Source organism: Malania oleifera, chromosome 8 (genome assembly GCF_029873635.1).
Source record: "Malania oleifera isolate guangnan ecotype guangnan chromosome 8, ASM2987363v1, whole genome shotgun sequence".
Lineage (NCBI taxonomy): Eukaryota > Viridiplantae > Streptophyta > Magnoliopsida > Santalales > Ximeniaceae > Malania > Malania oleifera.
The window spans coordinates 92,463,150-92,535,238 of NC_080424.1; the positions used below are offsets into that span (position 1 = coordinate 92,463,150).

The following is a 72,089-nucleotide window of genomic DNA, read 5'->3' on the forward strand; positions in this document are numbered from 1 at the left end:
AACCAAGGCAGTCGCCTGGCTTGTTCACACAGGCACCTGACAGTTTAGGCAGTCGCCTATCTAACTACTGACTTTTTGAAAAATCATTTTCTTAATGTGGCAGTCGCCTACCTTATCGTGGCAGTCGCCTGGTCCTTCATTATTTCAAAAAGTTTTCTTTTCTTAAACCCTTTATTTTTATTGATTTAAGAAATATTTTTTAGAGTATATATAAAAACATATTTTTGAATTTTTATTAGCTTCAAACCACCTTATCTCTGAGATTAACTTTGAAGTACTTACATTTAGAATATCCCAAAAAAATTTCTTTTCGTCTTCAATCTTGTTCTTCCATCATCTTTGTGGTTGCAATCTTTCCTTTGAGTTTTTCACAGTAAAACTTTATTCTTCATGCTCTTTATAATTCATAAGCTTTACTTTGTGCTCTTCAAGGATTCTTTGTAATCCATAAATTTCCTTATGCACTTAAGCTTTGTTATTTTCCTGAAAAACTTTTACTTTAAACATATTAAACATATCATTCGATTTGTTATCATCAAAATAAGAATTGTAAGACTTATTAGGCCAACACGAGGTTTGGCTTATACCAATCCTACGTCCTCACCTTTGGCAAACCACCAAAGGATTCACTAGTTCAGTTCCGTTAACGGGTGGAACAATACCAATTACAATCACTTCCGTTAGACTTGCCTCTCCAAAAGAAATTCCCTCATTTGGTCCAACGATTCTATAGCTTTGAATCGTCTATAAACAAGAACTAAGATAGAGAAGAGTTTGTGTACAAGAAAACACTCTCACAGCAGAGTAGGTCAGTACAACATTCAGCACAAGAATACTTCAGAGTAATTCAAATATAAAAGAATTTGAAGCTCAATACTCAATTTAAATCACCAAATATCTTCCAAGTATTGAAAGATTTAGACTTTGAAGGTTTTACTTCGAAGTTTGTATTAGCAATAACTCAGTAGTTGAAGATGGATGAACACAAGAGAATTTGAGAGCTTTTTAGAGAACTTTGACTACTGGAAATTTCTTGGTGTAGAAATCTTTGAAGTTTGGGGCTATTTATAGATGTTTAAAAGTAATTTCTTACCTCCCAAAGTTTCCTTGAAGTAGTTTTCAAGTTTTTCAAAATAATAGTGTCCAAAAAATCCATTTAAAAAATATTCTCGTTAAGAGTTTTTAAACCAACGTTCGAGTGGCAGTCGCCTATCATAGAACAAACTCACAACACAGAACATTGGCAGTTGCCTGCCAGAACCAAGGCAGTCGCCTGGCATGACTACCCAAGCGCTTGGCTATGTTCAGGCAGTCGCTTGCCAAAAGAGAACAGTCGCTTGGCCCTTCTGTTTTTCAAAAACTTTTCTTATTCAAAAACCTTTCTTTTCTTCGATTTGAAAAACATACTTTAGGGCTTTTCTAAAAATATATTTCTGAGTTTCTTTTGATTTTATGAGAGTTTCAATTCAGTTTATACTTGAAATTCACTTGAAGTACTTACATACAAACATCCCTAAAACTTTATTCCATTAATCTTCAAGTAAGTCCTTGTTCTTCCATCATCTTTGAGTTTCTGATCTTTTCTTTGAGCTTCCACCAAATTATCTTTAATCCTCATGCTCTTCAAGACCTTTCTTGATCCATAAACTTTATCATCCTTTTGAGTTTTGTCACTAGCTTTAAGCTTTGCCTTTTTCCTGAAAAACTTTCACTTAAACCACATTAAACACATCATGATTTGTTATCATCAAAATAAGAATTGTAAGCCTTGTTAGGCCAACAGAGTTTAAAGTACTTTTTCACTCAGAAGGAACTGAACATGAGGCAGCGAAGGTGATTGGAGTTTATTAAATATTTTGATTGTACTATCAGTTACCACCCATGGAAAGCAAACGTGGTAGCTGATGCGCCGAGTAGGAAGTCTGTGGGACCGGCGCTGGAAGCTATGGAGATTCAGTATTCGATCATGACAGATCTAGAGAGACTCAGCATAGAGGTGGTCAAGAGTGATCCTTAGGCATGTATTGCTAGTCTAGTGGTGATGTCTACTCTATAGGAAAGGATTAAAGCTACTCAGAAGGAGGATCTAGAATTAGCTAAGGTAGTGGTCAAAGTATAGAGTGGTTAGGGAGAGGAATTTTGTATTACAAATGATGGAGCTTTGCGGTTCCATTCTAGATTATGTGTTCCTGCTGATGCTGAAATTAGAAAGACTATCCCGGAAGAGGCTCACAGATCTTTGTACACAGTTTATCTCGGCAACACAAAAATGTATAGGGATCTGCGAAAGTCTTATTGGTGGAGTGGTATGAAGAAGGATGTTTCTGAGTATGTAGCACATTGTTTGACGTGCCAGTAGGTAAAAGCTGAGCACTAAGGGCCGGCAAGTCAGTTGCAGCCACTTTTTAACCTAAAGTGGAAATGGGGTCATATATCTATGAATTTTGTTTCAGGGTTGCCATCGGCATTGCATAGCCAGAATGCAATCTAGGTGATTGTAGTTCGTTTGACTAAAACCACCCATTTCCTTCCCATCAAGACTAGTCACTCCATTAACAGATTGACAGAAATTTATATTCAGGAGATAGTCTGTTCTCACGGTGTGCCTGTGTCTATAGTATCAGATCGAGACCCGCATTTCACGTCACGTACACGTCATGTTTTTAGAGGAGCTTACAGGAGGCTCTAGGGTCTCAATTATCTTTTAGCACAACGTTCCCTCCTCAGTCAGATGAGCATAATGAGAGAATGATTCAGATATTAGAAGATATGCTTCGAGCATGCGTGCTGGATTTTGGAGGTAGTTGGACTTAGTTCATGCCTCTAGTGAAATTTGCATACAATAACTGTTATCAGGCAAGCATTGGCATGACACCGTTTGAGGCGCTTTACGGTAGAAGGTGTCGTTCTCCTTTATATTGGGATGAGATGGGTGAGCAACGAGTTGTGGGGCCAGAGCTAGTGCATCAGGCATATGATAAAGTTCAGCTCATCAGAGATAGAATCATTGTAGCTCAAAGCCGACAAAAGAGTTACATTGATACCCGCTGTAGGAAATTGGAGTTTGATATCGACGCTCATGTGTTTTTGAAAATAGCTCTATTAAAAGGGGTTATGAGATTTTGGAAGAAAGGCAAACTTAGCCCTAGGTTCATTGGCCCATTCGAGATTCTAAAGAAAGTGGGGTCTTTTGCCTACAGGTTAGATTTACCACTTGTGTTGTCCAGGATACACGATGTATTCCATATCTCCATGTTGAGAAAATATGTCTCAAACCCTTCTCACGTAATCAGTTATGGTGAATTAGAGTTTAGTGACTCACTAGTTTATGAAGAGGTACCAATACAGATTCTGGACAAGAAGGAACAAGAATTACATAATAAGAAGATTCCTCTAGTGAAAGTCCTGTGGAGAAATCTCGCAATAGAAGAAACTTCTTGGGAGCTCGAGGAATAGATAAGGTAGAAATATCTACATTTATTCAGTAGGGTTATGTTATAATTAGGAAGGTGTAAGTGATTATGAGATATTTCTTTTGCAGGTTAGTCAGTATATGTAATAGTTTAGTTAGCAAGTAGAATTTTAGTTTTCGGAGAATTTTATTTTATATATATGTATTCTCCCATAACTCTGAATGTAACCATGGTATTCCTCCGCCATAAGTGAGGATATGTAATAAAATAAATAGATTTTTTATCTTTAGGGGATGGTGAATCATATGGATGATAAATTTCAAGGATGAAATTTTATAAGGAGGGTAGAATGTAGAGACCCGAAGAAATTATAATAATTATATAATAATGGAAAGGAGAGAGGAAGGTAAATTGTAAATTGTAATTTGGATTTCAAATAAGGTCTCATCGACGAACACAGCATACTTGTCGACGAACATGCTTGATGGGATCATCGATGGGGACATGTGTCTCGTCGATGAGAATATACCAAGAGGCAATTTTCAGTTCTGAATTTCGTCGACGAGGAATAAGCATTCATCGAAGAACCCCTTCATGGCCTCGTCAACGAAGGCAGGGGTATAACTAACCCTAAACTCATATTCAGCACATATTTTTCAGCCAAAACTGGTTTTCTCTCTCCTGTTTGTCCCCTCTCCCTTCTCTTTAAGATTTTGGAGCCATTCTTCATTGGATCGACGATCTGAAACTATCACGCTACTCCTAGGGAAGTTCTCTCCAAGTCTGCTGGAGTAGAACGTTGGTGGGGCTAACTTGGACTCCATCCTAAGTTTAGGGTAAGGCTTTGTGTTGAGTATTTGACTTTCCTATGGTTGTAGAATAGGTAGCACTTGAAGAAATACTGAAGTTTTGTTCGCGGCGATGTTGTTTATAGGGTGTTGAACGGGGAACCCTACGGGTGTAGGACTAGTCATTTTAGGGGCTTTTCGAAAGTCAAGTAAGAGGATAAACTAAGTCAAGATTTCATGAAAATATATTTATTATTTTATAGCATTTAATTTCAGATAAATATGTATATTGTAGAATTATGTTGGAAATAATGATGTTGATAAAAAATATGGATTTCATGTATAATATTAGAAATAGGATTATTATCTCTTTAGTATGCCATGAGTAATATTTACCATGGAAATTATCATGATGAAATATTATGTTTACAAAATAAGTACGTTATATGAGATGACACAAGCTAGCTAACCATCTAGGGTGTTTTCCATGTATAACTATGAGATGCTTTATATGTATAGAAATTCAATATGTTATACCAAATTATGATAAAATATGTTTTCCCATATATGTTACAGATAGTTTTACCAAGTATGATTTATGTACTGTTATATGTATAACACGAAAATACGCATGTTGCCATACAATGATATTAGTTTATTTCCCTTACTGAGAGGTGTCTCACCCTAGTTATATAAATATTTCAAGAGCCCCTGATAGAAGAGCGGATAAAGCTCCGCAGCATTAGGGTTTAGTTATTCTACCATGTCTGAAGGGTAAGTCATGTTGTTAGGGTTTGACAGATTTTTGGGTGGTGACCTTAGGCCACTTTTGGATATTTTGGAATGTATGTATGTATATGACAGTTGTGGTAAACTTTAGTATTATTTTGGTTGGATAATTTGATATGTATATTATTTTACGTTTCCTGCTGCTTAGGTATCCATGTTGTATTCTAGGTATATCCTAGGTACCCATGGGTCCAGGTTGATTATGATTTGTTAGAATTATTATATTGGATATTATTATTGAAAAAAATTATTATGGTAAATTAGGTAGGTCGTTGCAATTTGGTATCAGAGCCTAGGTTGATAGGTTCTATAAACTTTAGAGTGCAGCGGAAACGATACCAGAGTATAGGAAAAGGATTTAAGGTTTTGTTCTATAGTTTAGAGGGAGGACTTCTATGGTGATTTCTGTGTTTTCTCTGGGGTAACAATTTTAGGAAAACTATAATAAACTATTGTCAGATTGTGTTCCTATAATGTAGGACTGGATCTAAAAATAAGATAAGGCTGTCAAAATAGGGAACTATGTTAGGCGCGTAAATTATAAGGATAGGGTCTCTAAATCACGTTTATTGTTTTTCAGGATGGACTTGAGAGGAGGTAGTGCCCATGCGAGCGATAGTGATGGAGCAGGGCTCTCAAGTGCAGGCGGGGCTAATTCTGATGCGGTATTACGTAGTGTGGCTTAGCAAGTTATGGCTGAGATTTCTAGGAGCTCCAAAGAGTAAGGAGGCCCGTTGGCAAGCCATGGGTGCACGATAGAGAAATTTACCAAGATGAATCCTCCAGCATTTTCAAGGGGAGTTGATTTTGTAGCCGTCGAGAATTGGATGCAGAAGATCGAGAAAGTTTTAGCAGAATTACAGTGTACGGAGGAGCAAAGGGTTCTCTTTGCCACCTATAAATTGATAGGGGAGGCTGAGGACGACGCCGATAGTTATGACATGGGACCGATTTAAAGAATTATTCTTTGACAAATATTTCCCATCCACTGTCAAGGAAGTTAAAGTGGAAGAGTTCCTGAATCTGAAGCCGAGACAATAGTCAGTCTAGCAGTATGCGGCATGGTTTATAAAGCTTTCCCACTTCGCTCCATATAATATTCTTGATGAAGTAAAGAAGGCGAGACAATTTGAAAGAGGTTTGAGGTGAGGCATATACAAGTAGGTGGTAGTGTTGAAGATATAGGACTTTGTTGAGTTAGTCGACAAAGCAACCTTGGCCGAGGTTAGTGAGTGCATGGATGTAAAGGAGTATGGACAGAAGAAGAGATTTGCGCCTTCAGGCTTCCAGTAGGGACCTAGGTAGGGTCAATGGAGCAGAGGAAACTATGGTAGAGGGACAGAGGCAGGAGACTGAAGGTTGTGGGGTTCAGGCGGTACAGAATTTTTCTATCGGTTAGACTTGTGGGAAGAGACACTTGGGAGAGTGTTGAGTGGGGATAGTTGTCTACTATCCCTGTGATTGACAGGGACATCTCGTTCGAAACTACCCTACACCACCAGATACTGCTTCTGCTCCCAGAACGTACTCAGGAGGCTATCAGGCACCCTGTGGAGGCCAGCAGAGGAATGTAGCTCTAGTAGGGGTCTATGCTTTGACGCCTGGGGATGCTGAGACAGTCAGCGACGTGGTGACATGTATGATTAACATGTTTTCATTTAAAGTTATTGTATTGTTTGATTCAGAAGCCACACATTTGTTCATGTCTATGGAGTGTATTAGATTATGTGGGCCGGAAACACAGTGTTTAGACACTGAACTGCTAGTCACTACATTGATAGGGTCTGTAGTAAGGTGTAGCAGAGTACTCCGAGGTTGTCCAGTTGATATTCAGGGGAGACTTTTGCTAGCTAATTTGATAGTATTAGATGTACACGAGTTCGATGTAATTTTTGGTATGGACTGGTTGGCAACCAATTACGCCAACATAGACTGTCGTTTGAAAGAAGTAATATTCATACCTTCAGAAAGATCAGAACTTAGGTTTATAGCGTCGCAAGTGCAATCCCCGCCTCAGTTAGTTTCAGCTATTCAGGCAAGGAGACTGCTCCTGAGTGGTCGTTAGGGATTCGTGGCCTTTGTAAAGGAAATGTCAAGGAATGAGTTAAAGCTTACTAGTACGCCAGTACTAAAAGAGTTTACGAATGTTTTTCCAGATGAGATACCAGGCTTGCCACCTGATCGTGAGGTAGATTTTCCTATTGATTTGCTTCCAGGTACAGCGCCAATCTCTAAAGCACCTTACTAAATAGAACCAGCAGAGTTGGCAAAATTAAAGATTCAGTTACAAGATTAGCTTGATAAGGGTTTTATACGGCCCAATATATCTCCGTGCAGAGCTCTAGTATTATTTGTGAAGAAGAAAGACGGGTCTTAGTTATCTTTTAGCACAACATTCCATCCTCAGTTAGATAAGCAGACTGAGAGGACGATTCAGATATTAGAAGATATGCTTCAAACATACGTGCTGGATTTTGGGGGTAGTTGGACTCAGTTCATGTTGCTGGTGGAATTTGTATACAATAAAAGTTATCAGGCTAGCATTGGCATGACACCGTTTTTTTGCGCTCTATGATAGAAGATTTCGTTCTCCTTTATATTGGAATGAGATGGGTGAGCGGCAAGTTATGGGGCTAGAGCTAGTGCAGCAGGCATATGATAAAGTTCGACTCATCAGATACAGAATTAGTGCAGCTCAAAGCCGACAGAAAAGTTACACCGATACCCGCTGTAGGAAATTGAAGTTTGATATTGGCACTCATATGTTTTTGAAAATAGCTCCGTTAAAAGGGGTTATGAGATTTGGGAAGAAAGGTAAACTTAGCCCTAGGTTCATTGACCCGTTTGACATTTTAAAGAGAGTGGGATCGGTTGCCTACAGGTTAGCTTTACCACTTGTGTTGTCTAGGATACACGACAAAGGTAAACTTAACCCTAGGTTCATTGGCCCGTTTGAGATTCTAAAGAGAGTGGGACCGGTTGCCTACAAGTTAGCTTTACCACTTGTGTTGTCTAGGATACACGACGTATTCCATGTTTCCATTTTGAGGAAATACGTTCCAGAACCTTCTCACATAATCAATTATGGTGAATTAGAGCTCAATAATGAACTAGTTAACAAGTACCAGTACAGTTCTGGACAGGAAAGGACAAGAATTACGTAATAAGAAGATTCCTCTAGTGAAAGTCCTGTGGAGAAATCACGCAATAGAAGAAGCTTCTTGGGAGCTCGAAGAATAGATAAGGTAGAAATATCTATATTTATTCAGTGGGGTTCAATTATAATCAAGAAGGTGTAAGTGTTTTTGAGATATTTCTTTTATAGGTTAGTCAGTATATATAATAGTTTAGTTAGTAAGTAGAATTTTAGTTTGGAGAGTATTTTATTTTATATATATGTAATCTCCTGAAACTTTGAATGTAACCACGGTATTCCTCCGACATAAGTGAGGGTAAGTAATAAAATAAGTAGACTATTTATCTTTAAGGGATGGTGAATCATATGGATGGTAAATTTCGAGGATGAAATTTTATGAGGGGAGAATGTAGAGACCCGAAGAAATTATAATAATTAAATAATAAGAGAAAGGAGAGAGGAAGGTAAATTGTAATTTGGAATTTAAACAGGGTCTCGTCGACGAACACAACATGCGTGTCAACGAACACGCTTGATGGGATCGTTGATAGAGACACGTGTCTCGTCGATAAGAAGATACCATAAGGCAATTTTCGGTTCTGAATTTCGTCGATGAGGAATAAGCATTCGTTGATGAACTCCCTTCGTACCCTCGTTGACGAAGTGACATAAATCGTAGACAAAGGCAGGAGTATAACTAATCGTAAACTTGGATTTAACCCAGATTTTTCAGCCAAAATAGATTTTCTTTCTCCTATTCGTTCTATCTCCCTTCTCTGTAAGATATTGGGTCCGTTCGTCATTGGATCGATGATCTGAAGCTGCTACACTACTCTTGGGGAAGTTCTCTTCAAATCTTATAGAGTAAATCGCTGGTGGGGCTAACTTGGACTCCATCTCAAGTTTAGGGTAAGACTTTATGTTGAGTATTTGGCTTTCCTATAGTTGTAGAATAGGTAGCACTCGAAGAAATATTGAAGTTTTGTTCGGGGTGATGTTGTTTACAGGGTGTTGAATGGAGAACCCTACGGGTGTAGGACTAGTCATTTTAGGGGCTTTCTAGAAGTCAGGTAAGCGGTTAAACTAAGTCAAGATTTCATGAAAATGTATTTATTATTTTACAGCATTTAATTTCAGATAAATATGTATATATAGTAGAATTATGTTAGAAATAATGATGTTGATCAGAAATATGGATTTCATGTATAATATCATAAATAGGATTATTATCTCTTTAGTGTGGCATGAGTAATATTTACCATGGAAATTATGATAATGAAATATTATGTTTACAAAATAAGTACGTTATTACTGCTTTCAAGAAAATGTTAAAATGATACAGGGATTTTTCAAACTAAGGAATTTATATGATATGTTGGCGTAAGGGCCGAGAACTTTATACGATATGCCGGCATAAGGGCCGAGGTTTTATATGAAATACCAGCGTAAGGGCCAAAGGTTTTTACAATATGCTATACTGGCGTAAGGGCCGTGATTTACAAGATACAAAATGCTGGTGTAAGTTCTGTAAATTTTATATGATATGTTATGCAAAGTTTGATGAAGATATTAACATGACAGATATTATTATGAAATAGCCATATATCATTATTTGGAAATATATTATATGTTTTCAGAATCTAGTTGGCTTTCACGAAGCACAGTATCGTAGCTATATGATTATGATCATGTTTATGTTAGTGCTACGATTTGCCGTAAGGGACAGTGGGAGATCGGTAGTCGATGTAGTTTATTGTAGCACAGGTGTCCCTCTGGTGTTCAGACCAAGAGGGACAGACCCATCGTACTTACCAATTTATGTTGATCTAGCATGGTCGGTCAGCCATTACTAGGTCCCTCTGTGATGACCCAAAAATATATATGCAATTAAAGCATAATAATAATAATAATAATAATAATAATAATAATAATAATAATAATAATAATAATAATAAAAATGGTCCTTAAGTTAATATCAATACAGAAGTACTTTCTGTAGGATCTTTGATTTCATATTTGATGCCTAAGAAAGACCTTGTCTTAGCGAGTGCTCAGAGACCATTGTGGCTCAATCACTCTCTGGAGGTTGGCTTGGTCAAAATGGAATTTCATATGATAAATAGGATAAACACTGTTTGTACACATAAATAAGTACATATACATAAAATAATGTTTTGATAGATATAATTTGTAGAAATACATGATAAAATACTAATAATAATATAGGTATCATATGATGGGCCCACAAGACTGTGTGGTGCCCACATGAGTCCCAAAGTCGTGTGGGGTCCACATGAGTCCCAAAACTGTATAGGACGCATAAAATCGTATGAGAATTATTGAAATTACGTAAGACCCACTTAGGTCTTGAAGTTGTGTGGGGCCCACATGAGTTCCGAAGTCGTGTGGGGTCTACATGAGTCCCGAAGTTATGTAGGGCTCATAAAATCATGTAAGGACTATTGGAGTTACATAGGACCCACTTGGGTCTCGAAATTGTGTGGGGCCCATAAGACCATGTGAGGCTCACATGAGTTTTCAAATTTGAATTTAATTCTTTTTAAAAAAAAAATACTAAAACATGACTTAAAAATAATAATAATAATAATAATAATAATAATAATGATTTAAAAAAATAAAATAAAAAATTAATTAATTAATTAAGAATTATTTAAATGGGAGTGGTGGCAAGCACTCTCATATGACCTCCATCCCTATCCCATACTCAACCCATACCTAACCCATCCCTTACCCATTCTTTAATTTTTTTAAAAATATAATTATAATTTCACCCCTCCCCACACTTTTACAAATTTCATTTCTTCCCCAAAATTTTCCTATAAATAAGAAGCTCTCAACCTTCATTTTTTACAAAAAATTTCAAAGGAAGAGAAATATTAGTAAGTAAAATAATTAATGGTGGAGAGAGAATTTTTGAGTAAGTTCTCACTCACCCACTCTTTCTGATCTCATTTCTTAAAAATATTCATTGTGTTCGTAGCACAAGGTACAAGAAGAGGTAAGTAAATTTGATTATGTTAGATTTTTATTTAAAATTCATACTCGAGTTTATTTGTAAGTAAATTTCGATTATGTTAGTTAGTTTCATAAAATTCTCTTGAGTTTATTTTTACGCATATTTAATTATATTAGTTTTATTTTTAATATACTTGCATTTATTCTAGAATTAAGAAATGTTCTAAACCTCTCAGATATTTTACATCATTAATTTTTATTCAAGAAAATATTTTTAACACGAAAATTGTGTGACATCAGTTTATTTATATGTTGCATATTTCACCAAAATATGAGTAAAAATTACATGAGTTGAATTTTTTTACGTTGCGTATTTCACGAAAATATGAGTAAAAATGATATTTTTATTATATTATTTTAATTGTACAAATTATATAATAAAAATATTTTTAAAACCCCTTATGGCAAAAAAAGTTCAAAGTTATAGATGCTCGGTATCATAGCTTAAAGTTTAAACGGATCAGAGTGCACCCACACTGTTTACAGAATGGTTTTATATGGTAGTGGATTTCTCCCGAGTGCACACCTGGATCGGACCAGGGTTTAATAGGGAAAATCTAACTTATGATGATGTACGTTGATTTAGTTTGGTCAGCCAGTTAGTTAAGTCCAGTCTTCAGACCGCACAACCTAGTCATGGAAATAAACATGACTTACGATTAACAGACCTAAGAGTGATTTTTACAATATATGTATATACATAATTAATTACGTGTACCAAGTTATTGATGATTTGAAGGTAAAGTATAAGTTTATATGAACTGAGCCATTCTTGTGCCTAAATGATGATTTAAAGGAAACGTATAAAGAAAAGTATATATACGTATATAATTAAAAGTTATAATTACAGTTTTTAAAGTTAAAAGTTTAATTTAACAATTATAGTATATGTTTATAAAATTTTACTGTTGTAATTGATGACAAAAGTTTTTATGCAGAAATTTTAAAATTTACATTTATTTTAAAAGCATTTTTAAAGTTATAATATTAAAATATTATTTTACAAAATTAAAATATTTTGAAAGCTCATTTTAGCCACACACTAATAATAATCTTATTTACTTACTAAGCGTCGTCTTACCCCAATCATAATTTTACATTTCATATCATTTTGAGGAGCGTACCAAAAATCTAGAGTAACAAGTGCATGAGCGGGAGTAGAAAGAGTAAAGTAGAATAAAAAAATTAGCATAATACAATTTAGAATATGTTTATGTATTTTAGAATTTTAAAATTTTACATTTTAATAGTTGAGACATATATTTGTAATAAAACTAATTAGTACTCTGAAAATAAAAAAGATTTAGATTTATTTGCAATCGCTGAAAAATTTATATATAGGAACCCATTCAAGTTCGAGTCTTTACACCGGCCTTCGGGCCGCACAATCCAGTCATGTGGGGGTAAGATATGACACTAGCCAGCTAGTCATCTAGGGTGTTTTCCATGTACAGTTATTTGAGATGATTTATATGTATAGAAATTCAGTATGTTATATCATGTTATGATAAAATATGTTTTCCCAGATATGTTATAGATAGTTTTACCAAGTATGATTTATGTACTGTTATATGTATAATAAAAAAAATACTCATGTTGCCACACACTGATATTAGTTTATTTCCCTTTGTTGACCTGATAGGTCATACCATGTTTTGATCATGACAAATACCTTGGTATTTAATGGTTGCCAAGTTTGTGTGCAGGTTTTTATTGGCACATACTCATATAATGGCATGTGGCAACCTGAAGTGAAACTTGAAGACCGTGAAGATTCTATTTCATATTAAAAAGACTATTAATGTAATATGGGTCTGTAATAGTAATTAGGGATATGGTCTGTAATAATTTCTGCATGTCATAGATGTAGGTTTGTAAGCTCAAAAATGCCATAGACTGACCATAGAGACCGAATGACCTTAGGGCATCGTTTGGTCGACCGACGCCGGATTTTTGGGACTATCTCAAAACGGCCTTAGTAAGACCTTAGTATGACTCTAAGTCCCAACACTCTCACATATATCATACAAAATACAAGAGTATTAAAAATGTGCTTAAAATGAATATTATTAAGAAAAATGAGAGAGTTCGGGCGACCGAACCCCAGGAGTTCAAAACTCCTCGGGTGCCCGAACTGTTGAGAAGTCAATAGTTGGCTTGGGCTCTCAGGTGATCGAACCATTTTGTGCATACCTTCCATTGACGCTCGAACCCTTCGAAAGGGACATTCCACAAACTCAGGCTATTGAGAGATATAGTTCAAAAAGAGCCCCGGGCGACCGAACACATTAGTTCGGGCGACTGACCCTATGACTGGGCCCCCGAAGTTATGAACAAAGGCTACTAACTTTGATTTGGGTTACCGAAGCCTGACACGGGCGACTGAATCTAATTAAATATCTTTTATTCTTGTGTCTGTTCGGGTAACCGAACTAAGGTTCAACCACCCGAACCTCATCGGGTTAAAATTAATTTAACTTAGGTAAAATTGAGTTAATGAGGGTTAGATGTGCTTAAGCATTTTTGAACTTTTCTAATAATACTCAATAGGTCCTAAATGGTTATATTTTTGCCTTGGTCTATAAACATGAGTTCATTTGTGAGGATTAAGCAGAGAATAAGAAAAATCATTAGCCAAAATTCTCTCAAACCCAAAACCCCATTTTGCCTATAATACTTCCAAACACTCTCACACCTTCATTCCATTGATTAATCTTAGCTTTGTGAGAGTTTTTGCTTGGGTTATTGCTTAGTAGTATTGCTCATACTCCCATTACTGATTGGTATTGATTTTGGGGAGTTAAGCAAGGTTTCCCCACAAATTTTATTTAATAAATGTTTTGTGGGGAAAAACCTAGTAGCTTAAGGATCTTTGCATTGTCATTGCAAAGATTCCTATAACTTGACTTTGTTGTGCAAAATATTTTTTAACAAACTATATTATTCTTTCAAACAACTCTTGAGTATATTGCATTGAAGAAAATATTTTTGAGTTGTTCTGAGTATTTGCAGCATCTTTGAAACTCTAGTGCATTATTGATATATGATATTTATTGTTTCAAAGAAATAGCTTGGTTTGAGCACTCTTGAGCATCTTACTGATTATACCATATTGAGTGTTGATAGCACAACTATTTGCATCACTAAGTTTACACTTCCTATATTGTTGATGTATGATTGATTAAGTATACTATGCGTATTGGGGTACATATCTGCTTTTCATGAAAGCATAATCATTGTACCATTTGATTGAGTGAATACTGTTGTATTTTCAGGCGAGGCTTGAGAGGGCGGTAATCCAACTCGGTAAGGATTGTGTAGGTTGAGGTCACCCTGTGTTAATTGACCTGGTTGTAAAGGTTGAGGTCAACCCTGTGCTAATTGACTTGATTGTTTAGGTGCCGCTCCACCAGTTAAGTGAGCCTATAATGGTAATCTTTGTACTTGTTAGCCGGGGACGTAGACAGTATTAGCCGAACCCCAATAACATATCGTGTGTCCGTTGATATTTCCGCACTTTATATTTATTGCACGTGTATGTTATAGTGTGAATGCGGTGCATGATTTAATTTCTGCATATCATTATTTACGCAATTAGTGTATGATTAGAAAGACCCTAAATTGTGTTATATGACTATCTCGTTTAGCCTAGGAGAGAACTTTTAAAATTCCAATTCACCCCCTCCCCCCTTCTTGGGAATACACCAAATCTAACACCCTTACTAAGAGGTGTCTCACCCCAACCATATAAATATATCAGGAGCCCTAGATATAAGAGCGGATAGAGCTCTGTAGCATTAGGGTTCAACTATTCTACCCTGTTTGAAGGGTAAGTTATTTTGTTAGGGTCTAACAAATTTTTGGGTGGTGACCCTTGGCCACTTTTGAATATTTTGGAATGTGTGTATGTAAATGACAATTGTGATAAACTTTGGTATTATGTTGGTTGGATAATTTGATATGTATATGATTTTATATTTCCTGCTGTTTAGGTATCCGTGTTATATTCTAGGTATATCCATAGTACCCATGCCAATTGGCCTTTAATTTTATCAATCTAGAAATTCACTGTAATTCATTCATGCCAATCACATTTATATTTTATGTTTAACCTTTTTTTTTTCTTTTTCTTTTTCCAGCATGTTTGAAATAGTTGCAAATTGAAAACTGATGACCCACTTCCATTCATTTTTGTTTTTTTTTTTTTTTTCCATTTTTTCCAAAATGTAAAATGTATTTTTTTTTCCTTTTTCTGTATCTCTTTTTTTTTTTGTATTTTATAAAATAAAAATTTTATTTTTTTATCTGGTTATGTAAGGTCCTGAACAATCTGGTGTCTACAATTAGTTTATTAATACTTTTTGATAATTATAAATTTTATTTGAGTTTTGCGGTTTGACATTAACAAAATGTACACGTAATAATTCAAAGATATTTCGTACCCCTTATCACATTTCATTCAGAGCGCCAAGGAAAGGAAAACTGCAGACAGGCATGGAGTTTTTCCTCCTCCCTTCCTCCTCCGCCACTTACGCTGCTTCCGCCTTCACTGTTCTTCTCTTCCTCTATTCCCTGTTATGGATTTCTACAAGTTTCCGAAAGAAGTCAGTCGGCCAAAAAATAGCTGCCCCCAAAGCCGCCGGCGCGTGGCCGGTGATCGGCCACCTCCATCTAGGGGTTAGCAAACGGTCGGTTCGGCCGAATTCGGGTAATTAACCGAATTAACCGAAAAATTCGGTTAACCAAAAGTGTTAACCGAACCGACCGAATTGGGCGTGCAAACCGAACCGGAACCGACCGAATTACCCGAACGGGTAATTCGGTTAACCATTTTAACCGATTTTAACCGATTTTATTTAAAATTGATAATTATACAAAAAAAAATTAAAAAACAAAATCTAGCTTAATTAAATACCTTATTTATTAATTTTATTAATAAAAATGATATTTTACCATAGAACAAAGAACCCAAAACAAGAAAAACGGCGATAAAATATAATAATAAACCTTCTAATAATTTCTACCGGAAATTAAAAATGAAGCAGCAAAAATGTTGATAAATGCAAACCCAAAAAACGCACATAAATATAATAACAAAAGTGGAAGAAGAAGAAGAAGAAGAAGAAGAAGAAGAAGAAGAAGAAGAAGACGAGGAGGAGGAGTTACTGACTTACTGGCTTACGGCCACTGCTCACTGGAGTCCGGCTTTGTACGGCAAGGTCACGGCGAGGTGGTGCACTGGTGGCTGAGACTGAGAGTCCGAGACGAGAGGCTCCAAGCCTCCAAAGGTGGTCCGAATGTCCGACGACTCCGATGGAGAGGCAGGAGAGGACTCAGAGGAGAGCTGCGGCCTGCAGGGCAAATCGGCACTCGGCACTCGGCGGAGCATAGAGAAACCGAGGAACAGAGGACTGAGGAAGCGATGATAAACCCTAACTCTAATCCCCAAATCCCCGATTCCCCACTGTGAATCTGTGAGAGTGTGAGTCTGTGTGTGTCTGTGCGGCTGTGCGTGTGCCTCTATGGAGTGTGGAGCCTGGTGCTGTGGACCGTGAGTGTGGACTGTGGAGTGTGGGCTGTGGACTGTGGACTGGAGTGTGGAGTGAAATGAGTGAAGGACGGAGGCCCAGATTCCCAGAAGGCGCCGCACGGAGCCTTTTTTTCCCACCAGGCCCAGGCCCCAAGCGGCCAAGCCCCAAGCAGCCAAGCGGGCCAAGCCCCGAAGCCCGAGTCGCCCGCCCGCAGGCCGCAGGCCCTTTTATTAATATAGTATAAAATTTCGGTTAATCGGTTAACTGATGTTTTTTTAACCGTTAACCGAACCGAACCCGATTAACCGAGATTTTTAAAAAATTTAACCGAACCGACCGAAATGACTTTTTTACCCGAACCGAACCGGCCAATTTCAGCCGGTTAATCCGGTTAATTCGGTTTTACCCGAATTATGCTCACCCCTACCTCCATCTCCTCGGAGGATCCCAACTCCCCCACAGGAAGCTGGGGAGCATGGCCGACAAGCACGGCCCAATCTTCACCATAAAGCTGTGCATGCACCGGGCCCTGGTCGTTAGCAATCCAGCGATGGCCCGGGAGTGTCTGACCACTCATGACAAAGTCTTCGCCAGCCGCACCAGAGCATTGGGCGTGGAGCACATGGGCTACAACTACGCCGTGTTTGGGTTCGCCCCTTACGGCCCTTACTGGCGCCACGTGCGCAAGATAGCCGTGACCCATCTCCTCTCCAGCCACTGCCTCGAGACCCTCAAGCACGTCTCTGAATCCCAAGTGAAGGCTGCCGTAATCGATATCTATCGGAGATGGTCCAGAGCCAGTGGCGGTGGCGGTGGTTCAAATGCGGTGCTGGTGGATATGAACAAGTGGTTTGGGGATATAAATCTGAAGGTGATTCTTAGGACAGTGATAGGAGAGAGATGTTTGGAAGATAGCGGCGCTGCCGACGATCGGTTTCGGAAGGCGTTGCAAGAGTTCTTCCGGTTGATAGGGTCGTTCGTGGTGGGGGACGCTATTCCGTTTCTGAGGTGGTTGGATGTGGGGGGATACGAGAGGGAAATGAAAAGAACCGCGGCGGAATTGGATCGCGCGATGGAGGAGTGGTTGGAGGAGCACAAGGGGAAGAGGCCGGTTTCGGCGGAAGACGGCGGCGACTTTATGGGCGTTATGTTGTCCGTACTCGAGCGCGACGAAGCTCTTTCGAGGCTTTCCGATTACAGCGTCGACACTGTCAACAAATCTACATGCCTGGTAAATTCTCAATCAATACAACTCCTTTTTCTTCTTCTTCGTCTTTATTACTTTTTTTTGTCTATTGGAGAAGACAATTTTCATGAATATATTTAATTCTAATATTTACTTGGGATCGAAAAGACCAAGAGAACAAAAATTAAGCCCTATTTACACATCCATGCTTACCAAATGGTAAAAAAAAAAAATATTAGAAGTTAATATTAAAAAATGAAAATAAAATTAAGCCCTATTTATTGTTGGTTTTCAGTTATTTATTAAAAAAAATGAAAATCAAATTTTATGATTTTAAGTTGTTTTGTCAACATGTTGTCAAAAAATTTAATATTCAAATATATTTTTTTAAAATTAAATCATTTATTTTGTACACACTTTTGATTAAAACTGAAATAAAATAATAATATGAGTTTAAAAAAATTTAAAATAAAAATATCCATAGATTTCAAAAAACAAATTAAATAATAAAAATTAATAAATAATATTTTTACTACTTTTCAATTATCACTTTTAGAATATAACAATTAAGTAAAATAATTATAATCATTTTAATTTTTATTAGAGTTTTTTAAATTTTTTTTATGTTGCACTTATATGATTTAGTTATATTTTTAAAATATTTTATTTGATTTATAGATAAAAATATATATTTTTAATTAAAATTTTAATTTATTTTAAATTTACAAATATTAATCAAATAAGTTGCTAATTTTGGATATTTTATTTCAAACTTTTAATTTCTTTTTCTTATTTTTCATTTTCATAATTTTTAATAGAGATACTAAACTAACCCTGAAGTTTCAAGTTTCACCTTAAAAACATAAGACACTATATATATGAATTGAATATGTACATATGCCGAGGCCGCCCATAATAGAACCCATGTTTGTTTCACAATTGGAATCAGAATCGAAATCAAAATCAAAATTTATTGAATTGTAAACGGAATGTCATATTTCTCTCTCATGTTTGGTTCAATAGTTAGTATATATAAACATAGGAACCATAAATGAGTCTAGTTAGTATAAAAATACTATTCAATTAATTTAGTGTGAAATAATAATATTATAAATATATTTATTATATAATATTATTTTATTACTATATAATAAATAATTTGTTACATTAAAATAATTTTGATAATCATGTACTTGATTATACTTTACGTATTATTATTATTATCATTGTTGTTGTTATTATGTTTTAATAATATTATTAATATTATATTTTATCTTTTATTTTATAAGTATTATATTTTAATATGTAAATTATTAATAAAAATATCATATGTTATGATGCTGTAATATAATTTATTATTTAATATAAAAGAGTAAAATAATAAAACAACCACCATAGCATTATATTATGTTATACAATAGTATTTTATTATTTTCTTGTATATATTTTAAAAGTATTATATTTTGTTATAAAATATTATTTTGATTTTACCGTAAACGTTTGAAATCAAAATGAAAAGGTATGTAAGAGTAGGAATCATCTGAATAAGATTAAGCATTACAATTCTGATTCCAATATTTAGAGTTGATTCCATTACCAAATACTACAAGTGTGTTGTCTATGGTATACATAGTTGACCGCAGGCTCTCGTGTTGGGGGGCTCCAACACCTCAACTGTGACGTTGGTATGGGCTCTCTGCTTGCTCCTCAACAATCCCCACACTCTAAAGAAAGCCCAACAAGAATTGGAAGCCCAGGTTGGGAGACAGCAACAACTACAGGGAACTCATATCAAACACTTGGTATACATCCAAGCCATCATCAAGGAGACCCTGCGCCTTTACCCCGCCGCGCCTCTAGGAGCACCTCATGAATCCATAGAAGATTGCACCGTCGGCGACCACCACGTCCCCGCCGGCACACGCCTGGTGGTGAACCTGTGGAAGGTTCACCGAGACCCGCAAGTGTGGACCGATCCAGACGAGTTTCAACCGGAGAGATTTTTGACAACCCACAAGGATGTGGATGTGAGGGGGCAGAATTTTGAGTTGATCCCGTTCAGCAGTGGCAGAAGAATGTGCCCTGGAGTTTCTTTTGCTCTTCAGGTTGTGCATTTTACACTGGCCAATTTGCTACATAGGTTTGAGATTGCGACTCTAGACAACGACCCAGTTGACATGGGGGAGTGCTTTGGGCTAACCATGACTAAGGCAACGCCGCTGGAAGTCCTCCTCTCACCACGCCTGCCTTCTCACCTATATGTGTAAGGTAATTTGCCAGTTGGTGTGATAAGAGTCTGTTAGAAGATTTCAGATCTCCAATCGCTTGCCTAGTGTTTAATATTTTAGCTTTGAGATAATTTTGATTTGGGTCAATTTAAATAAAGTGTAATATGAAATTATATTTTACTTTTATAAATTTTTCATAAATTTAAATTGAACATTCCAAATTAATGTTCCTAATATGATTTAAATTTTTCTTTGAATAAAAAAAAAAAACCAATGTTGATGTAATGATGTGGAAGTAATAAAATTAAGAAAAATGACTGCAAGCAAACTGAGTTAGAAGTTTATAATACAAGCAAACTCCTTTTTCTGTTTGCTTTCGTTTTTCCAAAGTTCTATTAGACCAATTATTTGATGATCCAATTTCATAACGCTTTTCACAATTAGTCCCTCGGCGTGCGCGCGCGCACACACACACACACATAAGACCTTCATTTGTTTAATGATGAAGTGACTTATGCTTTAACTTTAGCCCTTCCACAGCTAAAATAAAGATATATTTGTCAATACCCCAATTTTAATCAGGTCATTTTCAAGAAAATTCAGTGTAATAAAAGTTGATTTCGAATTCCGAAAATTGGAGGACCTGTTTGAAAGTCCTGATATTCTTAATTGATTCCCAGTATTTTAAATTGAGTCCCGATGTTTTTAAATCAACCCCCAATGTTTTAAATTAAGTCTTTGAGTCCCGAGTTTTCAAATCGAATCCTATTTTAAATTGGAGCCCTGTTTTAAAAATTGACTCCTGGTTATTTTCAAAAATGAGTTTAGGATATTTTTAAAATAGAGTCCTTTAAGTTTTTAAATCGAGTATTTTAATTTTAAAATTGAGTTTTTAATTAAGGGCCTGTTAATCTTAAATCGAGTCTTGGTATTTTCGAGTTGAATCTTTTAATTTTAGATGGAGTTATTCAATTTTTTTTTAAGTCTTTGAATTTTTAAATTGAGCCTTTCAAATTTTTGGAATAGAGTTTTTTAATTTTAAATTGAGTTTTTAAGATTTTTGAATTTTAAGTTGGGTCTTTTGATTTTAAAATTGAGTATTTTATTGAGTCATTCTTTTTTGAGTTTGGGTCTTTCTATTGTCGGGAATCAAGTATTATTTTTAAAATCCGGAACTTTACTTTGGAAAAACAAAATGGGACAACAAAAATAAATATATAAGAAGTTCCAAAAATAAAAGAAAGAAGGGAAAAGCAACACTGCCCAAATGAAAAGAATACATGAAAATGAGCGGCTAAAAATAATGGGTGCGGACAAAAACCTCAGGGTTCATCCAACAAAGAAAAAAGAAATTCAAAAAGAAACAAATAAAAAAGGAAAAGCCTACCAGTAGTGGAAAAATATTCTCTCCCAAAAGAACCGCGCATGTACGGGGGAAAATATGATTCTGTTGTAACTTTTTGGGCGCCAATTATTGCTAGACTCTTGGAGTGTTGGTGTTTGTGAAAGCCTTCAAACAATCCACTTGGTTGAGGGAGGGTAAATTGATGAACGATTTGAAATTCCAACATCATGATTTCAGAGAAACACCTCTGGGTCAATCCAAATTTCCCCAAATGCTCTGGTCTGTCACTGGTAGGCAATGGCATTCCTACATATACTGTTTCTGGAGCGCATGCATGACCTCAAGCAATTGCTCAATTTCTAATTCTCATTGATGGGTGTGCTTAAATTTAACGTTAGAATGTCATGCAAATGCATCCGCTCTTGTTCCATATCACACATAAAATTACAGCTCTCTCAGGATCGGGACGCATCGCATGTGCGTGGAAGCTGTTCGAAGAATTGCCACACAAAGACTTGGAACGCGATGCTCACTAGCTACTCTCGCCTGGGTCTCCACCAATGAGCTCTCTATTTGTTCCACTATATGCAAATCTCCATCGTGAAGCCCGATCACTTCTCATGCACCACCACTCTGAGTGCTTCTACGGGTGTGCGCAAGTTTTCCTGCGGAAGGGAAATTCATGCATAGGTCATTGTTTCTGGATGCCAATCATCACTAGTAGTGAGCAATTCGCTTATTGACATGTACGACAAGTGTTTGAGCCCTTCTAGTGAGAGCAGAGTGTTTGAGGAGATGACCCAGGCACAACACACACACACACTCATATACCCACGCACTAACAGCATCACTAACACACACACATGCACATGTTGGTTATTGCAACTCACTCACACATCCACTAACACAACATCACTGTTACACACACTAAACTACACACACAACACTCACCCACTGATGTGCACTGCCTACAAACACAAAAAGCCACACTATTTACACACACCATTTCATGCACTAAAGCACGAGCCACTCATTGCTACACACTCACACCACAACGCGCCAACACCCATAGGTTTACCTACACACACACTAACACACACCACTAACCCATCAATTTAAGTATTTATGATATATTCAATGCAAGAACATGATTGATAGTCGGCGCAAAGCCACAATTATGTATGTTATTCAGCGTAAGGCCGCAGTTATGTATGTATCCAGCATAAGGCTATGATTATTTATGTTATGATAGAAATCAGAAAATACTATCAATCTATTTATATTAAAACAGTATATTATCATGTACTATATGTTATCAGAACCCGGATGAAAGTTCATATCAGTTATCAGGAGCACGATACCGTAGCTATACAGTTCAGTTCAGTTCAGATTTGTGCTAACTTCCCCTGTTAGTAGAGGGGGTGGGAGATGGATAGTCAATGTTGCTTTCAGTGTAAAGTTGTAGACGTCCACCTGGCAGTCCGGACTAGGGTGTGGCGGGCATATCGTACTTATAGACATTTTTGACTCGGTAATGGTCGGCCAGCCATTGTTGGGTCTTGCCTCCGGGCTACACAACCCGTCATGGGGTTGTAATACATGAGATCAGTTAGCTATACATCTTGGGTAAATTTTAGAACTATTAGTTATATCAGATGATTTTATGAACAAAGAGATATAGTATGATTTAGTATAATTATGAAATTATATGTTTATTCAATTATAATATTATCAATGTTTTCAAGCATGCAATATGTACTGTATATTTATTGTAGCACATAAATATTCATGTTGTCACACAACTGTATTTAGTTTATTTTCCTTACTGAGAGGTGTCTCTCTCCAACTTAAACCATTTCAGGGAACCCAAAAAGACAGGTGAACTGAGCCCCACGCTGTTGAGGCGGTTGTACTACCCCGTTAGAAGGGTGAGTCTTTTGAACTAGGGTCAGTAGGTTTTTGATGTAAGATCATAGTTTTATCTTTTTATGTTTTAAGGATTATATATATATATATATATAGTAATATGGTGGAATGTAAGTAACTCTAGTATTGTATTCTATGATTGGATGGATGATATTTATATTTACTGCTGCTTAGGTGTCCGCTGTGAATGACAGATGTGTCCCCGTTACCCATGGGTTCGGATTGACTTTGTTATGCTATAAGTTAGTGGTGTCAGAGTATTCAATATGTATGATTATGTAGTAAATTAAGCAGGTCATTACATTGTGCCACCCGACACCAAGATGCAGGGTGTCCGCATCTGCATACAGTATCTATAGCTATAGTTCGGGATTTAATCAGCAAATGTAAATGCCAATACTGTAGCATGCTACGCATGAGCCCACATTTTACAGTTGATATGTGGGATGCTATTTTGCGACCTGTCAAGCAATTACACCTATATGATGTTTCTGCCACTGTTCGCAGACCTTATGTAGACTTGCTCGTATAGTTGGGCATCTGCGACTTTGGCGTGTTTGTACAAAGACATGTGTCATGCCACACAATCATCGAGCCAAAAGATATGTGGTCCACTACGATTACTACAGATCTGGACCTAGAAGAGATGTCCCTCCCTAGCTCCTTCGCACCTTGGTGTGCTGTAGATTCAGAGGGACGAACACGGTTGTCTAGTTAACCCAGTCCCACTAGCATACCGATTAGTAACAACATCCACCTACAATGGAGTTGTACTCTATGTACTATGAATACTACTTTGTAGTACTTATTGCTCATTACATTCTAATATTTATGTTTTCATTTTGTACAAGTGGAGGGATGAGATGAGGGCGTCGTTAGTTGCTCAACATACATTGCCTTGGTATAGGTTCGAGTTGGACATGCACCGAGAGCTTGAGGTATTTAATTTCAACAAATCACAGTTTTTTTGTACAATATATGTATAGTCTAGTTAAATTTTACTTCTATTTATGTGTAGTTTACATGGAGGTTGTACATCGATGAGGTTATAGCTGACTTACCCGCCAATTATAATGTTGGGATGACTTGTGGATAGCCTGAGTGCCCGTCACATGCTTTCATATTGTCGAGTGGTACCTCCCTGATTAAGGTCTGCAGTAGTTTAGCTATTGTTAGGGCATTCCCGACCCCTTCTCTACATCAAGGGTACATATACATGGGTGCGACCTCCATTCAAATGATGGACGTGGTCGAGGGGTGACTAACCTAACGACTTTCCATGGGATGTATGTGGATGCATGGGAGCATCGGAGAGAGCATATCATCCCAGTGGAGCCAAATGACAGTCCTTTGTGTCCAGATGACTCATACTTGAGGTGGTATAGGTCCATCACATGACACTTCATGGACAAGACATTCGTTGTATATATGAGCCTCGTAAGTGTAGACATTAACCCACACATAGTATTTTTGTTATGTGTATTTTATGATGTAAATGCACTAACTAAATTGTGTTCTATATTTTAGGCTGACATACTGCATGAGATAGATATGATGTCTCCAAATTCTGCAATACAAGGATTAGTAAGAGTTGGATTGATGATTGTCCACGAGGACGGACGACGGACCCATGTACCTCGACCTAACCCTCTTGTACGAGGAGGTTGAGGAGCTCCAGTATGAGGAGGACATGCTCCGCGTGCATTTAGTGGTTCACGGAGCCACTTATTGTATAGAGTGAGTACATGTTTGGTTCGTCAGCACCCTATGCATGTTTGATAGGAGCTAATATTGCAGGGTCATCTAGTAGCAGGTTGTACACCTCGTTTGACTCTGCTGCCACCCTATCCATGTCATTCCTATTGGATGATAGTGTAGATGTGAAGGACATGGATGCACCAGCCATGCCACCTCATTCTCGTCCAACATCATCATATGAGTAATCTCCTCGTCTGCTTCATATGGATGTTGATGATGTGGTACCTCAAGGCGGAGATGATAAACATATAGGACAATGACGGGGCAGAAGACCAGTTGAATATGACCAGGAAGGAGAGGGGGGACGCAGACAACAACCACCCCAAGACTGGAGACAACCTCCGTGTGGCACTTGAGTAGGCATTTGTTGTATATGTACTTGACCCCTATATTGTGTTGTACAGTAGTATGATTCTTTTGATTTCACTTGTATAGTCTTATTGCATTATTTATGTATAATTGGGAATGTTTAATTGTTGTTCTCCAATATGTATATGTGAATCAAAGTTGTGCATGAAAGTTGTGAACATACTGGTATCGATTGCCGATGAAAAATGTTTTCTTTGAACAATTGCATGGATGGATATTGTAAGAACCCAAAATATGAAAAATGGGTTTAAATATTAAGAAAGGGGCCAAAAAAGGAAATTTTCGGGTCAAGGGCTATAAAAGGAAATTTCTATTATGTATTGTGTGTATGAGTACTGGATTACATTCAACTGCTTGTATGTTGTGTCATGATAACACTCAAATGCCACACACCAATATAACCTGTATTCTTCCTTACTGAGAGGTGTCTCACCCCTACTGTACGTACATTTTTACAGGTCCTTCGAGTAACCGGAACTAGCGTCTTGGTGTAAGGAGCGTAGTGGCCGGTGTACTGCATTAGTGCTTGGATAAGTGCTAGGATTGTAGTTTTGTTGGGTTACCATTTTGAGTTGTATTTGGGCACCCAGTTTGTACGTTTTGTTATAGCCATGTTCTGCTATTGTATAGACTCTGGTATAGTACTGCATATGTTGATATAGAATGACTTTTTCCGCTGCGTATATGATTATGATTGGATGTGTTTAGGGTGCCTAGGAACCCCACGGGATCAGACCCTCATCCAGTGTACTGTATATATGATCATTTGTATGATACAGGGACAGATTAGGTTACAATTTTCAGCCCTGGGTCCCATTTCCGGGTTCGGGGTGTGATAGCTTGGTATCAGAGCTAACTAGATTACTAGATCTTGTGGACTTGGTTAGGTTTAGTAATGAGTACATACCTGAGTATAGGATGTGGATATAGGTAAAGTTGGTTGAGGGTTGTTCGGTTGCTAGACCGGGAATTGTCGATGGTATTCCGTGTTTTTTCCAGGATGTTGATTTCAGTAAAAGCAGGGCAGATCATTGATGACTTTCGTATCGATGTGATAGGACAGACCTAGACCTAGCAGGGAGTGGTTAACACGATTAATATAGATCATTGAATTAACTGTATGTATTGTAGGGATACTAATAGATTCCTATTGTATTGCAGAATGGAGCCCAAGGATAATAACCTAGGAAGTGGCTCTGAGGAGACTGCGAGTGATGAGTCTCCTTCTGTGCCTCGAGGTTTGATGAGGCAGGTATTACGGGAGATCAAGTGGAGTGTGAGACGACACGAGCACTCTCCTACTGCTGCGGGGTGCATCATTGATAGGTTCACACGCATGCATCCTCCGACGTTCTCTGGAGGACCTGACCGTACGGTAGCAGAGGATTGGGTGGAAAAGACTGAGAGGATCTTGGAGGTCCTGCACTGCACGGATAGAAGTTCTTTATACCACCTTCCAGCTGTCTGGGGAGGTGGGTTGATGGTGGATTGCAGTGAATCTGTTGGAGAGGCAAAGAGCTGGTCCTGAGGAGATGACGTGGAGCCGTTTTAAGGAGTTGTTCTTTGACAGATACTTCCCGGCTTTAGTACGCGATGCTAAGGCAGATAAGTTTTCTGCACTGACTTAGGGGAGTATGACGGTGCAGGGATATGCGGCACAGTACGTAAAGCTGTCTCGCTTTGCACCATGTATAATCCCGAGCGAGTGTGAGAAGGCTCGAAGGTTCGAGAAGGGTTTGAGGAACGATATCCATAGACTGGTGGGTATGCTTCAGATCCGCGAGTTCTTTGTATTGGTGGATAAGGCCATCGTGATTGAGACTGGTATTCGAGAGGATGAGGCAGATCAAGAATCGAGGAAGAGGATAGTACCTTCTGGTTCTCGGTCGAGATCTCGTCAGGGATCGTGGAAGAAGAGGAGCAAGGGCTCTGGTTACCGACAGAATACTGAGTACCAAGATTCTCAGGGGAGCTAGACTGGTGATCGTTGTACCAGATGTCATAGGCGGCAAGAGGGTGAGTGCCGGTCATTTGAGGGTAGTTGCTACAACTGTGGCCAACCAGGCCACAAGTCTCGTGATTGTCGAGCACCAAGGCGAAACGTGCCTGCAGTTAGTGGGGATCGAGGGAGCAACCAGATACCTCGGGGAACCATTCAGACGAATACAGCTTTGGCCAAAGTATACTCTCTTACTCCAGAGGACGCTGAGCATGCAGGTAACGTGGTGACAGGTACCTTATTATTGCTTTTGAATAAAGCTTTCGTTTTGTTTGATTCGGGTGCAACCCATTCCTTTGTATCTGTGAATTTTATGGGACGGTGTGGGGTTGAGACTCGAGATATGAATGAGGTGTTATCTGTTACTATGCCATCTTGGAGTGTATCTTTCTGTAGGAAGATGTCGGTAGACTGCCCAGTGGAAAAATTCAGGGAAAGCTGCTATTGGTGAATCTTGTGGTATACGACATGTCGGGGTTTGATATCATTCTGGGGATGGATTGGTTGTTCTCTAGTTATGCTGTGATCGATTGTCGTAGAAAGGTGGTAGTTTTCAGACCTCCTGGCCAGCAGGAGTACGAGTTCGTGGGATCGTGTGTGCGTTCAGCGCCATAGATTCTATTGGCAATACAGGCGAGGAGGCTACTTTTGGATGGATGTCAGGGGTACCTAGCTTGTATGAAGGAACCGCCGCGGGATGAGTTGAGACTCGAGGACATTCAAATAGTCAGCAAATTCCCGGATGTATTTCTAGATGATTTACCCGGTTTACCTCCAGATCGTGACGTGGAGTTTGCGATAGAGTTGCTACCTAGTGAGGCACCGATCTCTAAAGCTCCATACCGGATAGCTCTAGCAGAACTTCGAGAGTTAAAAGAGTAGTTGTAGGAATTACTGAACAGGAGATTCATTCGACCTAGTGTTTCGCCCTGGGGAGCTCCAGTATTATTTGTGACGAAGAAGGACAGGTTGTTGCGGATGCGCATTGACTACCGTGAGATTAATAAGGTGACTGTGAAAAATTGCTATCCGTTACCTTGTATAGATGATCTTTTTGACCAGTTGTAGGGGACGCGGGTCTTTTCGAAGAACAACTTGTGACCGAGATATCATTAGGTGAGAATTAGAGCGGAGGATGTAGTGAAGACGGCTTTCCGAACCAGATATACGAGTTTTTAGTCATACTTTTTGGGTTGACGAATGCTCCCGTGGTGTTCATGGATCTGATGAACAGGGTTTTCCATGAGTACCTAGATCGATTCGTAGTGGTATTCATTGATGATATTCTGGTGTACTCGAGCAGTACGAAAGAGCACGCGGAACATTTGTGGTCAGTGCTACAGATTTTAAGGGAGAAGAAATTGTATGCTAAGATGAAGAAGTGTGAATTATGGTTGAGTCAGATTACATTTTTAGGCTATGTGGTTACTGGGGATGGTATATTAGTTGACCCTAGCAAGATTGAAGTTGTGGTCGACTGGGTAAGGCCGAAGAATGTGCAAGAGGTTCAGAGTTTTCTAGGACTGGCGGGTTACTATCGTTGGTTTGTAGAGGGTTTCACTAAACTGTTTAGACCTCTGACACGATTGATCAGGAAAGGAGAGCAATTTGAGTGGACTAGTGATTGCGAGCAGTGCTTTCAGGAGTTGAAGCACCGGTTGGTTACTACTCCAGTATTGACCATTCATTCGGGGGATGGTGGATTTATGATTTATAGTGACGTGTTTCTGAAGGGCTTGGGATGTGTGCTTATGCAGCAAGGTAAGGTTGTGGCATATGCTTCTCGGTAATTGAAAGAGTATGAGAAGAATTACCCTACACATGATCTGGAGTTGGCTACTGTTGTGTATGCCCTGAAGATTTGGCGACACTATTTGTACGGGGTGTAGTGTGAGATCTTCAATGACCATAAGAGCCTCAGGTATTTCTTCACGCAGAAGGAGTTGAATATGAGGCATAGGCGGTGACTTGAATTGATTAAAGACTACGATTGCACGATCAGTTATCACCCGGGGAAGGCAAATGTGGTAGTTGATGCGTTGAGTCGGAAGTCAGAGCCTACGGCTGTATCTGTGGTTGTAACTCAGTGTCACATCAGACGGGATTTGAAGAGCTCAGGTATAGAGTTGGTGGTGGGTGATCATCAGGCTTATCTTGCTGGTTTGGTGGTCCAACCGACTTTGTTTGAGCATATAAAAGCCACGCAGGCTAGTGATGCAGAGTTGACAGAGGTTATGGAAAAGGTACAACAGGGACTGAATACAGAGTTTAACATCTCTAAGGGAGGTGTGCTGAGGTTTGGGACCAGACTGTGTGTTCCGAGCGATGATGAGATCAGAAGGACGATTCTAGAGGAGGCACATCGTTCTATATTTACGGTACATCCTGATAGTACGAAAATGTATCGGGACTTGCGTGAGACCTTCTGGTGGTCTAGTATAAAGAGGAAGATTGCTCAGTTCGTGGAGCAGTGTCTGACGTGTCAGCAGGTGAAAGCTGAACATCAGAGGTCGGCAGGACCATTGCAGCCTTTGCCTATTCCGGTGTGGAAATTGGAGCATATTTTCATGAACTTTGTGACCAATTTGCTACCAGTGCTTCACGGGCAAAATGCTATTTGGGTAATCGTGGATAGATTGACGAAATCTGCTTATTTCATACCGATGAAAGTTAGCTATCCTTTGAGTAGGCTAGTAGATTTGTATGTGCATGAGATTATGAGAATGCACGGGATACCAGTGTCCATAGTATCAGATTGAGACTCAAGGTTTACTTCCCGATTCTGGATGAGCTTGCAAGAGGCATTGGGGATGAAGCTTACTTTCAGTAAAGCGTTCCACCCCCAAACTGATGGACAGTCGAAGAGGATGATATAGATTTTGGAAGATATGTTGTGAGCTTGTGTGTTAGACTTCGGTGGTAGCTGGATACAGTTTATGCCACTTGTAGAGTTTTCTTATAACAACAGTTTCCAATCTAGTATCGAGATGGCACCGTTCGAGGCTTTGTATGGTCGGAGGTGTTGATCTCCTTTGTGTTGGGATGAGGTTGGTGAACGTCAGGTGTTAGGACCTAAACTTGTGCAGCAGGCATCTGAGAAGGTGGGTTTGATCCGGGAGAGGATTAAATTAGCTCAGAGTCGATAGAAGAGTTATGCAGATGTTCACCGCTGTGAGTTAGAGTTTGAAGTGGGAGGTAAGGTATTTCTGCATATTGCTCCAACGAAAGGAGTGATGAGATTCGGCAGGAAGGGCAAGTTGAGCCCGAGGTATATCGGACCATTCGAAGTACTTGAGCGAGTGGGTCCGGTAGCCTATAGAGTTGCATTACCTCTAGCACTTTTGAGGGTCCATGATGTGTTTCACGTCTCCATGTTGAGGAGGTACGTGTTGGATCCTTTACATGTGATTAGTTATAATGAGTTGGAAATTGGGGATACTTTAGCGTATAAAGAGATACCTGTTCAAGTTCTAGACCGTAAAGTTTAGAAGTTTCGTACCAGAGAGATACCATTAGTGAAGGTATTGTGGCGGAACCATGAGGTTGAGGAAGCTTCTTGGAAACTAGAAACGGAAATATGCCGGAAGTATCCGCAGTTATTTTGAGCACTTGCACATTATCCTACTGTGGGTTGGGATAGGTGGTTAGTCGTCGGGAGTGTGAGTATTGTGAACTCCTGAGACTGTTGTATATGTAACCACGGTATTCCTCTGCCATAAGTGAGGATATGTATGTGTATGTGTATGATGAGATTGCGCTGTGATGATCACCAGTTCGCTCTTGAGTTGTGTCTATGTATTTGATTGTATGTATGAATCTGGGAATAAAAGATGGCAAATTTCGAGGACGAAATTTTTGTAAGGAGAGGAGATTGTAAGAACCCAAAATATGAAAAATGGGTTTAAATATTAAGGGGCAAAATTGAAAATTTTCGGGTCAAGGGCTATAAAAGGAAATTTCTATTACTTCTTCATTATGTAAACTCAATCCTATCTCTCTCTCTCTCTCTCTCTCTCTCTCTCTCTCTCTCTCTCTAAACTCTTTCTACTCTCTCCTTCTCTATAGAATTCTTTACCGATCATTGACGGAATTAGAAAACGAAAGCTACCATGAGGGTCGTGGAAGGATTCTCTACAACTTCTACGGATCGAAATCTCGTTTCGAAGATTTTCGGGTTTCGGCGTAAAATCGAGGTAAGGCTCGGTTTTTAATTCTGATCCGATAGTTTTGTAGGTATCAGTTTTGTGAGTATATTCTATACTGTGATTGGTAGGTTTTGAAACTCGGTTCGCTGTTTAGGGACTTTGGAGTTTGGGATTTGCTTACAAGGTTAAGGTAAGGGGAAACTGTGTTATATTGGTTATTTTTAAAATCGGACTCGGTGGAACTGTGGTCCATGGTCCTATGTGTGTTTTGGCTACTCATTTGGGGGGATCTAACGGGGAAAATTATGAGTTTTTCATTATTGCAATTTTTGGGAAAAAAGGGGCGACGGGCTGAATCCTGGGTTTTGTTGAAAATCGAGTATATTTGTGATTTATACTGTGATATTGGGATGGTCGTGCCTTGACTTTGTTTAAACTGTATTTTCTTGGAAAACCATGTTTTTGATTACTAAATGAGTGTGGTTTGTTTGGTTATATGAGCATGCATATGTGTGTGATATGCGGAACTTCTGATAGGAGCGTGGTTCCGAAATTGCTGATTGGACCGGGATTCCAAAATGATTCCAGGTACTGAGAGTGTCCGGCTCTATATCCGAGGGCGTGTGTTTATCGCCTACCACATAGGTAAGAGTGATCGACTCTATATCCGAGGGCGTAAGCCTTTTCCGGCAGATCAGGGTGAAGGGTGTGGATCCACTAGTTAGTGCTAGTACGATGCCATGGGAGTCGAGGATTAGCCATGTGCCGGTGGCGCCGTGCTTCGCGGATAGCTTCGGGCCAATGTTGGATTGTCATGGACCGGCTTCGGGCCGATGAGTGTGACGACACTGTGTACTGATTATATGTGTGTATTGTGACGGAGATGCATATAAATGGCCGCCGTATGCGTGTGTATATGCATTGTGTGTATGAGTACTGGATTGTATTCAACTGCTTGTATGTTGTGTCATGATAACACTCAAATGCCACACACTGATATAAGTTGTGTTCTTCCTTACTGAGAGGTGTCTCACCCTACTGTACGTACATTTTTACAAGTCCTTCGAGTAACCGGAACTAGCGTCCTGGTGTAAGGAGCGTAGTGGCCGGTGTACTGCGTTATCGTTTGGGTAAGTGCTAGGACTGTAGTTTTGTTGGGTTGCCATTTTGAGTTGTATTTAGGCACCCAGTTTGTACGTTTTGTTAGAACCATGTCCTGCTCTTGTATAGACTCTGGTATAGTACTGCATATGTTGATATAGAATGACTTTTTTCGCTACGTATATGATTATGATTGGATGTGTTTAGGGTGCCTGGGAACCCCACGGGGTCGGACCCTCATCCAGTGTACTGTATCTATGATGATTTGTATGATACAGGGACAGGTTAGGTTACAATTTTCAGCCCTGGGTCCCATTTCCGGGTTCGGGGCGTGATAGCTTGGTATCAGAGCTAACTAGATTACTAGATCTTGTGGACTTGGTTAGGTTTAGTAATGAGTACATACCTGAGTATAGGATGTGGATATGGATAAAGTTGGTTGAGGGTTGTTCGGTTGCTAGATCGAGAATTGTCGATGGTATTCCATGTTTTTCCTGAGATGACGATTCCAGTAAAAGCAGGGCAGATCATTGATGACTTTTGTGTCAGTGTGATAGGACAGACCTAGACCTGGCAGGGGGTGGTTAACACGATTAGTATAGATCATTGAATTAACTGTATGTGTTGTAGGGATACTAATAGATTCCTATTGTATTGCAGAATGGAACCCATGGATAATAACCTAGGAAGTGGCTCCGAGGAGACTGCGAGTGATGAGTCTCCTTCTGTGCCTCGAGGTTTGACGAGGCAGGTATTACGGGAGATCAGGCGGAGTGTGAGGAGACACGAGCGCTCTCCTACTGCTGCGAGGTGCACCATTGAGAGGTTCACATGCGTGCATCCTCCGACATTCTCTGGAGGAACTGACCCGACAGTAGCAGAGGATTGGGTGGAAATGACTGAGAGGATCTTGGAGGTCCTGCATTGCACGGATAGGCAGCGAGTTCTTTATGCCACCTTCCAGCTGTCTAGGGAGGTGGGTTGATGGTGGATTGCAGTGAATCTGCTGGAGAGGCAAAGAGCTGGTCCTGAGGAGATAACGTGGAGCCCTTTCAAGGAGGTAATCTTTGACAGATACTTCCCAGCTTCCATATGCGATGCGAAGGTAGATGAGTTTTCTACGTTGACTTAGGGAGTATGACAGTGCAGGGATATGTGGCCCGGTACGTAGAGCTGTCCCGCTTTCCACCATGTATGATCTCGAGCAAGTATGAGAAGGCTCAAAGGTTTGAGAAGGGTTTGAGGAAGGATATCTATAGACTGGTGGGTATGCTTCAGATCCGCGAGTTCTCAGTATTGGTGGATAAGGCCACCTTGATTGAGACTGGTATTCGAGAGGATGAGGCGGATCAGGAATCGAGGAAGAGGATGGTACCTTCTGGTTCTCAGTCGGGATCTCGTCAGGGATCGTGGAAGAAGAGGAGCAAGGGCTCGGGTTACCGACAGAATACCAAGCACCAAGATTCTCAGGGGAGCCAGAATGGTGATCGTTGTACCAGATGTCATAGGCGGCACGAGGGTGAGTGCCGGTCATTTGAGGGTAGTTGCTACAACTATGGCTAACCAGGCCACAAGTCTCGTGATTGTTGAGCACCGAGGCAAAACGTGCTTGCAGTTAGTGGGGACCGAGGGAGCAACCAGATACCTCAGGGAACAATTCAGACGAATACAGCTTCGGTCAGAGTGTACTTTCTTACTCTAGAGGACGCTGAGCATGTAGGAACGTGGTGACAGGTACCTTATTATTGCTTTTGAATAAAGCTTCTGTTTTTGTTGATTTGGGTGCAACCCATTCCTTTGTATCTGTGAATTTTGTGGGACGGTGTGGGGTTGAGACTCGAGATATGAATGAGGTGTTATTTGTTACTATACCATCTGGGAGTGTATCTTTCTGTAGGAAGATGTTGGTAGACTGCCCAGTGGAAATTCAGGGAAAGCTGCTACCGGAGAATCTTATGGTATACGACATGTCGGGGTTTGACATCATTCTGGGGATGGATTGGTTGTTCTCTAGTTATGCTGTGATCGATTGTCGTAGAAAGGTGGTAGTTTTTAGATCTCTTGGGGAGTATGAGTACGAGTTTGTGGGATCGTGTGTGCGTTCAGTGCCACAGATTCCGTCAGCACTACAGGCGAGGAGGCTACTTTTGGATGGATGTCAGGGGTACCTAGCTTGTATGAAGGAACCGTCGTGGGATGAGTTGAGACTCAAGGACATGCGGGTAGTTAGCGAATTCCCAGATGTATTTCTAGATGATTTACCCGGTTTACCTCCAGATCGTGAAGTGGAGTTTGCGATAGAGTTGTTGCCTGGTAAGGCACCGATCTCTAAAGTTCCGTACCGGATAGCTCTAGCAGAACTTTGGAGTTGAAGGAGCAGTTGCAGGAATTGTCAACATATAGGGAAAAAAAATATAGAAAACAAAGAAAAAATAAAATAAAATGTAACCCTTACCATTAAATGTCAGCATATATGGAGAAAGAATGTGATTCACAAAATGACATTCAGAGATTTAAAAATAAAATGGTATCCTTGACTTTTTGATAGACCATGATAGTTGGGAATTTTGGGACACAGATTTATAAAGTAATAGTTTGTTTTATCAATTTGGTTGGAGGAAGATTTGGTGAGAAATTTGAGGAGTTTATTTAAAAATCACAAATCAAAAATAAGAGAGAGAATGTGTAACGCTCTGACCTACCACGTGGGGCTCGAGGAGCTACTTAAGTGATATCTGTGTACCTAATACCATAATCAGTAATATAAATGCAGCAAAAATAAATAAAATATCCTCCATAATCCATTACCAGAGTTCTAAAGTACCTTTATACACAATAGTTTCCAATTATCCATATTACAACCCATTAAAACAGTACAAAAAAAAAAACAACTCATTCCATACACCCATATTACATACTCAGGGCTTCAAACCCAACTTATATACAATAGAGTTCTTATTGACACTCACAAAAACTAACTGGCTATCACCCCACCCCGGAGTTCACTAAACTCGACCTCGAGATGGTCCTGAAAAGATAATTTGTATATTGGGTTGAGACACTTCTCAGTAAGGCAGATTAAGTTAATATCAGTGTGTGGTCAGCATGCATTTAGTGTTTACATAAAACATTCATCCTTCATTTAACCAAAAATAGCTATTTTACATTATACTCACTTTACATAGTTGAAAATACTCGTGTCATTTCTATAGTATAACCAGTTCAATAAATAAGTAACATCATTTACATAAATCTACAGATATGCATAAAAGACACTCCCTGTGATTAAACACCATTTACTTCCCCCATGGTACAGGTTGTGCAGCTCGAAGGCTAGACTATGGCCTGGGAGATCAATCCAGACAAAGTCTGAAAACTAAGATGTAGTCCTAGGAGGGGGGTGAATTGGATTTAAAAATTTCTTTTACTTCTTTTTAATGTATTCTTGACTTCTTATTGATTTACCAATAATATCCAATCCAACTCTATATACCAATAAAGTACTTAAACAATCAAGCAATCAATCAATCAATCAAACCAATCAATTTTTTCAATTAACCACAATATCCGATCAAGATGGTTATTTTGTTTGCAACCCTGCATATATGAATTTGTAAGCCTTGTAGAGAATGTAATTTGTTTCTCAATTTAATATTCAACAAAACATTCACACTCTTCCCAAAATTTAGAATTCAAATAAACTCTTAGTTAATTTATCTTTGGGATGTTAACCAATTAATGTACTCCCATATGGTTTCTGCAAAGTATGGTTTAACCAACGTACTCCCTTTCGGTTTCCGCAACCCAAATCAAAATTAGACTTTAAGTTTACTTGATTTCCAAATATACGTAGTATATATGATTACAAATTAAATCATCTACGCAATTTATATGTGCTGAAAATAAAGAGTAAGAGAAAGAGAGAGTGAGACCACGATTTTTATGAGGTTAAGCTTATCCCCAGCCTACGTCCTCGCCTTTGGCAAACCACCAAAAGATTACTAAAATCAGTTCCTTTGCCGCACGGAACAACATTGTTTATACACTCCTTCAGTAGGTTAAAGCTCGCCTCTCAAAACGATATACCCTCATTCGATCACTTTTTTAATTAGGATATACCCTCATTCGGTCACTCCTTTAATTAGGCTAGAGCAGCACTTCTATAAGCGATATCCCCTCGCTTAGCCAACGATCCGAACACCTCGAATCGTCCAAGAACTACAAAAGATATAAAGTAATCTCTACATATAATAGCACTCTCAAGACAAAGTAGATTAATACAATTTCAGTTCTAGGTACTTCAATAATTTAAATACCAATAAGGAATAGAATTGAAGCTCAAGTGTAGAATTCACCAAGGGTTCCTTTGTGATTTTAGAAAACTCAGTATAAAAACCTTAAGTTGGTGTTTTAGCAACAATTCAGATGATTTCCCTTCAGCAAGAGTTTGAGCAATATGGAGCTTTGAGAGAGATTGAGAGATTTGATGCAAGTATGTTGTGTGATTGCTTGATATTTGAATTCTTGGGTTTAAAGGAGTATTTATAGGCATTCTAGGATTAGTTTCCTTGTTCCCAAAGTGACTTGGAGTATTCACAAAGTTTTTATAATGTGCATATTTGAAAAACCAAAATTTGAAATTTTTTCGTTGGAATTTTAAAAAGTCAAAACCTATTGAGTCAGTTTGCTGGACAGATGACTACGTAGTGTATTTTCACAGGGTTAGTCGGCTGGATAGGCAACTAACACCCTTTTGTCTCCCAAAAATTTAAATGAGAAAATGGTCAGTCCACTAGCGTGACACGGTTCATTTTGGGTCAGTCGGCTGGGTACTGTCAGTCGACTGGGTACTTTCAGTTTATTGAGTCAGTCGGCTGGACAGTTCATTTTTCTATTGTTTCTATGTCAGTCGGCTGACTAAACCAAAGTGTTTCTAGTATGTTGGCTAGGAAGACCCTTTACTGATTTTTCCTTTTTGGTTTTTCAAATTTTGTTTTGCTCACATGTTTTAATCTTTCATAAAATATTTTTTTGGATTTTAAAATATGTCTCTAAGTCCATAAATATCCCCTAAAGAGTTTCAACAATATTTTAAAATATATTTAAATATTAAAGCACTTACATAAAGACTTCTAAACTATAAAGACCCGAAAAATTAAAATGATTGAAATAATAATAAAAAAAGATAAAATAATAAATAAATAAATAAAAGAAATGGCATGGGAAAAAGAAGAAAAAAAATTAAAATTAAAGAAATTAAATTAAATTAAGATAAATTAAATAAATAAATAAATAGTTATTAAATTAAACATTTTTACATTGGATTAAAAAAAAACCAAATTGAAATAAGGGAATATATATATATATACATATACATATATAGGTTACAGAGGCACGCAATCCCCCCTCTGGAATTTTTATTTTCCTGCGCGTTCGTCTCTGTCTCTCTCCTTCTCTTAATTTCTCGACGAGTTTGCAGCGGATTGGGAAACGCAAGGTGCCGTTGGATTCCTGGTTCCGCTGCCGACATTTCTACTGGAGTAGATTTTTCATGGGAATGACTTAGGCACTGCTCCTGGGGAAAGGTAATTTTTTCCTATTTTCTCAATTTCGCTGTTAATATGCAGTTAAATCGACGATCGGGTACCACCACATGGTCCTAATCACGGTTGTCGTCATTTTGGCGTAGGTAAACTTCCAATTGGGGTTTTATAGGCCCTACTCCAAAGCGAGAGTGAGATTTGAGAAATTTGGCAATTTGGGTATATTTGCGGGTATTACCGTTTATTTAGGAATTATGGCCCTAGGAAATATTTAAATAATATTTTATTCTGAATTAATTACATGGAACTAGAATTTTTTATGTGGGTTTAAAATGCCAGCCATGAAATTTATGTTTTCTGAGCCTAAGATGTCGATATAGTTATGTATATGTGAAAGTAAGCGAAATGTGACTTTAATCTTACTAGGATCAACTGATATACCATCCCTAGTAACCACATGAACTAAGAACGCAATCTAACTCAACCAAAATTCACACTTTTTTAGTTTAGCATATAGCTTCTTCTCCCGCAGAATTTGTAACACTAACCTCAAATGTTCCACATGCTCTTCCGTACTCCTCGAGTATACCAGAATGTTGTCAATAAACACCACTACGAATCGATCTAGGTATTCATGGAAAACCCTGTTCATCAGATCCATGAATACCGCCGGAGCATTCGTCAACCCAAAAGGCATGACTAAAAACTCATAGTGGCCATATCTGGTTCGGAAAGCTGTCTTCGCTACATCCTCCGCTCTAACCCTTACCTGATGATATCCTGACCGCAAGTCAATCTTTGAAAAGACCTGCGTTCCCTGCAACTGATCAAAGAGATCATCTATATGAGGTAAATGATAGCGATTCTTCACAGGGTCCTTGTTAATCTCACGGTAATCAATGCACATCCGCATCGATCCATCCTTCTTCTTCACAAAAAACACTAGAGCTCCACAAGGCGAAACACTAGGTCGAATGAAAACCCTATCCAGTAATTCCTACAACTGCTCCTTCAATTCTTGAAGTTCTACTGGAGCCATCCAGTGCAGAGCTTTAGAGATCGGTGCCTTACCGGGCAACAACTCTATCGCAAACTCCACATCACGATTCGGAGGTACACCGAGTAAATCATCTGGAAACACATCCAAGAATTCGCTGACTACCCGAATGTCCTCGAGTCTCAACACATCCCGCAAAGGTTCCTTCATACAAGCTAGGTACCCCTGACATTCGTCGAAGAGTAGCCTCCTCGCCTGTAGTGCCAACAAAATCTGTGGTGCTGGACGCACACACGATCCCACGAATTCATACTCCTGCTCCCCAGGAGGTCTAAAAACTATCACCTTCCTACGACAGTCAATCATGGCATAACTAGAGGACAACCAATCCATCCCCAGAATGACATAGAACCCCGACATGTCATATACCACAAGATTTGCTAATAGCAGTTTCTCCTGAATTTCCACTGGGCAGTTTACCAACATCTTTCTGCAGAAAGATACACTCCCAAATGGCGTAGTAACAAATAACACCTCATTCATGTCTCGGGTCTCAACCCCACACCGTCCCACAAAATTCACAGATACAAAGGAATGGGTTGCACCCGAATCAAACAAAACAGAAGCTTTATTCGAAAGCAATAATAAGGTACCTGTCACCACGTTACCTGTATGCTCAGCGTCCGCTGGAATAAGAGAGTATACTCTACCCGGAGCTATATTTGTCTGAACGGTTCCCCGAGGTATCTGATTGCTCCCCTGGTCCCTAGTGAATGTGGGGACATCTCGCCTCGGTGCACGACAATCACTAGCCATGTGACCAGGTTGACCACAGTTATAGCAGTTACCATCAAAAGACCGACACTCACCTTCATGCCATCTAAAACACCTGGTACAACGACCACTAGTCTGGCTCCCCTGAGAATCCTGACACTTGGTATTTTGACGATAGCCTGAGCCCTTGCTCCTCTTCTTCCACGATCCTTGACGAGATCCTGATTGAGAACTAGAAGGAACTATCCTCTTCCTCGATTCCTGATCCACATCCTCCTCTCGGATACCAGTCTTGATCACCGTGGCCTTATCCACCAATACTGAGAACTCGTCGATCTGAAGCATACCCACCAGTCTGCGGATATCCTTCCTCAAACCCTTCTCGAACCTCCGAGTTTTTTCATACTCGCTCGAGATCATACATGGTGCAAAGCGGGACAGCTCTATGTATCGAGCCGCATACCCCAGCACCGTCAAACTCCCCTAAATTAGCACAGAAAACTCATCTGCCTTCGCATCACGTACAGAAGTTGTGAAGTATCTGTCAGAGAACGCCTCCTTGAATCGGCTTCACGTCATCTCCTCTGGATCAGCTCTCTATTTCTCCAGCAGACTCGCCGCAGTCCACCATCGACCTGCCTCCCCAAATAGCTGGAAGGTGGCATAAAGAACTCGCTGCCTATCCGTGCAGTGTAGGACCTCCAAGATCCTCTAAATCTTCTCCACCCAATCCTCTACTATCGTCGGGTCAGGTCCTCTAGAGAACGTCGGAGGATGCATGCGTGTGAGCCTCTCAATAGTGCACCCCGCAACAATAGGAGAGTGCTCGCGTCTCCTCACACTCCACCCGATCTCCCGTAACACCTGCCTCGTCAAACCTCGAGGCACAGAAGGAGACTTATCACTCGCAGTCTCCTCGGAGCCACTTCCCAGGTTATTATCCTTGGGCTCCATGCTGCAACACAATAGGAATCTATCAGTATCCTTGCAACACATATAGTTAACACAATGATTTACACTAATCGTGTTAACTACTCCCTGCTAGGCTTAGGTCTATCCTATCACACTGACACGAAAGTCATCAATGATCTGCCCTACTTTTACAGGAATCGTCATCCCAGGAAAAACACAGAATACCGTCGATAATTCTCGGTCTAGAAACCGAACAACCCTCAACCAACTCTACCATATCCACATCCTATACTCTAGTATGTACTCATAACTAAGCCTAACCAAGTCTACAAGATCCAGTAACCTGGTTAGCTCTAATACCAAGCTGTCACGCCCCAAATCCCGAAATGGGCCACAAAGGTGAAAATGTTAACCTGTCCCTATATCTGATAAAACATCCAAATATACATGTACAGTGAATGAGGGTCCGACCCTGTGGGGTTCACAGGCACCCTAAGCACATCCAATCACAATCATATACGCAGTGGAAAAAGGTCATTCCATAACACATATACAATACCATACCAGAGTCTATACAAGAGCAGAACATGACTCTATCAAAACGTACAAATGGGTGCCCAAATACATCTCAAAATGGCAATCCACCAAAATACAGTCCTAAAACTTACCCAAGCGCTAAATGCAGTACATCGGCCACTACGCTCCCTAGACTAGGACGCTAGTTCCGGTTATTTGAAGGATCTATAAAAATGTACGTACAGTAGGGGTGAGACACCTCTCAGTAAGGAAGAACACAGGTTATATCGGTGTGTGGCATTTGAGTGTTATCATGATACAACATACACGTAGTTAAATGCATTCTAGTACTAATTTTCACAGTGCATACACACACACACACACACACACACACACACACACATACACATACACATGATCAGTAATCCTCAGTGTCATCACATTCTTCGGCCTGAAGTTTGTCCGCGACAATCCGGTGTTGGCCCGGCCAACCCGTGAAATATGGCGCCACTGGCACATGGCTAGTCCCCGACTCCCATGGCATTGTACCAGCGCATAACTGGTGGATCCACACCCTTCGGCCTTATCTGCCGGTATAGACTCACGCCCTCGGATATAGAGATGGACACTCTTGCCTACGTGGCAGGTGATAAACACACATCCTCAGATATAGAGCCGGACACTCTCAGTACTTGGAACAATTTCAGAACCCAGTTCTTACTAGCATTTCAACATATTACACACACATGCATACTCATATAACCAAACAAACCACACCCATTTGGTACTCTAAATCATGGTTTTTCAAAAAAATACAGTTTAAATAAATCAAGGCACGACCATCCCAATATCACAGTATAAATCAACATATACCCACGGTTTTCAACAAAACCAGGGATGTAGCCCGTCGCCCCCTTTTTCCAAAATTGTAATAATGAAAAATTCATAGTTTTCCCCGTTAGATTCTCCCAAATGAGTAGCCAAAACACACATAGGACCATGGACCACAATTTCATTGAGTCCGATTTAAAAAATAACCAATATAAACATAATTCCCCTTACCTTTTCTCCGAATAGCCAATCCCGAACTCCAAGGTCCCTAAACAGCGAATTGAGTTCCAAAACCTTCAATCAACTGTACAGAATATACTCACAACACAGTTGCCTACAAAACTACCGGATTAGAATTGAAAACCGAGCCTTACCTCGATTTTACGCCAAAACCCAAAAATCTCCGAAACGAGATTTTGATCGGTAGAAACTGTAGAGAATCCTTCCACGATCCTCGTGGTAAGTTTAGATTTTCGATTCTAGTAACGATCGGTGAAGAAATCTAGAGAGAGAGAGAGAGAGAGAGAGAGAGAGAGTAGGGAGAGAGAGGGAGAGAGAAATCTAAGTTACTTAGTGAAGAAGAAATGAAAATTTCCTTTTATAGCCCTTTGACTTGGCCCAATTTCGTCGATGAATCTTTCATTGACTTTGTCGATGAATCGGTGGCCTCGTCGACGAATATGAGATCGCCGGTTTTTCTGAGACTCCTCGGCTTCTCCTCGTCGATGAGAAGAACAAAGGCTTCGTCGACGAAATCTTGCTTCGTTGACGAATTTTGCTCTTTTACCAAAATGTCCCTCTCTTTAAATATTTAATCCCATTTATCACGGTTCAGGTTCTTACATTTTTTGTACACATATTTTGGTTGTATTTCTTGTAGATTGACAATTCCAAGGATTGTTTGGATCGTTGACTAAGTAAGGGGATATTGCTTAAAGAGGCGGACTCTAGCCTATTTAAAGGAGTGACCGAACGAGGGTACATCGTTTGAAGAGGCGGGCTCTAGCCTACTGAAGGAGTGTGAGTAAATGGTTTTGTTCCGCCCGGCAAAGGAACTGATCTTAGTGAATCCTTTGGTGGTTTGCTAAAGGAGAGGACGTAGGCTGGGTATAAGCCGAATCTCATAAAAATCTCGGTCTCACTCTCTCTTTCCCTTACTCTTTGTATTTTTAGCATATTTAAATTGCGTGGATGGTTTAATTGATAATCATATATACTAAGTATATTTGGAAATCAAGTATACTCAAAGACTAATTTTGATTTGGGTTGCGAAAACCGAAAGGGAGTATGTTGGTTACACCATATCTTACGGAAACCATACGAGAGTACGTTATTTGGTTAACATCCCAAAGATAAATTAATTAAGAGTTTATTTGAATTCTGAATATTAGAAAGAGTGATTGGATGTTGTATTGAATATCAAATTGAGAGACAAATTTTTATATATACAGGGCTTGATTCAAATTCATATCCACAGGGCTTATATAAACAAATAAACCATCTCAAGTTCTTATATTACCAAAGTGCTGTATATTTGAAATCTTGGTTTGATTGTTTGATTTCAAATTGTGGTTGATTGGTTTTGTTACTTATAGTAGTGTTGTTGATTGGATAAAAGAAACTAAGTTTTTAAGTGATTGACTAATTAAACAAAAAGTCAAGAATTGGTTAAACGGAGTAAAAGAGGTTAAGAAATCTTTATAGGAATTAAAAGAAATTTTTAAAATCCAATTCACCCCCCTCTTGGGACTACACCTCACTTTTCACATCCCTAGACCTATACACCCTATTTAATTAGTTATATGCAAGACAAAAATACTCATTTTTACCCTTACCTCAACTTTGGGGTAATGTTTGGAAAGACCCCGTTCAAAAATTCACTCCACTAGACTTGTAGAAAATTTCCCTCAGATCCTCATGGTTGCTTCCAATTGTCGATTCGGGTGACGAATGGCAAGATATCGTAGAGGGAGAGTGAGGGGCGCGGTTTTTAAAGAGAGAGAAATTTTTTTCTGATTTCTTAATCAAGAAGTAATTCCAAAGCTGTTTATAGACCGTTGATCCGATCGCATTTGTCGATGAAATGGTGCCTTTATTGACGAATTGCAGAAGGATGTTCATCAATGAAAGAAATGGTTTGTCGACGAACCTTAAGTCTGAAATTCCTGTCATTCGGGATTTTTTTCATGGACGACGCTTGAACTTTGTCGACGAGAAACAGAAGGACATTCGTCGACGAACTCTACTGCTTTGCTCTTTTTAAAAATCTTTTCTTTTTATTTATTTATTTATTTTATTTTCTAGGTTCAGGTTTCTATAGAGAGAGAGAGAGAGAGAGAGAGAGAGAGAGAGAGAGGAAAAGGGACTTCAAGCCTTTTTTTTTTTTTTTTCTATTCAATTTTGGGTATTAGATGATTTCGAAATGGGGGATTGAAAGACTCATAAATAAAAACTGAGTGGAAACAATATGAAACTAAGGGCGTGAATAAATGAGCGGGAGGGAGAGCAAGAGACTGAAGAGTGTGAGTTATACTTTTAGTTTGTCGTAATTTGTGTTTAATTAAGCAGTGTGCAGGAATGTGGTATTTTCAATCAGTAACATTTCAGAATATTTTCGATTAACCAATTAAAAAAATTATAAGAAAATATTTTTTAGAAAAAATTCTAAAAACTAGAAAATTCATAATTGATTTTTAGAGATCGGAGTAGAGTGTATAGATGGACAACAACACTCACCTCTCCTCAGATTTAGGAAAAAATAAAAATAAAAAACAAAAACCTCCCCTTTGATTTTAAAATATCTTACCTCCTTCCAGATTTTAAAAATATCATATACTTTTTTTAGATTTATAAAAAAATATTACGTATTTTTTTATAAAATGCAAACAAAGTTGGTACCATTTCGTGAAATTTTGGGGAAAGTTTCAGAAGTGTAAAATTTTTGAACTTTTTCGTGGCTCACGTGCAATTCTGAGCTGACTAAAATACGGGCGTCTGAATTCTTGTAATTTTTTTTTAAAAAAACATTATTTTATTAATATATTTTTGTTAATTAGAAATTTTATTTGCGTTTGTCGGTTTCACATTGACTAAATTTACACGTATGTGCTCTTCTAATAATTCAAAGACATTTCGTACCCCACCCTGATCGTCAGCCCTACAAGTAATTCATTTCATTCAGGACGCCAAGGAAAGGGAAACTGTAGATAGGCATGGAGTTTTTCCTTCTCCCTTTCCCCTCCGCCAGCTACACTGCTTCCGTCTTCGCTGTTCTTCTCTTCCTTTATTCCCTGTTATGGATTTCTACAGGTTTCCGAAAGAAGTACGTCGGCCAAAAAATAGGAGCCCCCAAAGCCGCCGGCGCGTGGCCGGTGATCGGCCACCTCCATCTCCTCGGAGGATCCCAACTCCCCCACAGGAAGCTGGGGAACATGGCCGACATGCACGGCCCAATCTTCACCATAAAGCTGGGCATGCACCGGGCCCTGGTCGTAAGCAATCCGGCGATGGCTCGGGAGTGTCTGACCACTCACGACAAAGTCTTCGCCAACCGCCCCAGAGCAGTGGCCGTGGAGCACATGGGCTACAACTACGCCATGTTCGGGTTCGCTCCTTACGGCCCTTACTGGCGCCACGTGCGCAAGATAGCCATGATCCATCTCCTCTCCAGCCACCGCCTCGAGACCCTCAAGCACGTCCCTGAATCCCAAGTGAAGGCGGCCGTAAACGACCTCTATCGGAGATGGTCCGGAGCCAGTGGCAGCGGAGGCGGTGGTTCAAATGCGGTCCTGGTGGAGATGAGCAAGTGGTTTGGGGATATAAATCTGAAGGTGATTCTTAGGATGGTGATAGGAGACCGATGTTTGGAAGATGGCGGCGCCGTCGACGATCGGTTTCGGAGGGCGTTGAAGGAGTTTTTCCGGCTGATGGGGTCGTTCGTGGTGGGAGATGCTATTCCGTTTCTGAGGTGGGTGGATGTGGGGGGATACGAGAGGGAAATGAAAAGAACCGCGGTGGAGTTGGATCGTGTGACGGAGGAGTGGTTGGAGGAGCACAAGCGGAAGAGGACGGTTTCGGCGGAAGACGGCGGCGACTTTATGGGCGTTATGCTGTCCGTACTCGAGCGCGACGAAGCTCTTTCTAGGCTTTCCGATTACGATGTCGACACTATCAACAAATCTACATGCCTGGTAAATTCTCAATCAATACAATTCTTCTTCTTCTTCTTCTTCTTCTTCTTCTTTATTACATTTTATTCTCAATCCACATGCCTGGTAAATTCTCAATCAATACAATTCTTCTTCTTCTTCTTCTTTATTACATTTTATTCTCTTCGGTGAAGAGAATTTTATGATTATACAATCCGATGTGGGAGCAAGATTTTATGGATGTGATGCTGTCCCTCGTCGACAGCGGAGAAGTGCCCTCCGATTATAATCGTGATGTTTTCATCAAATCTATATGACTGGTACAAATCGTTATATCTTTTTAATTAAAATTTCTTCGCTATTTTAAAATCGAATTCTTTCAATTTTGTAATAGAAAAATGATGTGCTTTACGAAATGCAGATTTTCGAATCACAAACAAGCAATATAAAACCAAATTAGACCACAAAAAAATAACTAATAAATATGCAATCAATATAATACAGGATAAGGTTAAGGGTGCAAATTGCTGGTCTCATCTAGAAAATGACTACGAATTTTGGTAAGTTGTGCTTGTCATGTAGACAAATAAGTCCAGTCAAATTTGAGGAGATTTAAAATAATTTAATTCTTAAGGAGCATTATGCTTTATTTATGTACACATTCTCCCAAACAAAATTTTATTTTTGTGAATTAAATTATTGGGTCTTTATAAATACACTTTTTTTTTTAACGGAAGTATATATAACTATTCGTGAAATTATAAAAATAAAAAATTCAATAAAATTATAAAAATAAGACTACAAAAAATTTGTTAGCATTAACATTTTAACAAAACTATAAGAAACTAGAAATAAAATTTAATAGTTGGAAAAATGCACTTGTACTAATTATAAAAATTAAAAATAAAGAGTAAAAGATCATTTTTAAAAAATAATTTTTCCGTCTAGAGCAAAAGGTTCATTGAAAATTTGACCAACACCTTGCTTTTGGAGGGATGAGTGTTCGAGGATGCACTGGACCATTAGGCGTGGGTCCAGTGAGTTTGCTGGGATCAATTTATATCCAATTTGTTTACCACTTTTCACTTGTAGGACATAATTTTGGGTGCTACAGATACCACCTCAGTGACCCTAACATGGGCTCTCTCCTTGCTCCTAAACAACCCCTGCGTTCTCAAAAAAGCTCAGGAAGAATTGGACTCCCAAATTGGCAGAGAAAGGCAGGTGAAGGAGACAGATATCAAACACTTGGTGTACCTCCAAGCCATCATCAAGGAAACCCTGCGACTGTACACTGTGGTCCCTCTCTCTGCCCCCCACCAATCAACAGAGGACTGCACCGTCGGCGGCTTCCATGTCCCCGCCGGCACACGACTGGTGGTGAACCTGTGGAGGATTCACCGAGATCCACAGGTCTGGTCCGATCCGAACGAGTTTCGACCGGAGAGGTTCTTGACGACCCACAAGGATGCGGATGTAAGGGGGCAGCATTTTGAGTTTATCCCGTTTGGCAGCGGCAGAAGAATGTGCCCTGGAGTCTCTCTTGCGCTTCAGAATCTGCATTTTACGCTGGCCAATTTGCTGCATGGGTTTGAGGTTGCAACTCCAAGTAACGAACCGGTTGACATGGGCGAGTGCTTTGGGCTAACCATGACCAAGGCCATGCCCCTTGAAGTTCTCATCAATCCGCGTCTGCCTTCTCACCTTTATATGTAAGGTTTAAAGATTATTAGTTAATATATACGCTGTCGATCAAGCTTTTGCAAGTTGCTACTTCTTGTGCCAAGGGAACAAGTCTTATACGGCTTCGTAATTTCCAACACAGGCTAATTTGGGCTTATGAATGAATCCTGTTAAGTAGGTCAATTTTAAGGTCATAAACATATCTTCCCTCACTCCTTTGTACCAGAGGAGTTCAAAATGATGTCAGTGTTTCTCGGTGAATGGTAATGATTGCTTGAATATCTCGCATCGGTTTTTCACTGCGGTCACCTTTTCCTTCGGAGCCTTGTCACACTCGGTTTGATCACAATCAATGAGGAATGCAGGATTTATTCAAGGAAAATATATGGCCAAAATAATTTGAAGTTAAATAATAAATTTGTCTGTATATGTTGTTTGTAGTTCTTATACTTTATTTTTGTAAGTAAAGAAGGAAGAGGAAAAAACATGAAAAGGTAACACGGTAGAATTCGTAAACGGAAGTCTTGTGTTCATTAACGAGTGGACAGCAATGAGTCGTCGACAAAGGTTGTGAAATGGTCGACGAGAAAGTACCGAGAGTAGGAAATTTTAGAGTTATGAATTCATCAATGAAAGTCTGTTCTCATTAATGAAGTGTCTTTTGTGGATTGTCGACGAGTGTCGACGAAGCCCTGTACTCGTCGATGAAAGATGCCTTGGCTACGAGCAATTTTTCAAGATTTTGAATTTTTGAACATTGGATGGTTGGGTAAAACCTCTGAGAAACTTCTATATATGTTATTCTGCGCATATATTGAAGTTAGGGTGATCATTTTGTGAAGTGTATTGTATACATTGTGATTTGCATAGTAAAATTTGTGTGTCATTGCTTCCGTAGATGTAGGCTTTACCGAACGACGTAAATCTTTGTGTTGTTCTTGTTCTGATTGTGTGTTATTTACTTGTTATTTATTCCGCTGTGCATCTTCATTATTCGATCCATATCACAACAAATTAATATCATATTGAGATTGTTGTTATGGCACCGAGATAATCTTTTGCAAGATTTGACGTTGTCAAATTCGATGGAACCAAAAACTTCGATTTATGGTAGAGGAGAGTGAAGGATATTCTTGTGCAACAAGAAATGACTAAGTCTTTGCTTGACACTAAACGAGAAGGAAGGGATGAGGCAACATGGATATATTTGAAAGCAAAGGCAGCGTCTACAATACACTTGTGTTTGATTGACAGAATTCCCTATTGGGTGATAGAGGAGGATTTTCCTGCCGATATCTGGCAAAAGTTAGAAAGTCGGTACATGTCTAAATCCCTCAATAATAAACTTTTTCTTAAGCAACATTTATATTAGCTTAAGATGGTTGAAGGATCAATTCTGGATCAACACATCAATGCTTTTAACCAAATCATAAGTGATTTGATGAGGATTAATGTGAAGTTTGATGAGGATGATAAGACTTTGATGCTTTTAAATTCTTTACCTTCGATTCATACCTACAAAAATATTGTGATCACTCTTACGTCGAGAAAAGAAACTCTTGATCTAGAGGAGGTAACAAGTGTCTTGTTAAATTCTCATCAAAGGTTGAAGATATGTGATGAAAGAGAAGGACTTGTAGTAAAGGGTAGTAATAGGTAAAGCAAAGGAAAGTTTAAGAATGGGTATAGTCTGAAATCATCCTGAAATCAATACAAAAAGAAGAAGGAAATCCGGTGTTATAAATGCGATAAAAAGCGGCATGTGAAACCAGGGTGTCCGGATTGGAAGTAGGGAAATTTTGAGAAATATGAAGTTGTTTCAAAATCTACGACTGTTGTTTAAGAAGAAGATTCAGCGGATGGTGATGTTCTATCAGTTTCAGCGAAGTTGGATAATCTAACAGACTCTTGGATACTTGCCTCGACATGTTCTTATCACTTGACTTCGAACAATGAGTGGTTCAGCACTTATAAGTTAGTGAATTCTGGATCAGTTCTTATGGGTAATAATACTTCTTACAAGATCCTTGGTATAGGAAATGTAAAGATAAATATGTTTGATGGTGCTGTAAGAACATTGTGTAATGTAAGACATATACCCGAGTTAAGAAAGAGTTTAATATCTTTTAAAACTTTGGATTGTAATGGATTCAATTACAAGTCCAAAGGTGGAGTCTTGACGGTATGGAAAGGTAATCTGATTGTAATGAAAGAGCAGAAACTAGATGGGAATATCTACACATTGTTGGAAACTACCGTTGTAAGTGGAGTAGCAGTTGTGGATGCTGAATCAGATGAGACCGTCTTGTGGTATATGCACCTTGGGCATATGAGGGAACACAACATGAAGGAACTACACAAGAGGAAACTCTTGAAGGGCTTGATGTGATGACCCAAAAATATATATATATATATATATATATATATATATATTTAAAGCACAATAATAATAAAATAATAAAAATGGTCATTAAGTTAATATCAATATGGAAGTATTTTTCTGTAGGATCCTTGATTCCATGTTTGATACCGAAGAAAGACCTTATCTTAGCGAGTGCTCAGAGACCATTGCGACTCAGTCGCTCCCTGGAGGTCGGCCTAGTTAAAATGAAATTTCATAAGATAAACAGGATAGACACTGTTTATATACGTAAATAAGTACATAAAATGATGTTTTGACTGACATAATTTGTAGAAATATATGATAAAATAATAATAATATAAGTATCCTATTCGGGGCCCACAAGACTGTGTGGGGCCCACATGAGTCCCGAAATCGTGTGGAGGTTTACACGAGTCTCGAAACTGTGTAGGGCTTATAAAATCGTATAAGGATTATTGGAGTTACGTAGGATCCATTTGGGTCTCGAAGTGGTGTGGGGCCCACAAGACCATGTGAGGCCCACATGAGTTTTTAGAATGCAAATTTAATTCTTATTCAAAAATAATTAATAAAATAAATAAATACTAAAAATGGTTTAAAATTAATAACAATGATAATAATAATGATAATAATGATTAAGAAAAATAATAAAATAATAAAATAATTAATTAACTAATTGATTAATTAATTAGGTAAGTAATTAATTAAAAATTTATTTAGTGGGAATGGTGGCAAGCACTCCCACATGGCCTCCATCCCTATCCCATACTCAACTCATACCTTGCCCATTCTTTAATTTAAAAAAAATTATAATTTCACCCATCTCCTCACACTTTTATAAATTCCATTTTTTCTCTAAAATTTTCCTATAAATAGGAAGCTCTCAACCTTCATTTTTCACAACAATTTTTCCAAGGAAAAGAAGGATTAGTGAGTGAAAGAATTTATGGTGGAGAGAGAATTTTTGAGTAAGTTCTCATTCACCCACTCTTTCCGATTTTATTTCTTAGAGATAGTTATTGTATTCGTAGCACAAGGTAAAAGAAGAAGATAAGTAAATTTTGATTATATTAGTTTTTTTTATTTAAAATTCATACCCAAGTTTATTTTATAAGTAAATTTTAATTATGTTAATTAGTTATACAAAATTTCCATGAATTTATTTTTACCAGTTCTATCTTTAATATACTTGCATCTATTTTTGGGTTAAGAAATGTTCTAATACTCTCGGGTAAATTTTTAACATTTCTTTCTATTCAAAAATAAAATTATATATATTTTTAACACAAAAATTGTGTGGCATGAGTTTATTTCTACGTTGCATTTTTTTTGAAAATATGGGTAAAGATGAGATTTTCACGATATTATTTTAAATTGCATAAATTATAGTAAGATGATTTTTAAACCCCTTATGGCAACGAAAGTTCAAAGTTACAGATGCTCGGTACCGCAGCTTAAAGTTTATACGGATCAGAGTGCACCCACATTGTTTACAGAGTGGTTATTTATGTTAGTGGATTTCTCCTGAGTGCACACCTGGTTCCGGACCAGGACTTAATAAGGAAAATCTCACTTAAAGTTTACGTATGTTGATTTAGTTTGGTCGGCCAGCCAGCTAAGTCCAGTCTTCAGACCACACAACCCAGTCATGGGGGTAAACATGACTTACGGCAAACAGACATAAGGGTGGTTTTTACAATATATGTTTATACATAGTTAATTATGTATACAAAGTCACTGATGATTTGAAGGAAAAGTGTAAGTTTACATGAAAATGATCATTCTAGTGCTTAAATGACGATCTAAAGAAAACGTATAAGGAAAAGTATATGTATATTTATCATTAAATATTTATGCAGTTTTAAAGTTAAAAGTTTAATTTAACAGTTATAGTATATGATTATAAAATTTTACTGTTATAGTTGATGGTAAAAGTTTTATGTAGAAATTTTTAAATTTATATTTATTCTAGAGACAGTTTTGAAGTTATAATATTAAATATTGTTTTAAGAAATTTTTAAAAAACTCATTTTGGCCACACACTAATAATAATCTTATTTACTTACTGAGTGTCGTCTCACTCTAATCATATTTTTATTTCAGATAACTCTGAAGAGCATGTTGGAAATCAGGCTTAGTAAGCATGCGAGTGGGGATAGAAAAATAAATATTGATTATAAATATTAGTATGATGCCAGATATTTATGCTTGTGTAATTTTTCTTTTTTTTTAAAATAAATGATTGTAATATGGATAATTAGCGCTCTGGTTTAATAATAATTGAGTTTATTTTACTTCCGCTGTAAATTAGTAGTAAAAAGTTAATATCCCAGACCCCTCGGGGTTGGGGTGTTACCCTTGAAATCATGTCAGTTGGAATTTTACAGGATATGTGTTCTTGAAAAACATAATAGGGTAAACTTTAGACCAGTTATTCACAAGACAAAGGGTATTCTTGACTATGTACATTTTAAATGTTTGGGGCCTAGTTAGAGTTGCATCAAAGGGTGGACATATGTATTATGTGAGTTTCATTAATGATTACTCACGTAAGGTCTGGGTTTACTTCATGCGTTACAAATTAAGTATGTTTGTCAAGTTTAAGATTTGGAAGGCTAAAATGGAGAACCAGACGGGGAGAAGAATCAAATGTTTAAGGTTGGATAATGGGACCGAGTATGCTGATTCTCGGTTTATGGAGTTTTGTGTGGAGTAAGACATCAAGAGACATTTTACAATTTACCGGACACTATTGACTTTTTGAGTCCTATCTCGTTTTTGATAATGAAAAGTACAAGGCATTTAATGTTTGCCAAATTTGTGTGCAGAATCAAATTGGAAAAATCATATGGAAGCACACTGTGGCTTGAAGCAAAAGAAGACCAAGAATATTTATTTATTGTAATTTTATATTAAGTTTAATTCGAGTCTGTAATAGTAAAGTAGGAATGGTTTGTAATAATTGAAGCATGTCATGAATTGTAGGAACTATAAGCTCAAGACCATAGGAAACCACAAGACCTTAGTGATCACCTTTCGGTCGACCAACGCTGGATTTTTTTGGTTGGTTCTCAAAGGCCTTATATTGATCATAAGACCTATAATATTGCATTAAAAAGTCTCCCATAATCTTAGAATTAATAATCATGTGAATAGGGACAACTTCATAAAAAGAATATGACCAAAATGCACAAAGTTGGCATGTTCAGTCGAACGAACCCCAACACTCTAAGCACTTCGGTCGATTGAACCTCCCCAAAGTTAATGGTTTGACCCTTCATTCGACCGACCTCAAAGTGAGCGTCAACGCCCTGGTCAACCGAACTGGCACGTGGGGAAATACGAATGCCCTGGTCGACCAAACTTTTAGTAGAAAATTGACCTGGTCGACCGAACACCCAATTTCGGTCAACCAAACTCAAATATGGTTGACTGAAAAGGTTCTAAAATCGCCTTAAGCCTAGTCAACCATCTTCCTAGTTCAAATTTATCATCATCGATTGAACTAGGCAACCCAGTCGACCGAACCATAAAAATGGTCGACCAAACTTCTCGAGGTTACTCAATTTTTACCGAGGTTAAACTAGGTTATTTTTAATTAAACTCAATTAATCTTTTTCCAAAATACCCATCATGTCCCCAACGACTATAATTTTTTCCATCTCTATATATAGGTCCTCATTTGAAAAAATTAAGTAGTGATTAGGGTTTTTGATTAAATAATTTTTCTCTCTAAAATCCTTCGAGCTTCTTTTACATATTCAAGCCTATACTCCTCACCTTTACTCATTCCCTTGAAAAACCATTTTGAGTGAGAGTATCTTGAGTCACTCCATAGTGTTTATACAAGCTTATACTCCCATTTGAGTTATTTGATTTTTGATTTCAATGATAGTAAGCCTAGAAAGTTCTCCTGATTACGCGTCAAAACTGCGTAATTAGGCATCTTAACCTGGGTTTTATGGTTTATATTTTTAATTAAATGTCCAAAATTATCCAATATTTTAATAAAGTGCCAAAATCATCATTCTTGAACTTTATTGCATTATTTATGAAGTTTTGGTAATTTTTTGTTACAGGAAAAATCTTGGAAACCAAAACCGACACATGTTCGTATTTCATGCATAACTTTTCCGTCTGAGCTCCGATTGAGATGATTCAAATTTCTGGAGAAAGAGAAAAGGATTATCTACAACTTTTGTGTTTTGAGTTTTGTGAGAAATGGGCTCCAGAAGAGTCATATTTGCGATGAACAGAGAATGAAAAAAATGAAAAAAAAAATATAACAATTCGGGTTGGGTCAAGTTGCCGGGTCAGATTTAATTGGGTCGGATTTCACCTATCCGGGTCTAGGGCAACCCAGCTCCCCCTTAAATCCCCTTCTCTTCCTCTCCCTGCACAGGCATCCCCCAGGGCTCCCCATTCTCCTCCTCTTCTTCTTCTTCTTTAGTTTGTTTTTTTGTTCTTTTCAATTCTGCTTTGCTCCTTCTCAGATCTCTCATCCTTCTTCCCTCTCCATCTCCATCCCTCATCTGTTTTTTTACCCCCTTGCAGCTTCTCTTTCCTTCTTCAACCTCCCTCTGCCTTCCGGTTGCAGCTTCAGCCGAGCGAATCTCCCACGGCTAGCCTACCATCCGACCATTCGAGTGTAACACCAACAGAGCAGCAAGTCTTCATAAGCACACAACAGCAGCCGTAGAGCCTATAGCCCAACGAGCAGCCTCTCCTCCAGCCCAACTCCGGAAACACCATCCAGGCCAGTGCAGTCCAGCTACCCGAGAAGCTGCATCCGGCCAAGAATACCCGAGGCACTCCAGCAGCTTCCATGGCAGTAGCTGTTCCAGCATCCCCTGTTTTACTCTCTCTCTCTCTCTCTCTCTTCTTTTCTCTAGAAAATATTTTTATTTAATTTCTTTTCTTCTCTCTTATTTTCTTTTAGTTTTTTTTTTTCTTTTGTTTTATTATTATTATTGTTATTTGCTTGGATAGTATTCTTTAAATTGTTAAAGTTTCTTTTAGACTTGATTACTTTTGGGATCTTTATTAAAGTAAGAATTTTTATGGGAATGTTTAGTTAGGTTTTCATTTTTACTACAATGTTTATTTCTTTATCTAATTGTCTTTATCTTAGAAATTAAATTAGTAACCCTTTTAAAGTTTAATTTTTGATTGAAGCTTGATTAGTTTAGGTTTTTATTAAAGTTTGTGTTTTTTTTTTTTTTTCTCGTGTTTTGTCTTCGTTTAAATCGTTAATAGTTTAATTTTACTTCAAGGTCTTGGTTCGCGTTAAAGTCCCGATTTTTAGTGCATGTTTGTGTTTGATTAAGTTTCCATTCTCGCGTGTTTTAATTCCTTATTTGTAGTTGCCATCTTTAATAATGCGTGTTTAGGTATTTCCTTGAGTAGCCTAGGGTTTCCTTTATTGTTATTTAATTCCGTGCGTGCTAGTTTTAAGACTTTAATTTGTGTTTTCATTTAAGTCTCCACAATCTTGAAAACCCCTGAATCTAAACTGAGTTTAGTAACTTTTATTTTCGATTGGGCGAATGTAAATTTTGAGATTAAAACAAATTCCCTGAGGATACGATCTAGCTCTTGGGCTTAATATTACACGACAGAACTCCTATACTTGGGATAGCTTCCGAGCTGCTCATTTTTCGAGTGAGTCATCTCCCCAGTGATTTAGTTCATAAATTCATTTTTAGGGAAACTTATTAAGCTTGTGAGTCTTTGCATTCTTATTGCAAGACTCTTGAGCTTGTCTTATTTGTCTTAAGAAAATATTTTTGACAAACTCGTTTTTAAACATATGTTGTGCTTGAGTTCCTAAAAATCTTTTTGAGATATTTGACTATATTTTCTAAATCTTTGAAACACTAGTTGTGGTTGAAATATTTACATGTATTGCATTGACCTTATAGGTCATTCCCAGTTTTGATAATGACAAATACTCTTGGTATTTAATGTCTGTCAAGTTTATGTGCAAGTTCATTATAACAAGATCATTTGATGGCATGAGAAGACTTGAAGGCTAAAGATCCTGAAGACTCAGTGTAATTTATATTTTGTGTAATTTGGGTCTGTAATAGTAATATAAGGCAAAGGTCTGTAATAATCTGTATTGCATGCATGTAGGAACTTATAAGCTCAAGGCCTTAGAGAAGACCTTAGGGATCAGGTTGACCGATGCCAATTTTTTTTTTGGCGTACTTAAAAAAGCCTTAGAAAAGACCCTAGGTCCCAACACTTAGTGCACATTGTCCCCATAATCACATATATTATTTGGGGAATTAATTGAAGTAAAATTGGGCAAAATGACATGATATGAGGGACGTCGGGTGACCGAACCCTAGGAGTTCAAAAGTACTTGGGCGCCTGAACTGTTGGAAAGTCAGTAGTTTGACCAGGCTTCGGGCGACCGAACCTGTATTGACCCTATCTCCCTCGGGTGATTGAACAAATGTCACGACACCTTTTCACCAACTCGGGCGCCTGAATCCCACGTACAAAATTTGCCTCGGGCGACCGAATTGGCAAGTTCGGGCTACCGAACTTTGCACCAGGCACCCGATCTGCGCAACAAAGACTACTGACTTTTAATCAGCCACCCGAGCATAATTTCAAGCAACCAAACTGTTTTAAAATGAATTTTTAAATGTGTCTATTCGGGCACCTGAATCTCGTCGGTTAAAATATTTTTACTAATTTTTAAATAGGATAAACTGAGTTAATTTTTTTAATGGCTTTTAAAATAATTTTAATTATACCCATTGTGTCCCTCAACGGTCATAATTTACCCCTTTTCTATATGTAGGGGTTCATTTGCTTAGATTAAAGGGGATTAGCAAATTTGATTAGGGCAAAATTCTCTCAAAATCCAAAACCCCATTTTAGCCTATACTACTCCAAAACACTCATGCACATCATCCTTATTGATCTTGCAAGTGTTGTGAGTATATTTTGTGTGCTTGTGCTTCATTTATATTTGCTAATACTCTCATTAGATTATATTGATTGTTTGATTTTATTGAGAGTGGAAACATCAAGTTTTTCCACTGATTTAACTTGATAAATCTTGTGTGGGAAGATTTGTAAGGTTGTGGTTCTTGCATTGTCATTACAAGTAACCTAAGCCTATACTTTTGTGTGCAAAAATAATTTTCAAAGCTTGTTTTCAAACAACTCTTGTGCTTGCTACATTGAAGAAAATATATTTGAGTTTGTTTGGATATTATTGCTAACATCTTTGAAACCCTAATATGAGATTGAGATATAGTTTATTTGGTTTTCAAAGAATAGCTTATTTGATATACACTCTTGTTCTTGATTAGATAAAGTCATTATTCTCAGTGTTGATTGCACATGTAGAGCACCAAGCTTATAGTTCATACATCATTGAGGTGCATTGATTATATTGCGCACATTTGGGTATGTATATGCTTTACATAAAAGCATAATCACTGTACCATTCTTATTTTGAAAAATACTGTTATATTTTCAGGCATGGCTTGAGGGGGCGGTAATCCAGCCCGATAAGGATTGTGTAAAGGTTGGGGTCAGCCCTGTGAATTTGACCTAGGGGCTTCTCCGCCCCGCAAGGAAAGTTTGTAAAGGTTGAGGTCACCCATGTGCTAATTGACCTGGTTGTATTAGGTGCCACTCCACTCGTTCAGTAAACATTGGTGGAATCCTCGGGTTTGTGATCTAGAGGCGAGGAAGTAGGCACAGTTGGCCGAACCCCGATAACATGTCACGTGTCTGTTTATTTTTTTGCAATTTACATTTATAGCACGTGTATGTTATTGTGTGAATGATGCGCATGATTTAAATTCCACATATTATACTTATTTACGCATTTGGGTAGACTGACCCTAGGTTGTAAATATATTGTTGCTGAACTAGTTGAACCTAAGGCAAAATTTTTTAAATACCCAATTCACCCCCCCTTGTGAATACACCAAAGCTAACATATTGTTTGAAAGATATTATTGTAGTATACTCTCACACTCTGATTGCTTATTAACATTAGCTTGAGAGTAAGTTTACATATCTTCACTGAGCTTATATTTCCTATCATCTAGAAGTGCATTGTGCATATTGGTACATAATCTGCTTGTTTAGAAACACGTTTCCTTGTACACAAAAATTATATTGAATATCTATTGTATTCTCGACGTGTAGTTGGAAGAGAGTGACTAGCCTTGTGAATAGTTCTGGATTGGCTTTGACCTAGTTAGGAAAGTTAGGTGTACCATCAAGTTAAGGTGTTGCTCCACCTGTTAAGTGAGCCTTAGTGGAATCCTTTTACTTGTGAGCTTGAGGCAGGGACGTAGGTAGTATTGGTCGAATCTCGATAACATATCGTGTGTGCATTTTAAATTTTTGTAATTTATATTATTACTTATGTATGTTATTCTGTGAATGTTATGCATGATTTAATTTCCACATATTATCTACGCTATTGGTGTATGCTTAGAAAGACCCTAGGTTGTGAAATATTGTTGTTGGATTAGTTGAACCTAGGAGAAAAAATTTAAATACCCAATTCATTCCCCCTCTTGGAAATACACCAATTCCAACAATTGGTATCAGAGCCTCGTGACTTGACTTAAACGTTTTTGCTAAAGATCGAGATGGCTCACATTGGTGTATCCCTATTCAGGGAGGGTCAGTCACCTTCTTGCCCTCCTGTATTTTGTGGTGTCAATTACACCCACTGAAAAATCAGAATGAGCATATTTATAAAATCTATGAACAAGAGGGCCTGATAGGTGATTGATAAAGGAATTTATATGCCAGTAGTTTAATGCATGCAAATTCACATGTCATGGATTTACTATATTGCGCTTTAGAATCTAATATTCTACTTGAGATTATGGCATGTTCTAGTGCAAAAGAAATCTAGGATGAGCTAGAAAAGAAATATGGAGAGCCCAAAGAGAAGGAGATCACTCCTTCGAATACTCCAAGCTTATATGATCAGGAGGAGGTAAATCATGGGCTAGATATATCAATAGAAACTGAGGTATATGATTCTTACTCTGCCTCATATTATGATTCGTGCAATGAAGCATGTCATGATTCTTATGCTGAATTCTATAATATATTACATGCTGAATCATCCATTTAATATAATGATAGTTCTGTTAATAATGCATGTGATGATTCTTATGAAAAATTTTGTGATATATCTTATGATGAATCATCGATTATGTCTGATGATGATACTGTATGCATTGATTTGTATGATAGTTATAGAGATAAATCTTGTATTGAATCATGCAATAAGTTTTATGATGAAAGCTTGTCATTGAATTGACAACTAGAAAAAGGATTCATTTAAAATTCATAAGTCTCTGGTTAGAATGTCTTATCATAAAACTTTTTTGAAAAAAAAAAAAAAAAAGTTGGCTAAACAATTATACAAATTAAAAGAGTGTCATCCCTTCCTTGAAAAGAAAAAGATTGAAAAGATATTGAAAATATTTTGTTAGGAGGGAGAAGTTGGAGATGATAAATCCTTATGTCTTAAAAAGAAAAATCTTTTCAAAAAGGGTTGAAAATCACTTAACAAATCCCATACAAATTTTTATGCCTCATCGAACATAAATAAGATTTGTAAGCATAAACTTTCATGCATACACAAGACTTGCTTATTCTGTGAAATGTTTTGGCACACTCCATCTAGAAGTGCCAGAGGTTTAGATAAAGTGATGATACGAGTGATAATGAAGGCAAACCCCATAGGACCTAAGGAAAAATGGATCTAAATTTATATTGCATAATTATTTAATTCTTCCTTAGTTCCTAGGTTTAAGGGTAGTGATGACTATAGGCTTGGGAAGTGGTTGGTGCTTAAAATGAAAATTCTTAGTAGATGCATTCACTATACACTATATTGAATACTAAGAATCCTAGATAATTAAGCCAATATGAAAAGTCAAGCAAAATGTCCAATCTAATCATGATGATTGGACAAAATATGAAAACATTTTTTTGTAGCATACTTGAATGAAAATCCACTTCAAAAAGAACAAAGCACTTTTGCATGGTAAATAATTCAAATGCTTGACTCATGCTTAATGATAAATCACCTTAAGTTAAGCCACTGTTGTCTGTAGCACAAGCGTGTGGTTTAGGGGATCCACCTCACACTTTATATCATTTAATCCTAAACCCATTCTTGAACTTTAAAGCCTTGAACAAGTAGTAGTCATTACTCTAGGCTCAAGCACTAATGATCACAAATGCCTATTATACAAGTGCTTGTTTAAAAGACATCCCTCGTAATCAAAATTTGAAGTAATTAGTAAGGGAATCCAAAATGTTTCCTTTGAGCTTAAAATATAAAACTCTTCTAATCTTGGTTCACTATCTCCTCCATAGGAAATCATTACCAAACCACGATCATATTCGGCAAGGTTTCTCCCATTCCTTGGTTTGTATCATTGCTCTAAATTGTGATCATATCTAAAGGATACTTTCCATCCTCCAAAGAGTACTGTTTCATAAATAATACTATTGTAACGACCTGTTACTTTTATAATTTTTTTTTATATATATCATAAATACCATCTATCTAAAATACTACTGAAAATATCTCAAGCTCAAAGGAGCACCGAGGAAACTCTATATGTCACACATATCTTCAGCGGTATACAAGAAATTGTAATATGTTATACACAATACCAGAAAATCATAAATCTCATAGTGTATGTAAATATTACAAAATACCCAATGACAACACCAAAACCTAGAATCTACCCTAAACCACTGGTATCATAAAAACACCTACCCTTCCAGTATGGGTAGTGTAAGAGAATCTTTACCCGCGAGCCTAATCTGCTCGCCTAATTGGATCTCTTAAAAAATACCAAGTTACTGGGATAAGACAACACTCAGTAAGAGGAAATATGATATCACTAGTGTGTCGCAGCTGAGTTGCACATTTAATATACTAAAATAATACTAATAGTGTAAAATGAGTAAGTTGATATACTGTACAAAACACATGTAATGTAGTTTAAAATACAACTGTGTATCTAAGTTTACTATCTATACAAACTGCTAATATGATAATATAAAATGTTGTTGTATAATATATCTATACATAGGAACTTGTGCTATACCCTAGGATTTGTATGTCATGATTTAACCCCTTATGATAGGGTTGTGCGGCCCGTAGGTTGGACTTACTCTAGTTGGCTTACTAGGCAAGTCAATCTATATTTTTATCATCCATCAATTTGACCCACTGCAATCTCTCTAGGCAATCTCCAAATCTAACATCATCTAACTGGCCACCTCAACCTAGCTCGCTGGGGAGACTGCAATCTCTCTTGACACGGTTAGACGGAATCCACATACTATCTGAGTTATGTGGTTGCACTCTATCTATAATAGCAACGGTAGTGTGCTTTGCTATCTGTATTTGTCTGTAATATCCTCAGGGATCTGATACTGTGTAATACTATTTTATATATATATATATATATATATATATATATATTCTTATCTTGCTGCTTTTAACATGATTTCAAAACAACCATAACACTATAAATCCGAGCTGTAATATTTGAAATATCTATCTGAATTATTTGCAATATTTGTAGTATCTATCTGAAATATCTGTAACATCTGTTTGTAATATCTGTAATTTCTTTCTGAAATATCTGTAATATATGTCTGTAATATCTGTAATTTCTTTCTAAAATATCTGTAATATATGTCTGAGTGTTATGGTTTAGAAATCATGTTAATATGAAAAATGCTATAAATCTTACTTTCTGCTAATAAACTTATTAAACATATTAAACTATAATAAACTTAGATCACACAACTGTGTAATTAAAATCTCATGCTTCATATATGTAATTCCTCTGAAATAATACTACTCTTGATATTCTGGAAAAATAAACTGATCAACATGCTTGAAAGTATACATACATAATCTTCTATTATACATTCTAAAAACTCCTTAGCATAGCATATTTCCCTTACCTAATTTCTGAAAAGCGCCTCCTGTATTCTGTCCTTACACTTGCAGGGTTCCTCACTCAACACCTTGAAAATAACATCTCCAAGAACAAAATATTAGTATTTCTTTGTATTCAACATTTCTTATAACTCTGGGAAAGACAAATACTAAATAAAATCTCTTACCCTGAGATTGGGATGAATTTCAAACCACTTCCACCTATGATCCACTCTGGTAGATTTGTAGAAAACTTTCCCAAGAGGGTCATGGTGGCCTCAAACTAGAAGTTTTAGAGAGAGAGAGAGAGAGAGGATCTTCTTGCGCAAAATTTCTGCTAAAAAATCTAGGTTTTAACTATTTATAACCTCGAATTCGTCGACAAGACACATCATCTAGTCAATGAGTCCATGAAGAAGGTTCGTCAACAAACTTAAACCCCTTGTCAACGAATTTCAGACTGCTAAAACCCCCATATCGGTATCTTCTCGTCGATGAGATGTGTCCTCATCGATGAGACCCTCATGTATTCTCGCTGCCGACGAATTCACTGTGTTCGTCGATGAGACCCTACTTAATTTTCTGAGTTATTACATTTTTCCCACCTTATTAAATTTCATCCTCAAAATTTGCTATCTGTGTTGAACAACATCTATACAATCTATCATCCCATAGAGATAAATGGTCTACTTATTTTATTACTTACCCTCACTTATGGCGAAGGAATACTGTGGTTACATTCAAAGTTCTAGGATGTTGACTCTATGAGTCCAATCCTGTTTTGATCTGTGCATTGAGATTGTAAAGAAGACTTACATTAAGCATGCACGGAAGGATAACAAGTCATGGAAGCCATAAAGAACAAAACATACATATTTGGGCAAGATCCATGGAACTCAAAGAGTACAATAATGAAGATGCAAGCAACAAGTTCAAGAGCGTCATGGGAATGGGTACTTAGAACTCATGTATTTACATTTTCATATGATTTAATTTGAGGCTCAAATCATAAACTAGAATGACCTTAGGACTCATGCTTTTCATGAACATCATTAGAAACATTCATGGACTTAGAAATATTTTTAAAACCCTAGAAATATTTTTATAAAAGAGCCAAGAAAGAGAGGAAAGCATTTTTTCAAAGTTTAAAGAAAAATTTCAGGATTTAGGAACTTCAGACGACCGAACTCAGCGGTTAGTCGTTTGATGTTGCCACTTCAAAAGACTGGAGATAACCTCAATCGTTTGAAGAATTTCTTTAGAAGACTGAAGATTAAGTTCAGTCGCCTGAAGAATTAATGGTGAAACACAAAACTTGACAGAAGCACCGCAGAAGACTAAACTCATATTTTAGTTGTTTGAACACGACACTTTAGTCGTCTGAACCCCAAACTTCATTTGTTTGACCCTGTATCCAGGTTGATTTTTCGAAGCTTTAAGGAACTTCAGTCGTCTGGGCCTTTGACCTCAGTCATCTGAACTTGCGGGAAAATGTAAAAATTTAATTTTTAATAAAAGAACTCACAAGATATTTTTTGATCCAACAGTTGAGATTGATTCTAAGTGTAAGACACCTATATATTGAATATATAAACCCTAGTACAAAGCTAAGATCATTGAGAATAGAGGAGAACAAACCTTTGGCATTCGCTTAAGGAGATTGCACGTTTAGCTTAACTTGAACACACTGCTGAAACTTTAAATTGGGATTTCAAGTTCTCACATCGAATATGAGCAAAGGCTACCTCGTTTTTTAAAAGAAAATCTAGCAATCATTGTGCACTCCTTTTTGGTATTGAGGTTTGGTATATAAATTTGCACATTCATGTTCATTCTCATAAGAGTTTTCATATATATATATATATATATATATATATATATATATATATATATATATATATATCTTTCAAAGAACTTTTCATCTCTAAATTAGTTATTGAATATAAGCTGAGTGATTGATCTTGAGTGTATTTATTTATAGGTTATTTTAAATAAGATCACTGCTCAAGAAAGGTTTTTTACCAAAGGTTAACTAGTTTCAATTCAAGTGTGTGTTCAATTAAAGGATTTATTTTTTAGATATATTAAAACACTTGTTGAATATCCTTAGTTTTCAAAATTGTTTATTTTATTGAAGGATATCTTTTGGAAAACATTATATTCAGTCTGTGATTTTTGGAAATTATATATATATATATATATATGTGTGTGTGTGTGTGTGTGTGTGTGTGTGTGTGTATTGATATATTACAAAGATCATTGTGTGATTGAATATTTGAAAGAAAGTTGTTGTTTTTGATTGATCAATTATTCAAGAGAAAGTTTTTGAATAAGTTCACATTAGATATATTCATGCATTTTCGCAAAGTGAACTAGAACCCAAATTTTCTCCAAAGCGTTTACAATATATCTTTATTTTTGAGAGATTTGATAAAAGGGTTAGTTAGTGAATCATATTTTTACATATAACGATTATATTGTTACATTCATTCTAAGCTTCAAGTTTCATCATATGATTATATATTAGGAATTTGAATTGTACTCTCTAACTTTGTTGGAAGCAACTTTTAGTATTTTATAGATTTCACTGTATTCACGGTTCAGGTTGTGAACCGGGTTTGAGGAGAGAGCTGTATCTTTTATAAGCAGTGGAGTAGGAGGAAGTTGTACCTTTTGTAAGCAGCGAATTGTAAGGGAAGTTCCGTCCCAATTTAAGGAGCAGAGATTATAGTGGAATCCTTGAGTGGGTTTCTTAAGGCGAGGACATAGGCCGGGTTGGCTGAACCTCATAAAAACTCCATTTGCATTCTCTTTTCCCTTATCTCTTTATTTTCTCCATTTCATTTCAATATCTAGCTTGCTTGTGTATGTTAAATAACTTTACACATACTTAATTGGGTAAAAAGGAAGTCATTGATATAGTAATTTAACTTAGCTTCAAATCCTTGCCATTAATTAGTTAAATATAGAAATAGGGATTAATTGGTAAATAGTTTCAAAGAATTTTAAAATACTCAATTCACCCCCCTCCCCTCTTGGGATTACACCTAAATCAACATTTGGTATCAGATCGGGTTTACTTAGACTTAATAGTTTATTTGTAAAAAAATCACATGACACATATCGGTGTAACTCTATTCGGTGAGGGACACTCATCCACTAGACCACCAATTTTCTGTAGTGTAAATTACACCTATTGGAATCATAGGATGAGCATATACCTGTTAAACGTAGATTGGAAGGTATGGAAAATAGTGAATAAGGGAAATCATAATCCCATGAAAGTAATTGATAAGAGTAATGTACCTAAAACAAAAGATGATTACATAGAGGAAGGCTGGAAGTCAATGCAAATAAATGCTGCTACAATGAACATGCTTTTCTTTGCATTAGATGTAAATGAATTTAGTAGGGTAATGGCATGTAACTCGACTAAAGAAATTTGGGAAAAAATAGAAGTTACATATGAAAGCACCAAGGAAGTCAAAGATAGTAGGATAGACATGCTCACCAGTGAATATGAAGCATTTAAGATGACTGCTGATGAATTTGTTTAATCCATGTACACTGCATTCACACACATCATAAATTCTTTAAATGAACTTGGAAAAACTTGCCCTACTTATGAGTTGATCAGGAAAATACTCAAGGGACTTCCTCCAGTGTGGGAAGCAAAAACTACGGCAATAGTAGAAGGGAGAAATCTTAAGGAGATGTCGGTGAACGAACTCACTGGATCGCTCATCACTTATGAGCTTGCTATAAATGAGATAAAAAGTGAATAGAATAAGGCAAAGAAAGCCACAGCACCTAAGGCAACATCTCATAGCTCTAGTGAGGGAAGTGACTCAGAATCAGATGACAACATGACCTTGCTAACAAAGAAGTTCGGAAAGTTCTTGAAGAAGAATAAGAAGTTCAACAAAAAATTCTAGAACTCAAAATTAGAAAGAGAAGAGTCAAGCATAAAGAAAAAAAATGAAGATCCACCAACATGCTACAACTGCAGAGAGGTTGAGCACATAAAGCCCGAGTGTCCCAAACTAGTGAAAGCCTCAAAGAAAAAGAAGAAGGCGCTGAAAGTCGGTTGGGATACACACAACTCTAGCTGTTCATAATCTGAATTTAGTGACGACGAGATTGCCAATCTATGTCTAATGGCACATGATGACCTTGAGGTACAATCATCATTTTCATCATCTTCTTATTATTCTAGTGATTTTGAAAATGAAAATGACACGATTTCATATGATGTACTGAAACAAAAATACTTGTACTCTATTAAAATGCTTGAGAAGAAAACAAAGAAAATTTCTGAGTTGAAAAGTAAAGTCAAAGAATTTTCAAGTTTAGTTGAACGTCAAAATGAATCTCATGCATCTCTTATGAAAGACAAAGAATTGAAAATTGAGAAGTTAGAAAATGATTTGAAAGATAAATCTAAAATCATTTGTAAATTTACTGAAGGACAAAAGAAATTTGAAAAACTCCTAGGAGCTCAAAGAAATTATTTAGAAGAGGAAGGTCTTGGTTTTACTAGGAAAGAAAATCTAAAACAAAGACATCTTCACATAGGATATTTTATAAGAGAGTCAAAATCATATGTTCCAACTAAGGATTATCATAGACATATTACATGCTTTAAATGTAAAAGGTTGGGTCACATAAAATTTGACTGTCATTTCAAAAATAAAGATGTTAAAATTAAGAAAGTATGGAAGGTAAAAGGAGAATCTAGCACTAAACCCCTTGGACACAAAAAAAATCTGGGTACCAAAGCTAGTTGTATGATTGTGTCTTGCAGATATGCTTAAGATCATCATCCTCAAAAGATAGATGGTATATGGATAGCAGATGTTCACATCACATGACTGGGGATAAAGCGAAGTTCATATCCAACACACCCAAGGATGAAGTATTTGTCACCTTTGGAGATAATGCTAAGGGAAGGATCACAAGTGTAGGTAAAGTGGGTAATGATTCATCACTTATTATTGATGATGTTTTATTGGTTGAGGGTTTAAAGCACAACTTATTGAGTATAAGTCAACTATGTTGTAAAGGTTACAACGTGTCTTTTGAACATGATAAGTGCATAGTTGAACACAAAACTGATAATAAGATACTATTCACAGCTGAGCGTCATGAAAACGTATATACCACCAGTTTTGATAACTTAACCTCATAGAGTGTGACATGCTGCTCTGCTATAAATGAAATTAGTTGGATTTGGCATAGGAGACTAGGACATGCAAACATGGACTTAATATCTAAACTAGTTAAGGGAGACTTAGTTAAAGGATTGCCTTAGACAAAATTCGTCAAAGATAAAATCGGTGAGGCTTGTCAACTAGGAAAACAAGCAAGAATAAGCTTTAAGAAGAAGAAAGAAATCTCCACTACTAGGCCTCTTCAAATGCTACACTTAGATTTATTTGGTCCAAAGCCAATTCAGAGTTTAGGAGGAAAATCATACACATTTGTCATAGTTGATGATTTTTCAAGACATACATGGGTATTATTCTTAGGTCACAAAGATGAAGCATGTGAACAATTTATAAACCTGTGCAAGAAAATCCAAAATGAAAAAGTGACATACTATCACTAAAATTCGAAGTGATAGGGGTAGAATTTAAAAATCAAGGCATGGAGGACTATTGTAATTCATTAGGAATAGCCCATAATTTTTTGGCCCCTAGAACACCACAACAGAATGGTGTAGTTGAGAGGAAGAATATGTCTATACAAGAAATGGCCAGAACTATGCTTAACGAACATAAATTACCTAAGTATTTCTGGGCTAAAGCAGTGAATACCGCCTACTATATTTTAAACAGAGTTCTAATTAAACCATCACTAAATAAGACACCATATGAGTTATGGAATGGCCATAGACCAAACATATCATATTTTCATATCTTTGGTTGTAAATGTTTTGTGCTTAGAGACAACGAACACCTAGGAAAGTTTGATGTGAATCAGATGATGGTATCTTCTTAGGGCATGCCTTAGATAGTAAAGCCTATAGAGTATATAACAAACAAACATTGACGGTTATAGAATCTATTCATGTTGTGTTCGATGAGTCAAATCCCTTCTCCAAAAGAACTGACGAAGATGAAATTGAGATAAACAAGGAACTTGAGAAACTATTCATTGAAAATGATTCAGAAAAGAAAAAATGAACTTAAAGAACCATTAACTGAAGCTAATCAAATTGAAAATGATATTAATGAACCACCTAGAGAATGGAAGTACATTAAGAATCATCCCATTGATCAAATATTAGATGAACCATTACGTGGAGTAGCCACTCAATCCTTTCTTAGGAATATGATTAGTCATTTCGCATTTCTATCTCAAAAAGAACCTAAGAATGTGAGTGAAGCTATGGAAAATGAATCATGGGTGTTGTCCATGCAAGGGTTAAATCAATTTAAGAGAAACAAAGTATGGACGTTAGTTCCTAGACTTAAGGATAAGTCAATCGTTGGAACAAAATGGATATATAAGAATAAAAAGAATGAACATGGGATAGTTGTTAGAAATAAGGCTACTCTAGTAGCTCAGGGATATAACTAGGAAGAATGAATAGATTTTGAAGAAACCTTTGCACTTGTAGCTAGAATGGAAGCCATTCGAATGCTTTTAGCATATGCAGCTCTTAAGGATTTCATGTTATATCAAATAGATGTCAAAAGCACATTTTTAAAGGGCTACATAAGTGAAGAAGTGTATGTAGAACAACCCCTAGGTTTTGAAAACCATAAGAATCCATATCACATTTATAGACTGACAAAAGCCTTGTATGGTTTAAAGCAAGCTCTTAGAGCGTGGTATGAAAGGCTAAGCGGATTTCTACTAGAGAAACGATTTATCAAAGGAAAGATATATACAATTTTGTTCATAAAGACTAAGAAAGATGACATTCTCCTAGTCCAAGTTTATGTAGATGATATCATATTTTGAGCTACAAATAATGAATTGTGTAATGAATTTGCTAATACTATATAAAATGAATTTGAGATGAGCATGATGGGTGAACTAAATTCCTTCCTCGGACTTCAGATCAAACAAACGAAACATGGAATATTTATAAATCAATCTAAGTATATTAGATATCTACTCAAAAAGTTTAATATGGAAGATGGAAAAATACTAGGTACACCTATAAGCGCTTCATTGAAATTAGACAAAGATGAATAAGGTATACTAGTAGATGTTAAGCTTTATCGTGGAATGATTGGTAGCTTATTATATCTAACTGCTAGTAGACCTAATATAATGTTTAGCGTATGTTTGTGCGCAAGATTTGAGGCTGCACCAAAAGAGTCACATTTGCTAGCTGTTAAACGAATACTTAGATACCTGATAGGAACCGTGAAAATTGGATTATGGTATCCTAAGTATACATCTTTTGAGATTATCAGCTATTCAGATGCTGATTTTGTGGGTAGTAAAGTGGATAGGAAGAGCGCTAGTGGTACTTGTCATTTCTTAGGACATTCATTAGTTTCTTGGTTCTCCAAGAAGTAGAATTTTGTCGCTCTTTCCACAGCTGAGGTAGAATACATAGCGGCAGGTAGTTGTTGTACTCAAACGCTATACTTGAAGCAACAATTGAAAGATTTTGGATTAAGTTATGAAACAATTCCTATAAGATGCGACAATACGAGTGCAATAAATATCTCAAAGAATCCCATATTACATTCACGAACTAAGCATATAGAAATACGATATCATTTTCTTCGTGATCATGTGCAAAAAAGAGATGTGACACTTGATTTTGTATACATTGATGAATAATGGGTAAACATATTCATGAAACCACTAGCGAAGGATAAGTTTATCCAAATTAGGCGAGAATTAGGCTTGATGCATAGTCGATAGGTTGCCTAGAATTATAGTAAATGACATAATTTAGGGGGAGCAACGTCACTTAATGTTCACAATTTGTCAAAAGTTTCATATTTAGCTCACATGTTCTCATTTGATATCACATTAATCAACATTCAGTATCATATTTTTAAGATGTAAACATTGGTATCCTCACATAATCTTTAACATTTGGCACACTGTGTATGTTCACAATGCAATTTTAAATTCCACAACACAGATTTATGCATTAGCAAGGGGGATGGTTGATGTCAAACAGGGGGAGAAGTAAATTTTTTTTTTTGGTCAAATATGATGGTTGAACAAGTTTAAAACTTTAAGATTTCAAATGGGAGATGAACATAAGGTTATGTTCACTCATGTATGATTGTTATCTACCTTTTTATTGATGTCAAAAGGGGGAGAAATATCAGGAGCAAAAATTGTTGGCAAAACAAATTGTGCAAAAGGGGGAGAAGGATAATAGAAAAAATTGCTTGAAAAATCAGGAGCAAAATTTGTGGGCAAATCTAATTGTGTAAAAAAAAAAAAAAATCAGACTATAGAAGAAGAATCAAGCTAAGCAACGTGTGTATGAACATGAGGTGTAGTCCCAGGAGATTGGGGGGGGGGGGGTGAATTGGGTTATTTAAAATTCCTTAGTCTTTTTATAAGTTCTTGGTTTTTTACAATCTTTTAAAGAATTCTTATATTTTGTTGATTAGGCAACCCACACAAACACTTACTTCTTCTATTCAATCCACAACCATAACATATGCAACCAATTGATTAACTGTTCAAACCAAACACAATACAAGTAATCAATATTTGGTTTGCAATATTCAGCAGCCCTGTATATGAATGTGCAAGTCCCGTAGTTGGCCTTTGAACTGAAGATTAAAATAACATTCAATCACTCTTTCCAAAATCAGAATTCAAATAAACCTTCAGCTAATAGGTTTTGGGTTGTTAACCAATCAACGGACTCTCTTACGATTTCTGTAAAATATTGATTAACCAACACACTCCCTTTCGGTTTCCGCAAGCCCAAGAACAAATTAGGCATTGGTTTATTTAATTTCTAATATTCGTTGTTTTTATGATTGAAAGAATTACAACATCTACACAGTTTATATTTTTACTGAAATTTAAAGAGAGTAAGGGAAAAAGAGTGACACCACTGTTTTTACGAGGTTCGGCTTATCCCAACCTACGTCCTCACTTTATATCAACCACATAAGGATTTCACTATACCTTGTTCTTTTCGGGTGGAACAAAAACCTTTACAACAATCAACCTCTTTTTCAGGAAAAGAAACCTCTCCAAGAAACAACCTATGCTTGGTGCAACAATCCAACAATACCTTGAACCATCAAAGATCTAGTAGAAAGGAATGAATATCTGCATACAAAAACACTCTCAAACACAGAGAAAGTTGTACAAGTTAAATTTCTAATTAAACTTCAAAATCAAAACTAAATAGAAAATGTGAAGCTGAAGGTTTAGAAGTCACCAATGGTTCTTTCTTATTGATATAGGGGTTTTAGTTGCAAATCAGAACCAAAAATTTTTAATCCAGCAATTTCATAGAGTTTTCCCCCAACAAGAGTGTGAGCAAGTAAGATTTTCTGGAGAACTTTAGCGAAGAAAGCATGTATTGCTTAAGCGTGTCTTTTCATTGAGCAAAGGAGGTATTTATAGAC

General features: G+C 37.5%; 2 protein-coding genes across 3 annotated transcripts; both read left to right on the forward strand.

The window, feature by feature from the left end:
* The first annotated feature begins 15,656 nt into the window (after nucleotides 1-15,656).
* Nucleotides 15,657-20,146, forward strand: LOC131162817 (cytochrome P450 CYP82D47-like). The gene is made up of 3 exons (XM_058119413.1): nucleotides 15,657-15,825; nucleotides 17,119-17,924; nucleotides 19,523-20,146. The coding sequence occupies exons 1-3, from the start codon at nucleotides 15,657-15,659 to the stop codon at nucleotides 20,144-20,146; spliced, it is 1,599 nt and encodes a 532-aa protein (XP_057975396.1).
* Nucleotides 20,147-45,466: 25,320 nt separating this feature from the next.
* Nucleotides 45,467-48,392, forward strand: LOC131162513 (cytochrome P450 CYP82D47-like). Of its 2 annotated transcripts, none has more exons than XM_058119096.1 (2): nucleotides 45,467-46,513; nucleotides 47,564-48,392. In XM_058119096.1, exons 1-2 carry the CDS (start codon nucleotides 45,536-45,538, stop codon nucleotides 48,185-48,187), a joined length of 1,602 nt encoding a protein of 533 aa, XP_057975079.1. In that variant the 5' UTR covers nucleotides 45,467-45,535; the 3' UTR covers nucleotides 48,188-48,392. The 2 variants fall into 2 exon arrangements, with proteins under 2 accessions (XP_057975079.1, XP_057975080.1); XM_058119097.1 differs by having other exon boundaries at nucleotides 45,486-46,513; nucleotides 47,660-48,392.
* Nucleotides 48,393-72,089: the final 23,697 nt, after the last annotated feature.

What these genes read in the sequence shown, in the direction of transcription:
- LOC131162513 (XM_058119096.1), top strand. Translation starts at nt 45,536, where the DNA reads ATGGAGTTTTTCCTTCTCCCTTTCCCCTCCGCCAGCTACACTGCTTCC. An exon ending in TCAACAAATCTACATGCCTG is followed by an intron (nt 46,514 to 47,563) that starts GTAAATTCTCAA and finishes TTTCACTTGTAG; the next exon opens with GACATAATTTTGGGTGCTAC.
- LOC131162817 (XM_058119413.1), top strand. Translation starts at nt 15,657, where the DNA reads ATGGAGTTTTTCCTCCTCCCTTCCTCCTCCGCCACTTACGCTGCTTCC. An exon ending in CGCGTGGCCGGTGATCGGCC is followed by an intron (nt 15,826 to 17,118) that starts ACCTCCATCTAG and finishes ATGCTCACCCCT; the next exon opens with ACCTCCATCTCCTCGGAGGA. An exon ending in TCAACAAATCTACATGCCTG is followed by an intron (nt 17,925 to 19,522) that starts GTAAATTCTCAA and finishes AGTTGACCGCAG; the next exon opens with GCTCTCGTGTTGGGGGGCTC.